General features: G+C 37.5%; 1 long non-coding RNA gene across 1 annotated transcript; it reads right to left on the bottom strand.

Annotated features, from left to right (window-relative positions):
- Window positions 1-28,305: 28,305 nt before the first annotated feature.
- Window positions 28,306-56,645, bottom strand: LOC136290102 (uncharacterized). Its single transcript, XR_010720960.1, has 4 exons — window positions 56,560-56,645; window positions 43,430-43,563; window positions 29,767-29,809; window positions 28,306-28,521 (listed from the first exon to the last, which is right to left on the bottom strand). It is a non-coding gene; the product is annotated as an uncharacterized lncRNA (long non-coding RNA).
- Between the last annotated feature and the right edge of the window lie 15,444 nt (window positions 56,646-72,089).

A 72,089-nucleotide genomic window follows, 5' to 3' on the forward strand; every position in this document is an offset into this window, starting at 1 on the left:
TAAGCAACCCTTTTTCTCAAATTATGTATTATTCAATTCTGCAGATTCAAAATATTATTTTAAAAAACAGGCTCTCCCCAAAGCTGTAAATTCTTACATCATTACATTAAAACTATGACTTAAGCCATTGCTTTTATTTTACTTTTAAGACTTTGGGAATAATTTGAAGCAGATATTTTAAGCAGTTTTCCTGTGTTATATATCTGAATATGGAATTGGATGTTCCTGGTCTTTTGCAGTCAAGGCTGTGAGTAAAACATCATGTATTTCAAGGTTTGCAGTAACTAATGACATAACGCCCCCAGTAATAAGATTACAGCCCTGCTGGCCTTACAGGGTTTGTTTCCCCTACTACTGAATTCCCATGGAGTTTTTTTAGCAGTGGCTTAACTAGGAATAGTTTCTGCTTTTAAATTCCTATTTTTGCTTTCAAATACAAATGCATATTTCATAATGAGGCTTTCTGCTGATAATAAATATTCTCATGCGGGAAGACACAGAGGTGCAGAAATTATATTCAGCCAACTGAAATTCAAGTTGTTTTCTCTGAGAAGAAACTTCAAGTCTGTGCTCAAAAAAAAAAAATAGGAAAAAGAATCATGGAAACAATAAAACCCTGTAAAGCAGGTGATGGTGATTGTAATCTGTATTTTAGAAGTATAGCCCAAGGGATTTAAAACATGACAACACTATGATAACAGAAACGGTGTAAACATTTAAAATAAGAAGGATTGTGTCATCTAGATAATATGGCCTCTGAAGAAAGAGTGAAGGAAACTCCAGTCATTTAAGCTTAACAAAGTAAGGTGAGAGATTGAAATATTTGATCCCAAGTACAGGGAAAATAATTCTGCAAGGAGGATTGGAAAACCACAGCCCGCCATGTTCATGATGGGTACAGCACACAAACAAAAAGTCAGACTTCATCAGAAAAAAAATCTGGTTCATGCAATAGGAGAAATTTCCTGCTGAGGTGACAAAGTATTAGAATAGATGATTTAACATTTTCTGAAAACTTCTTAGAAGAAAACAGGAGTTAAAGTGAAACAGTACTGCTGATCCCATTAAGGGAAAGATGGCTGGATTAACTCAATGTTTTCTGGCCTCCCACAGCCTGTTTTTCTCTGATAAGAAAACATTTTCCTTTTAGAAATATCTAAAGTGCCTTTGTTGAAAGTGAAATGTTTTCCAAGAAAACATTTGGGCACGATTTGGGCATCTCTGTACTTTGGGCAGAGATCTGTTGGGATTTTGACTTACATGATTTTGATCTGGCTTTTTCAGCTGGTATTCTGAAATGATAACTTCAATATGTAAAATGAATATTTAGAACAGAAGGAAATGGTTTGAAATTATTTCTGGGTTTTTGGGGGGGGGGTATTTGGTGGACTTTTTGCATGGTGGGTTTTTTTGTTTGGTTTTGTTTGGTTTGCTTTGCTTTGCTTTGGTTTCTTGGGTTTTTTGGTTTTGGTTTTTTGGGTTTTTTTGGGTGGTTGGTTGGTTGTTTTATTTTTTTGGTTTTATTTAAATAAATCTACAGATTACTCACAAACAATGATTAATTCAGTTTTGGAAAGAGGTCAAGTTCCATAACATCATTTGTCCAGTATTTCCCAGACATTTTTATTTTAAATTCTATTACTGTGTCACAAACATACGTGTTTTCAGTACTTCACTTTGCCAAAGGAATAAATTTGGGCCTGTCAATTTTTAATTAAAGCTAGAGTTAAACAATAGGTGGATTTTGTAGCTTTTAGGGAATATTATCTATGTAAAATCAATGAGTTTCCAATGACCTTATGGAAGTGTCTTGTTACGTCAAGGAGCTGTAAAAGTTTCACTCTTTCCTGAAGTAACAGTATATTTAAGTGATATTGCATAATGAAACCTGACTTCATCTTTTTCTGTGAGAGACTGCACTAAAAATATCTGTACTTTGACTGGAAGTGATTTTGGGTTTTTTTGCTGTAGTGCATCACTCGCTGTGCTACATGTTGACCTGTTGAGAAAATAAGTTCTTGGTCGTAGAGGAAAAATTTTGATTTTTGTTTTCTAAGGCTTCTTGTAATATCATTTTTTAAAAAAATTAACATCATCTTTATTTGAACACATAAAGGAAAAAAACTACTTTCAAAAAACAATTTTGCATATCATTAATAAAATGAAGTTATTTTTGTTGTTGATATTGATTTAACTTAATGTCTTGTTTCAGCTTTTGTTCAGAAAAATGCATATAACATGCAGTGCCATAAAACTGCCTTATATGAAATAAAAAAGTCTCTGTGTGTGATTTTTTTCCCCAAGCACACAATGAAGGGAGCGGTTGACTGTGCATTGAATTTGTTATTCCTAGGTGAATTCAGCAACACCTGTAAAAGTTGCCACTGAAATTGAGATTAGAAATTAAAAACAGATATTCAGAGTTGTATTCTTGTGAAGACAATTCAAGATAAAAATTTCAGTAATATATATGTCACCTTTCCAACACAAAGTTTCTTTACTCAGCTTCTCATCCAGAAAAGAAAGGGGGGGGGAAAGGACCTAAAGGGAACAAGAAAGGCTGAGCACAAAGAAGGCAGAGTCTGCACAACACTCTAACATCTCCCTTTCCTCCAAATTATCATTATACTAACATAATTCATAGCAGAAGAAGAGGGTAATGCAGTCAGCCACCTATGTGCAGCAGGTCCCTTCAAATCTGTTAATAACATTGCAAGTGAAAGACAATTTTTGGCAATTCAGGTTTGGTTTCCACAGGTTCCACTGGACCTTTGCCTGTGTTTCCCATCTGTTAGGCCTGTACTTCTTTCGACTGAACGCCATAGCAGAATAAGACTAAGATTTGGTGGAAAAAGATGTTTGGATATTTCTGGTAGGAGGCGGGTGTTTACAACAATTTTCCCTTACTTGCATCTCAATAAGGGACAGGCTCTGTAAAAAAAAACTCTCTAAAGGTTAATAATGCAACAATAATTTTAAAAATTCGAGGAAAACAAATTTTGCAAAATGGTTTTGAATGAGGAGAAAAGGAGAGAACAAAAACTTTAATCAGGTTACTCAGCACCTTGTCAGATATGTCCAGCTGCACTTTAGAAATTGTTCAAAGAGAGACATCCTACAACCTCTCAGGGCTGTATTCCAGCTTGTCCTCCTTGCAGAATCATCTGCCTTCACATGGTGAGAATTTCCATTCTCACAGGTTGTAAATGCCTCCTTTGCTGTTTTCTGTGATGCACATCCATGATTCCATCCCCTTGTATTCTCCATTGATGGCCACTTGAGATAAAGACTCACTCCATACTGTTATTTTTAAAATGTTTTTTCTTGACAATGAGGGTTTTTTAAATTTCAAACTGTAGATGATATATGCGTGTGGAGACAGAGAGAATTCAAATTATTGTGAATTTTCTCACGTGAACTTCTGCATTTTATTCCTGTGAAATAAAGGCCGTCACAATATCTTCTGAAGCAAATCCCAAGGTCTAGCCCCATGTTTCATATTTATCCATCATAATGAGATTGAAGGTAGTTATATAATAACATTGAAGGAAATATTTAAGTGCAAAAGCATAAACTCTAAATGGTAATTTTCAGTTCAGTGATATAAGACTATGTTATATATTACACAGACTTGTATGATTTACTTTAAGGACATGACTCTGCACCAGCCTAAATTCAAGTAAACTAAATCTCAGCTGCCCACCCTCCTTCCTGCGTGGGCCCCTGTAACCAGCTGGTGAGCTAAAGGATCAGACCTAGGAAAAATCATATCCTGTAAAAGATAGTTGTTTCACTGGGAACTGGTGAGGAGAAACTGACAACTGAGGCCATTAATGGCTCTTTTCCTAACTGTGAGCTGAAATTCCAACAACCTATATATTCCTAAATAAGTACCAGTGTTTGGCTCCATCTCACAAGTCATGTTTTACATTACTTTCAGTGTTGTAAAGTAATTTGAGCTGTTGCTAATAATGAAAGGAAACTTTAATGCCCAAAACCCCAAGTTAGTAGAAAAGGATTAAACGCACTATCCAGGGTCATTACATTCATTCACTTTTTTTTTTTCTTATAGGGTGGAAAAAAGATATTAGACCAATCATAATTACTGTACCAAGAAAGATCTTCGTAAAAGAGAAAGAGAAAGGGTTAATGCAGTGCCATTACATGGAGTTTACAGGCTTAGCATGATGAATGTTTCACTCATGTTGAAGGTGTTTTCGTTGTTAGCCGTAGAGTAAGGCTGACTTAATTCTCCAGTGATGAGGCTTTACTTCCATGATTAATGAACAAATTTCTTTTTTCACAGGGGCTCATAAGACAGCCATTTGTTCTTCCCTGATTGTTTAGGAGACCCTTAAGGCTTTCATTGGGGACCTCATTATTTTCTATATGGCTAGACAATGAAATAAAGAGAGCCTTAAAGGACATTTATGTATACATAAAGCAGAGTAACTTATCCATCTAAGGGGAATGAGGATGAAACAGAGATGAAATCAGGAGCCATACAATCACCACCTTTCTTTACTCAAAAATATGAAGGACCTAAATGCCATATTTAAGCTTACACTCTCTATCAGGATTTAAAATTTAATCATTATCAATAAATCAGTCAGGATTAAATCAGAGTAAAGAGCAATTTGTTTTGATATAGGTGGGGGAAAAAGCCTTGCAGTGGACCTGATTTGCAGATTATGAAACTCAACAGAGCTAATTACAGCAATATTGATTTATTCCAGCTGAGCACCTGAACTCCAAAAACTTCATAAAGCCCTTGACTTTGCTCCATCCTGTGCTTAACCAAGTGTATGACAATATTTCATTATTCTTTGCTAATGTGCTGAACTTCACATGCCAATATTCCTTTCCCTGACTACAGGCAGAGAGAATGAATGTACAAATGATGCAAAGATTTAATTGTAGGAGTTTGTGTAGTCAGTTTTCAGCACATGTAAGTCAATGAAGCCACACTGATCCACAATAGACACACAATGACCTGCCCCACAACTTTTCATCTTAGCTTCCAGTGGATAAAGAGACTAATTTGATAAAGCAAAGTAGAAATCTAACTCCATGTACATCTCATATTTTTGTGGGTTCATTGATTTTAATTATATTTCATTAGGTAATATAGGAGTCTAAAAAAGCAATTGGATAACTGAATAAAGAGCTTAGCCATGCCTTCAAGGGGACTGCTCTTCTGAATGGTCAAGAACAACTGGAAGTACTGCAGGGCACTAAATGTTTTACATGATCCAGAGGAAAATTCATGGAAAGCCAGAAAATAGAGATGGTGTTTGGTCTCACTTTTCCATCTCCTGTCCATCAACAGCAAAGATGAGCACATGTGCAGATCACAAAGTGAGAGTATTCCTGTGCCAAGGGGAACCCCATGACGTAGGTGTAAGTAAGAAACTGTTTTATCTAAAGTCATAAATGAAAATCTGGTCATCTCTATGAGAGAGCTTTCAATCTAAATCTTTGTTCACTGTTATTTCCTCTCCAAAATCAGTTCAAATAGACAAACAAACAAACAAAACAAAAACCAACCAAACAAAAAAGCCAAATAATGAGCATTATCGACCTCCTTTGACATGTCTTATCATATAATCACCTGCTTCTGTCTCATTGCTGAAATAAAAGATGATGCAAGATTTTGGATAAATATTGTTACATAGTCAACAGAGCCACCTTTTCTGTTAAAGGAAGAAGCTGTCACCTAAATTTTGTGAATCATGGCAGGTCAAGTGTGCCAGGCACAGTGTTCTCGCATGGTTTCATCAAAATGGTTACAAACACTTTATGTTTGGGGTTGTTTTTTTTTTTTTTTTTCCCAGAAGTAGCCCTGTTAGTCAACTACAATGGTCTTAGAAGGTGATAAGATGTGATTTTAAAAAGAAAACATTCTGGAGGGTTCCAGCATCTCTGAAAGAAATGAAAAGGTATGTCTTACATTCTTTTGCTTGTTTTCCTTGTAAAGGGAGAATGTTTCAACCACCTGCGACCTCATGTGAAAATACAGTTCACTGGAGGTGATATTAACATCAAACCAGATAGGATTGGTGGCATCTGCTCAGCCTGCAAGTATAGAACAATAAAAAGAAATCATAATATAGCTTTGCTAGAATTTATGCTTCCATTTGTTCGGAAGGATTTCATGGAGACTCAATCCCACAGAATTTGTGGCAAAGTTGTATTAAAGTTAGGTATAAGATAGTTTACTTGCACCATGAAAATCTGAAAGTCTACTGTTTTTAGGACCTGCATCGGACTCAGTTAACAATTTAGGATGCCTTTTTAAAATCAAAACACAGAGACAAAGTTCAGTTTGGTGACTGAAGAGATAATAACAGATTTGTGACAATGATAAAAATATCATGTTTGATTTTAGGCAGAATTAGGACTTTATCTCAATTTACCATGACCTAAGCAGACTTCTCAGTAAAACTTTTGGTAATTCTGGAGCTGGGAAGGAAGGCACTCTTTTTATGCTTTTGGGGTTAATTCTTGTCAAACCTGACATGTTTTCTGTAAATATTTTTGTTGTTAATAAATCAGGGAATTCTGACAGAAACACGTGTTGCTGTAACATGAGAAAACCCAGTGGGAGAGAGGAAGGGCTGCAAGGGACACTTAGTGAAGGACAGAGGCTAAAAATTCAACAATTACTTTAAAACAGTGACACTGAAGGATAAATTGAAATTGCATGAAGAATCCTTTACCAAATGTTAGGGCTGTTATAGGAACAACTTGCATTCACTCACCATGAGTACTACATTTGAGCTGGATCACTTTTTTCTAAAAAGCAAGAGAAAAAAAAAATTAAAAATCCTAAAAAGGGCAACATAAAAGAGAAGAAGCATAGGTGGTGGGGAGGAGTGGTTCTTTGAAAGAGAATAAACAGAACACACTTGATTTAGTTGGATAGAAAGGCAACAGGAAAGTCAGTAATATAAATAATATAATAGTGGAGAGATTAACCTGAAGCTTCTCTATGTGTTCTCTTTCTTGCTCCATTCCAGAAATCTGAAATGGCAGGTGGTGTAGGCAGAGAGAGATCAGAGCTGTATTTAGGAATACAAATTTGTACCGTGATATTTTTTGAGACATACACATTTGAATGTTAAAGAAAAATCATGAGGATCTGTAGTCATTCATTTTGACACACGAGCCACATCTTTCTTTAAGAAAATTCATTCAAAGAATTGAAAAAGCTTTCCCTTAATCCATTTTGAAAACTAAGACATGTTCTTAATATACAAAGATGAGCTTTTTTTTTTTTTCTTAAGAAAATTCAGGGGTTTATTATCTCAATAGGTTAATTCAAAATCCTCTCTTGTTTCAGGTGGCATTCCCCAGAGTTTACATGCATTTTTCTGAGACATCTCTGTGACCTCTGTGTGTTACACAGCACTAAAACAGTTTCCTTGAAGAAATCAAGAGCAGTTGGTATCATACACCCCTGAAACTGCTGTAATTGTATATAGCAGGTACCATGGGCAGCTCTAGGGAAAAGCAACAGAGTTGCTGAGGTAGCAGCAAATCTTCCTGAACTCTTCTCTTTCCTTGCAAGAGTGTGAGAAAATCAGGTTAGATGGTGTGACTGATGGTACCAGAGGACATTCAGCAAACACAGGATAATAATTTTTTTTGTGGTGAGTGGGTTGAGCCTCTACCAGGAAATGTTGCTGTTTCCACCCTTCCCATGCTCTGGTGACAGGAGGACCAGAAAAATCTATATCCCGTTTTTTTGTTTCATAGATACTTGCTTTAGTTTCACCACTTTCTTCAGTTCCTCTGCTTGTGTTTTAGCTCTGTCCTGAGCCTTGAGCTGAACCGATTCAGTATTTCCTTCCTGCTGGGAAGTGTCAAACCAGGCTGTCACATGTGTCTTCCACATCTAACTGCTATTGGTACAATGTAAATATCATTTTGTTAGGAGAAAGCTGCTGCAATCCCATCATGTGAGCATTTTTGAAATTCCCCTCTCTTTTACGTCACGGCCAGTTTATTTTTACTTGTGGATTTGTTTTTTTTTTTCCTTTTAATGAGAAATAACTTGAACTTAAATTAGGAGCATTTGTTCTTTGCTAACCTGGTACAACAACCAGTAAAATAAATAGGACTACCATCGATTTCATGAACTTTGGATTGAACCATCTGTATGTAAAAATTCCATCAGACAAATTAATTTGGTCTCAGGAATGTCAAAAAAGTGAGAAGTCAGTTGGTCAGTGGGTGGAGAACTAGTGCTGCATCTCAGTAAGAGAATCTGTTGTGGGTGTAGGATGAGAAAGTGGATTTTAGTGTCAAGAGCAGGACTTTTTTTAGAGCACGTAGATATGCAAACTGTTCAATGGTGACAGCAATCCTTTATTCCTTTTTAACAGCTCATATATTCTCAAGGTTAATGATGAAAGCCCAGAGGTCAGCAACATCAGCTATTTTCCTGCCAGTCATGCTCCCACCTCCAAAAATGAATGTACTGTATGTCAGGTTTTGATGCTATTAGTTTTGAACTCAGATAATTGTACCAGCTTTGGTACACAGCCACCCTGAAAAGAGAAAATGTCAAATGCAGCAATTCCTTGCTGTAAATGGAGTCTGTCTGCCTTCAGAAGGTGATATCACAACAAGCTTCAATTACAAGTTCTCTTTGTAGCTATGACAGTGAAAATGATTTAAAAAAAAAAAAAAAAGAAAAAAAAAAAAAAAAAGAAGAAGAAAGTTTCTGTTCATTTTTTTTTTTTATAAACCTTCATAAGTTATGAGCTGTTTTGGGAGACACAGGTCGCTCCACCTCCACCACAGATGAAATTAAAAGCAACAAAGTTTAAACGGGTGTGTGTACTTACACTGTGCATGATTAACTCTCCAGGAAGGAGCCTGGGGTTGCAGGAAGTGCTTGAGGAGCTGTGCAGCGAGAGCTGAGAAAAGATAGATAAGTACGAACAACAAGAGCAGCTTTGCAGTTTTGTTCTCTTAGTTAGGCAGAGATTACAAAGCTTGGTGGGTTTTTTTTTTTTTGCTTTAAAAGATAAAATGAGCACCATCTTTATTTGAGAACTGGATGGAAGATTGAGAAAAATGGAAAACAACACTGGCAGCTTGTGACCAGCATGGGAGAGAGAACCAGGAGATATCAGGTGTGTTTAGGAACACTGAATCATTATCACTCAGAAATCAGTTTGCAGTGAACTCACTGCTTGCCTGTCCTGAGGAAAAGCGAGTCACAGGTGCCAGCACACAGAATCAGGTATCAGGGAGATGTCTTAGTTTCTCACTCACATGCTGCAGGATAGCCTGTGACATTTCTTGCACCAAGCTTTGGTGAACAGAAAGTAAAACAAAGATGACTTTGATGCACAAAACAAGCTGTGGCAGAAACTGGGAAAATTGTGCTTATGTATGGTGTTTGAGAGGGCAGCACTTAGCCGTGATATGAGTTTGTATTAGGACTAATGTGAAACAAAGGGTTTGTTCCAGATTACAGTCTGTGCTGACTGATTATCTGCTCTGTGAACCTGCAGTCACAGGTAATGTGTCTAACAGCTCAGTGAACTCTGAGTTCTCCGTGAGCTCCTTCTTCCTCTCACTGAACGACTGTTTTCCTCTCAAACAGCTCATCATTTTTTGGCTGCTGAGGTACCTCGGTGCTATCCTATAAAAAGCACAGAAGGTGAAAGATTGAACATGTTCTTTGAATTTTTACTTGTTTTTTGACAGAGGTTGTGCTGAGGGTGGCAAATGTCAGCTACCAGAAATGGCACTAAATGCTGAAGGAAATCCAGTTTTCTTAATTTAAATTTCCTTTCTCAGACATAGATTCTTCAGTCTTGAAAGGATCACAAAAGGTCTTCTAGAAAATTCATTTTCTTGAGATTATACTAACCATATTTATATCATGTTTCACTGCCTTTTCTGGCCTGTTTTTAAAACGTTTTACAGAGGGAGGTGAAGGCTCTGTAAGCAATAGAGAAAACATAATTTGTGCTTCACAAATTATAAAAAAACCTTTTGTTAGCAATAATTTTTTTTTTTATTTTAGTCTTTGTTTTAACAATTAAACATCCATTGCACATGCCCTGACTGCCATGGCCAAGAAAAACACCTTTTTCACTTTAACTTTGTAGCATCTTCCTATCTTTTTACTTTTATCAAGTACCCAGATCCTGCTCAACTCTTACATCCTTTTAAATCAGTCTTTACTGCTTTTCTCTGGGACTTCAGCCTTCTGATCATTCCACAGGTTTTCTTTGAAATTTATCTAATTGAATCCAACGATTTAATGGTTGCTGGAATTTAGAGCATAGCACATGTTAGTTACTCCTATTTGATGATTTTTTTTTTTTAATGTTTTGGGTGGTACTTATTCCTAGATGTTATTTATTAAAAATATATATTATTTTTTTTAAACCTGTCTGATATTTCAGTCCTATCTTACATGTTGAAACAATAACAGCTGAAATAATAGTACTGCATGATTGTGAGTCTTTATTATCATCCGTCAGTAAGGCAGTAAAAGACTTTATTTCTTTTGGAGGTTTGAGGTTTATTCCTTCAGGTCACCCCAGCAGCTACTCATGAACCCTGTCCTCAGTTAGCAATAAGTCATAGTAGCCAGCCAGCTTGCACAGAATGGAAAAATGAGATTTCTCAGGAAGGCTTTTCAGAAATGATGGGCTGTGCCGAAGTGACCCCTCTCAGAGCAGACACCAGATGTAGGAACCAAATAGGAAATGTCCAAATATAAATTAAGATTGAAAAATTAGAAATCTACTTGTGAGAAAAACAGCTGTCTATATAAATCCATATGGTTGCCACTCTAAATTCTAAATTAACAATTTAACAATAAACTCTTTTTTTAGAAAGCTTACTTTTGGCAAAAGGATGCATAAGAATTTCCCAGGCCCATTGATTCTGGTTTAACATCCTTGTCATACACATCTAGTGGCTTTGAAAATAATGCTCTAACTTCTAGAGACAGTGACTAATAACAGAGTCTTAATTATTGCAGCCAGCGTGGAATGAAGCAGAAAATTCCCTGCCATTCATTTTGTTTTTTCTCTTTTAACTAAATAAGTTAACTGTAAAAACCATACGTGCCATCAAGGAAGTGTTATTTAGATTTATGTATCGTATTTCAAATCTGCTGTTTTGCAAGGTATCTCAACCTAACTTGAATGACATAAAATTATATCCCTCGTATGCCTAAGAGGGCATCAGTGCAACTCAGTGCAATCAAAAACTATCAAAACAAGTTGCCCTTTTACCCACTCAAGCACAGATATCTTCCATATGGTTGTCTGTTTTAACATCTTTACAGTTTTCATGAATTTATTGTTACTACCTCTCTGAGGAAAAAAAAAAAAAAAAAAGGATATGTTCTTTTATTCCTGGTTTAGGATGTACCACTAGATATAGACACTCTATGCAACTTGTTTAGGAGAATGGATGAAATTCATGGTAGGACAGGCTATTGATTTTATGTTTAAGGCTGCTGCTGTTGGAACTAGAGTGTAACACTGAAAAATGATCTTAGCTCTTCCTTGAATTCCAGCAGTCTCCACGGCCTCAGCTGTAATCCTGGGCATCTTTTTTCCAAAACCTTGTGTGCAGCCTGAGTAGAGGGCTGACTGTGAATTCCAATGCAATAAATTATATCAGTGTTCTTTTGGGAAGAACTACAGTCCTCTCTGCAAGGAAGAACCCAAGTTATCTTCTCTCTGGCATCAGAGCAAGGAGAGATCTCTAAAGGTCCCAGGCCCATTTGGGCTGAGATGTGGAGAGTTACAGTAGTTAAGTCTTCTTTAGGAAAAGCTGTAGAGGTGTCCCAGAACAGAAAAGTGGCTCTTTTAGTCACGAAGTGACCAGGGGAAAAGGCACATTCTGTACAATAACACAGAGTTCACAAAGATTGTTGATCAGCCTATTCTCTTCCACATCGAAACACATGATATTTGAGGCCAAAGGAATTTTTACTCAGAAGTTAACCGTTCAAGAGAGGCTAAGATTCCCAGAATTTGATTTTGAATGCAGGAAGCAAAATGCTTCCTATACAGTCTAATACATAGAACTGATTGATATATCAGAAATGTCTTCCTAATATTGACTGAGTTATAAACAAGACACTTCTTACATTGCCTGGTCAAACCACAAATCTATATTACCTCCTTCTTATTTCTCTACTCCATGAGTAATACTAGCTCAGTCATCATGTAGTCAAATTATGAAGAATATTTTTATTCTTATTCAGAAGGGGGGAAAAGCATATCCAGCACTAAAGTAAGATGGATGTAGTTGATAAAGTCCTTACTTGGAGGTCACTTCTTTTCTCAAATCAGCATTTGGCTTTATGAGGAAATAAGGGATAATATTAGCCAATATTACTCAAAGTATATTTGATGAAACACTATGTATAGGCATGACTGTATTTGATGTTAATGATTTTGATATAACAATCATTCCATACTCCACTTTTGTGTCTTAATCCTCTGATTAACAGGAACTTGAAGCTTAAACTGTATGTTCTTCAGAATAAAGGATGCCAAAGGCAAGGTTAAAGAAAGGGAATTAAAACATAGGTTCATGCTTAAAAGCTATTAGCTCTGCTAAACTCCAGTTCACCTCTTACAACCTCCCCATATTATTTTCCTCACTTTTCTCCTAGGCAGTTATTGTCTTATTGTTTTGGTGTACTCTTGTTTGCAATGCATCTCACATCAAGAAAATGAGGCACCTTGCCTTTAAATATTGCTTTAAAGAATCTGTGAAGATTCTGCAGCTGCTTTTCCTGGTTGAGCAGTCCTTGATGGGACTGGGAGGGAAGGGAAGCCTCGTTACAGAAGCTGGAAAGCAAATCCCTGGGACTTGGCTTGCCAAGCACAGCCTTTTGCTGGAGCTCACACAGCTGTGGAGTCCCCAGAAGCGGGGAAGTTTGTCTGAGGCAAGACGAAGAAAAGATAATATAAGCCTTGTGAGAGTTATTTGGCACTTCAACATAGAAGTGCTTGTACTTCCATCTGGGTTGTATGCAAAATTAGAGAAGCCAGAGCTACATCCTTCTCCTTGGGCTGTTGACAGGAGTTTGGCTCGCACTTTAATGGAATTTTTATGTTTGCCAGAAGGTTAGAACCACAAAACCTGTGCTGGAAATGGCAACCTGTATTGTACATAGGAGTTCATCCTGGCAGATGGAGGACAGAAAGTCACATCAGTTCTTTCATGTCTCTGAGTCTTGCAGTTATACATCACAATGTTTCTGCTTCTGAGCACCCCCTACCCCTTTCCCAATATTGTTTGCCTTCGCTCTTTCCGCTGTCATAACCATGGGGTTTTTTCAATACAATTCATGCCTGGCCAAAGTGCTGCCCAAGTTTCTTGAGCAACCAGCTGCTTCTTTTATGTCAGCCTTTCATTTGACAGGATTAGAACAAAAAGCACATCCGATCAATCCCCTGTGGTTTCTTCAGGTTTTTTTCAGTATCAATGGGATTTGCTTCTCAAGTTAAAATCACGCTCTATGCTGCTGACAGAATTAATGAGGGTGATATAAGATAACATCATTCCATTCTGATATGTTGAAGAGATCCACAAGTAGTATAAATGGATGAAGGTCCATTGACTTCAGTCTGTGTGTGCGTGCATATGCAGAGACTTGTCTGTGTATATAGAATTATAGAACTCTAGATTGGTTTGGGTGGGAAAGGACCTTAGTTCTGACCCCTGCCATGGGCAGGATCACCTGCTGTTAGACTAGGTTGCTCCAAGCCCTGTCCAACCTGGCCTTGAACACTTCCAGGGATCCAGGGGCAGCCACAGACTTTTTGGGCAGCCTGTGCCAGGGCCTCACCACCCTCACAGTAATGCATTTCTTCCCAAGATCCAACATAAATCTACCCTTCTTCAGCTTAAAACCACTTCCTCTTGTCCTATCACTACATACCCTTGTCAAAAGTCCCTCTCCATCTCTTTTGCGGCCCCTTTAGGTACTGGAAGTCTTCTATAAGGTCTTTCTGGAACCTTCTCTTCTCCGATATGTGTCTTCACTGTCTTTACTGATATGTAAATTTTAACAAGAAAAGGACTACTCAGGAATTTTCAATGGTAGAACTCATTTCACTTCTTCATTTTAATTTTACAAATCATTACCCTTTAAGAGTAACTGTTCTGACTACATCTTTCACAGAGGTTTCCCAAATAACTGGGTAATCGAAGGCATGAGAAGAGAAACTGGGGAAAAGAGGGACTAAGTTTATTGTACCAAACTTGAATATTCTGTCTTCTACTAATGTGGGAATAAAACATCTGATCACTATTTAACTCAGAATAACTTCTACTGTGCTCCTTAATATCACATTAACAGGAAAAAAAAAAAAAAAGGAGAAGGCTGAAGAACAGTAATGCAGTGAACATAAAAAAACTGTAATAAAACCTTGATCTAGACATGAGATTTTAGGATGGATCACTTTGATTGTGTTTTCTCTTCTGCTCAATTCATGCCAAAATTTTTCACCTTATGGTTTCTGTTCTGAGCCACCGTGTATGCTTTCCACTTATTTCTGTAAACTTTACTCTAGAGAGGTCTACAATTGTGGAAGAGCCAGTAATGCTGCACATAAAGCTTCTTGTTGCTCTGAATTAAAGTATTCTCAGTGAAACAATGAGACTTTCAGAGTCTCCAGCTTGCTGACAATCACTCCCAGAAAAACTTCTCATCTATTACCAGATATTAAGTTTTGACTCATTCCCTGCCACTCTCTCAAACTTCAAGAAGGTCAGGGAAAATGGCTTTAAGTTAAATTGAGTTTATTTTTATTGCTATTTTTCACTATCTCTAGAATCAGTTTTAGCCAATATATAATATTCAATATTTTGAAATTTTCTTAGTGTTTGTGTAACCATTTTTATATGTTTATAAGCTCACAAATAATATTATTTGTACTTCAAAAAAAAGTACAAATGCACAAAAAAAAAGTTCACCATTCAAAAATTTATTGTTTACTTTAGAAAACAGACAATTGTTTATCTTAGTTCAAGCTTTGTTTAATGCCTTTCAAAATACAAAGTTAACAAGAAACATATCTCTATGGGTTTTAAAGCTTGGGATGAAAGTGTTTCAAAATGGATTGAAAGCAATAGTTGATTTTCTTTGGAAATTCACATTCTCTGGAAATTTAAACTGGTTGACCTTGATGGAACAAGGTAGTTCAAAACACTCCGAACCATCTCTGTGCATTAGTAAGTGCCTGGTTCTCCCTTGCCTTTCATATCTAATTCTGCTACTCATTATATTTGCAACAGAATTTTATCTGGGGATCCGAAGAATTAAAAACACGAGACGTGAATTTGTAATAATTTGGAGTGATAGGAGACAACTACCTTTTGCAGAGGTAAAAGAAGTAAATAAAAAGCTTGCAAAACTTAGTGTATAGTTCTCTACAGTCATTAGTTTGCATAGTTAAACATGTCTTTGCAAAAGGTGGATGTAAAATGAAATTTTGTGATGAAGTAATAGCATAGTCTAGTGTCAAAGATGAGATGGGTTAGGTAGTAATCCCATCTTCACCTCCACTCTAGATTGTTTGTGCTTCTCCTCTGCCCCACAAAGTGCTGAGACTCTGTTTGACAAATAATGGTTAAAAAAAAAAAAATCTTTAGCAGAGATAAATCCACACAGATCAATTGACTCTAGTTCACACTCCCCTCAATATCTGGCTTAGTGCTAAGACCTGGCATTTAGAACTAAGGACAAAAAGGATTTTTGGAGGAAAAGAGATGTTATGGCTGCCTCTGGGGAGGGAAGGGAGATGGCATTGGGGCTAGAAACTGTCCAAACCAGCCAGCTCCTGAGGCTGCCAGTGTCTTACTCTCTCACTGGAAGCAGACATGAATTTGGGAAAAAGAAGGAGAAAATGCTATGATTATTCTAACAGACCTCTGGACACCACCATGAGCTCTTTACCAGAGAAAGAAAAAGTGATTTAGCAAATTTTTTGCCTCTTTCTTCAGTGTTAGCTCTTCATTTTAATAGCCAGATTCTCAAATAGCCCTTTAAAATGCCAGCAGCACTATCTGTGATGCCACCTGCGTACAAGTGGAATTACCTGACAGATCTCCAACTGCTTCGATGGGAGCAGATTTTAAACAGAACTTTGAACATGTGAACATAAAAGGTTTACTACCAGGAAGCTCCAAGGCAAATAAAACACTTCATAAAGCAGCCTTTCTTGTATTCTGAAAAACTTCATTTTATGGGTGCGGGTGTACCAATCTGCCATGGCAGGATGGTTGGAGCTGGATGATCTTTAAGGTCCCTTACAAGCCAAGCCATTCTGTGATTCTGTTATTCTACTTGTAGGATAATTTCCAAGGGACTGACTACTCTTCCTGCCTAACAGTCAACCTTGTGTGTAACAGCATCACTGTCTCTTTGCTACCTTTATTGTAAGAGTGCTGCTGAGCGGTGTTTGTCATTTTACAAAACATGAACTAAAGACAGAACCTGGGGGACATTTGAACATTTAAGCAATATGGCCTTGTAGCAGATCACGCAGCTTGATCAAAAATGCAGAAGTCTGTTCACATTAAAAGAGTCAACACCAGTCCTGCAAGTTCTAGCTTAGAGACATTTTTTGCTTTCTTCCCACACTGAAGAAATATTAGATGGATTTCCCATTACCATGGAAAGATTCTGTCTCACAGAAGAAGATATCTTCTATCTCTGAAAATAGGTTGATAGGAATAAGCAAAATTGTTAATTTTGTGATTCCATGTAAGACATTTTGACTTTGTCAGAAATTCCATTTCCTTCCATTTCCAGGATTTTTGTCATATTTTGCCATTGATGTTAACTTTACGTAAAGCCCCTGGAGATCAGAATTTGGATAAGCATCTCAGCTAGTGCTCAACACAATAATAAGACCTATATGGATCTCACAATTGCTCTTGTATCCTTTTCCTACTCTTCTTTATAATGTTCATCTCAGGATAATTGGAATATTTTAAGATAATAGTATTTATTTTGGAGCTCCAGGTGGCACAATATTTGAAACTGGAATCAATGGTTAAAAGCTGGCAAACACGTGTTGCAGTGAGGGACAAACCAACCTTCTTGAGCCAAGCCCCTTTAATGATTCATGCTTCATTGGTTCACCCTGGAGAAGGATTAATAACACCCAGCCAGTTTAAGTGAGTTGGACCCATCCATTTCCAGAGCAAATTCAATCAAAACCTCTGATTGAATAGTCATTCACATAATAGTCACGTCTGGCCTTAAAATTCATACCTTTTCCTGACAATCCCAGTCCTTTAGCTTGTAGAGTATTGATTTATATAGGAGCACAGGAGGTTTCCTGTTCCAGCCTTCCAGCCTGATCAGCGTCGCTGCATCCTCGGGTCCGATCACTCGGCACGTTTTATGAGCTTTGGATAATACACAGGTCACTAACTGGAACACTGCACATTCATCTGATTTTCTAGCTGAATGCTAATAGGAGCTTCAATATTTGTTCATTCAGCATTGTATTTCCAGTTACTGCAGTTAATAAAACTTCTTTCTCAGGAATCATGATGGCTAAGGGAATCGGAGCAATGTTTATTCCCATATTTATTCCCAAAGCTTTTTCTTTCAGTCCTGTCCCTCGCTGACTCAGAGGTCTGTTTTGTATGAAGAAGACAAAGAAAAGGTTATATGATTATCTACTGAAAGCCAAGAAAACATACTTGGTGGCATGCCTTTTTCATTGTTACTTGGAAACCATTAAAATATTAAAATGTCTACAAAAGCAATAAAATGATCACAGGAGTATGTGGTGATATTTAATTTTCCCACAAGTTAAATATCACTGATAATTAACTGTTAGAAGTTTATTTTGAAATGACATTTCAGTGGAATATCAGACCTTTACAACATAATTAAAGGTTTTCTCATTGTAATGGTGCCCTATTCCTGGTATGAAAGCTGTTTGAAATTATCTGTCTGCTTCAGAAATGATTTTTTTTAACCTTTTTTTCCCCCCATTTAATATGGCTGTTCCTTGTTTTGTTTCTTTTTTAACTACTGATCCGAGCCATCTCATTAGGTAATTTGGATCTCTAAGACAGGAAAATGGCTCACTTTTTAAAATCTAATTGTTTGATCTGGTACTTTTCTCTGATTACGTGGATTTTTGCTGCCAGTCTGGAAAGAGTTTGCTATTAGTAGAGTCACTCAGGCACATGGTTGTTTGTTTTTTTTCACATTAGGACTAGGGAGATTTAAGGAAATAGGGTCAGATTTTAAAAAGCCCTCAGCTGTTAACTGAAGTGGGCTTTTGTCACTCCTCAGATGTCACCCAAAAGGGTCATCTATCATGTAGAGAAAAGAAAAAACAGTTTCCTGTCTGTTGCTGTTGAAAATAGGTGTGGCATAGCCAAGTGCAAATATAAAGAAATTTTACTCTAACAAGGAAGTGTTTGTGGCACAACTTCCCCGTTGAAGAAGATTCTTCTCTATGACCACTCAGCAAAATTGGCTAATGTCCTACAAAAGAAGGGGGCATTAATCTCTATCAGAACATTTGTTTCTCTTCCATGGTATTCAATTTTGACATGGTCAAGAAGCCTTAGTAGGGCATCCCACAAATCCTAGACTCTAACACTGCTAAATCAGTGTCGTGGATTAGCCATGGCAGGAGCTCAACCCCAAAAAGCTGCTCACTTACACCCACCCAGTTGGGTGGGGGAGAGACTCAGAAGTGTTGGAGTGAGAAAACCTGTGGGTTTAGAGAAAAAGTTTAATAAGAAAAGCAAAAGCTGCACACATAAACAAAACAAGGAATTAATTCACTGTTTGCCATTGGCAAGCAGGAAAGCCAGGAAAGCAGGGTTCATCATGGATGACAGTGACCTGGGGACAAACACCTTCACCCTGAATGTCCCTCAGTTCCTTCTTCTTCCCCTAGCTGTTATTGCTGAGCGTGGTGCCCCAAGTAATGGAACATCCCTGAGGGCATTTGGGGTCAGCTGCCCTGGCTGTGTCCTCTCCCAGCTTCTTGCGCAGCCCCACACTCCTCACTGGTGGGGTGGGGTGAGGAGCAGAAACAGCCTGGACTGTGTATAAACACTGCCCAGCAATAAGAAAAACATCCCTGTGTTATCAATGCAGTTTTCAGCACAGATTCAAAACACAGCCCCCAAACCAGCTGCTGTGAAGAAAACGAAAACTACCCCAACCAAAATCAACACAGTAATTTTCTCCCCTAGCCCTCCTTTTAAGTTTTAGTTCAAAATTAAGGCCAACATTTTCAACAGCAGCTCCTAAAATTTCATGTGTTGCACAAACAGGATGGTGTAAGTATTATAATCATTTTATGGCCCATCTTGAGACACCTTTGTGCATTATCCAGTGATGTTCTCAGAAAAGGATTTCACTTGCAGTGCCACAAGGACAGGCTGGCTCCATCAATACTGCTAAATTAGATTATACCAGAAAAGGTACCTCAATCTACTAGACTGTTAAAGCAATCCCTGGCAACGTTTCCATGAGAGGAAACAAATATCCTCCAAGAATTTCCCAAACACAGCCTGAGGTCTAGCACAGACCAGGGACTATTTCCAATAGACAACCGTGGAAAACAACTGTGCCGCCTTTGAAAGAAAAGGGTTTAGGAGTGTGAATGTGAGTCCTAGCATAGAGGGTGGTCTTGGTGCCAGAAAACATTAAAAATTAATAGAATAAATAAAACACCTATGTGTCCAATGTTTTGACATCCCAAGAGCAAACAGGCAGTAAGGAAGAGCAAGGCAAGTTTACTTCTGGTTTCTCATCACTCTGCTGTGGTATGGCAGGAAAGAAACTTGCAATGGAGCTGTAAAAGAGTTCATCATGCACATATTGTCTCTGAGGCATCAGAGGTGATCTAAAACACTGCCAATATGGCTTTATATAAAGGAGAGGGCAGTCAGCACAGTAATTGCTGGTGGGTGCTAAATTCATTTCATACAGGTCACAAAACAACCTTCAAAGGATGATTCCAACCAGCAACTATTTCAATAGCAGGCACTGGAATAGGCAGAGGCTACCTTGTGCTTTTGTGGTGAGGATGCACCTCTGAAACATCTTCATTTTGCAGATATTACTCACTGGAGTCTCCTAAGCTCCATGACTCCCAGATATATTTCTTATCTTTTGTGTTTTATTGGTGAAAAACTGAAATATAGAAAATATAAAAGAAGAACAGATTATCTCAAGAGGCTTTCCATAATTATTTTCATCATTACTTTTGTTTCTTGTTGGTCTCCTTTTAGGAGAACTTGGCTCAGTGTTTAAGCTCTGACAAGCTGAAAAGTAATGTAAAGGGCATTAACATCCTATAAATCTGTCCTGTGTCAGGTAATGGATGTCAGACACCTCTTCCCAGACCTAACTGGAAGGAAAAAGAGAAAAAGAACTTTGGTGCAGGAAATTCATGGTATTATCAAGAGGATCAACCTTTTTATTTCAATATCAATCAAAATCCATGGGTCAAAAGCAAGGAGTTGACTTCCAAGAATCTGGAAAGATTGGTGCTGGAGGAAGTGTGTTAACTCTGCTGTATTCATATTATATTCTAAACAAGGACCAGCTGGAAACACCCCATAATACAATCACAGGATGCACAAAAACATAAGAATCATCTACTGGAGCAGACACAGATGTTTTTGGAGAATTTGATGAGATTTATGCTATCAAATGTGAGAACAGCAGTGCTTTATTTCTTAGATGCATTAATAAAGTTGCTTCATGGGAGATTTCTCATGTCGACAGAAGTAGCACAGAACTGTCCAAAACACAGAAATATTCATCCAAGTAGAGAATGAACTCAGATTTGTTAAGTATGATTAATTTTGAAGGGTTTTATTTCAACAAACTAGAGTCTTTGAAAACCTAGATGCTCAAAAGTATCAGGATGCCAGGAATGAAGGCCTCTTACAAAGCACACAAAACCTTTTTCTCCATTTTACAGAAAGACAATTAAAAAAAAAAGAAACAACAAACAAAACCTCAGAAGCAGAAATAGAGATAATTTCCAATTAGCAAGTGACAGAAATAAACCCTCCATTTCCTGGATCCCAATGGACCTACAGTCCAATAAACCACTGAACCCCCACAGTGCTATTGAAAAGATATTGGTGGATAAATTGTGTCATAACTCACTCTCTGTCTATGAAAAAGCTAATAAGGAAAATTTAATTCTAGAGGGAAAAAACCAAACCCCAAAACTTAACCCCAGTCTAGCTAATCACAAGTAGCTCTCAGATCTTAATACCTTTAAATAAATGTTAAGACATTTAAATTATCTGTTATGACTCCTATATCCTTCATCCCCACCTGCCCTTTCCTGAGGAAGTCAACCAACAGTGTGTGGGACATCCAGATGAGGACAATCAATCAGCAGAAAAAGATTAGATGTTTTAATCTTGATTAAATATGCTGAGACATTTCATTAAACAGCTGCACACCACACTCACCATTAAAACAGATTTGACAAAATGGTGGCTTAATGGTATTGGCCAAAAAGTTTTCTGTTTCTTCTCTTTTCTTTCTGTTTGTTCTTTTTCTCTATAAATATCATATATCCCATCCCTGGAAGTGTTCAAGGCCAGGTTGGATTTGGTTTGGAGCAACCTGGGATAGTGGAAGGAGTCCCTGCCCATGGCAGGGGGATTGGAATTGAATGATAACTAAGTTCTCTTCCAACCCCAAACCATTCTGTGATTCTGTGATTCCAAGATTTTGTGACAAAGATTGCAAGAAACTGCGAATTGACAACGATACAAATTCACACTTAGGAAAGTCCTAGATACATAAAAGAAGGTGACAGGGGGGCATAAGACTCCCAAGGAAATTTTTAAAGTGTTGCTTCATTTTTCTCATCTTTCCAGGACTTCACACAGGCATTATTTAGCAGACATTAAAAAATAAACAGAGCTGCAAATCTTGGAAGTTCCTCCTAGGCTACCTAAAAATAAAAATGGAATTGTCTTTAAAATGCTTAAGAGTAGAGAGAAGGATGGACTCAGTAGCTGTGCACTTGGGCAAATTTATGTGCACAGATATCCTATTCCTACTGATAAAGAAGCATTCATAACTCAGTGCCAGGTATCAACTGGAATTGTCCCTTTGTAAAAGAAAACCAAAATTATCATGTAGCTATGACAAAAATAGTTGAAATCTTTTTTACATAAGGATTGTCACAATAATTTCAGAAATTTATAATGAAAAGGATTCTTTGTCTTTCTCTTTCTTTTCCTTTTTTCTTTTTAATGTTAAACGCTGAATTCAAACTCTATTTGATTCCAACCTACCACAAGTTCATAAACACACACCTCACTAAGAGGATATGAGTAAAGACCAGCAAGTAATTAAATATCTTTGCTGAACTGGTTCCTAGGAACTGAGGGATTCATTATTTTTGTTTAATGAATTTTCCTAACCTTTGGTTCTGTAGCTGTGCTCCCTCTTTATTCCCCAGAGATGCTGGAAAACAGATAGAATCGACAGCAGACGTTTGTTCTTTGACCCAGGGGTATGGCCAGAAACAAGGGCTACCAAAAGGGGTCGATAGACACGCAGGTGCCAGGCTGTGAAGGTTTGTGTGTGAATAACTGTTGCTGAAAATCAATCTGTGAGTTGCCTGGTGTCAAAAGCAGCCAGGCCCATTTGCAGGTAATGTGGTGATTTTGTTTCTGGCGGGTCAGACACCACACGGAAGAATTTATGATGAAAAAGGAGAGAAAAAAAAAAAGAAATAAACCTATGATTATGCAAACCAGGAGGGGAATTTTGTAACGACTGAGACACAATCAGGTGTAGGCAGAGACCAGCACAAACTCTTTAAAGAAGTAAAAGAGATTTTTAACTCAGTGAGGAGAGAAGCAAAATAATAAAATAAAATGTTAGGAATAACTACAGGGTGCAGAGAACCCATTTGGATTTTAAATTGTAATGATAACCATGCAATGGCATTACAGGGAACTTGAAAAGTCTAATTACCATGACGTCAGTCACCTAAGTGCAGAGTTACAAGCTGCAAACCTGCTTCTAATCCTTCTTTTCAGTGCTTTAACCCCCCCACCCACACAAACAGAAAGGGACTAAAAGACACAGCCAGTCAATCAGTGGTGTTAACACCCCCATACAATCAAGCAGCAGAGTCCAGGGGAGGATTAAGCATGGGGGAATAACAGGGTTATCAACTAGAGAAATGGCAAAACAGCCAAAGAAATTGTAAGGGCATAATAATAGCAAATAGCCTGGGAACAATTCTAAGCAATGAATTCCAGCAAACAAAACCTCACACTGTATTCAATCAGTGTGTTTTAAGAAAATACAATGTGTCCAGTAGGTAGACCCCTGGTGTCAGAGTGATATGAATTGGTGGCATAATGAGTGTTGTTGCTTCTCTTTTCTGTAAATGTGATGCAATCTGCTCCTGTTTATCTTCCTAAACATACTCAGAAGTTGGATTTCAGCAGAGATCAATAATTCTTAACTATGCTTTTGTACATCCGGTTAATGTATTTCTCCAAGACAGAGCTAAGAAGAAAGCTGAAATTAAAGACAGGTTTCGCCATCTACTTTGGTAAGTGCCTATCTTGCTAGATCTGGTGGTAGCCTTGAGAAAGTTTGTTCTGGTTTTCAGGATAAAAGAAATCCTAGAAAATACTCTCTTCCTGTGAAAAATAAGTATTTCTCAAAAAGGAAATATCTTTATGAATGCAAAAATCTACAGACAGTCTCCAATTCCTAGAGCTCGTTGGTAAGATATTCAGTTAAGTGACTGTTCATTAAAGATCTGCTGTGTATAACCCAACTTTGTCCAGAGGTGCTCAAAGAAATGCTTTAGATAGAAAATGTATCACAGGCCTATGGTAAACTGGAAAGAGACTACTTCTGGAGTAGCCAACCAAGCACAACCAAGGCACTCATTGATATGAATAAAGTGCAAGCTCTGTCTCAAATTATGGCCCAAAATTATGGAGGGAAGAGTAGAGCTAAAGCCTGGTGAGTGACCTGATGTGACCAGTGCGGGACAGATCTCTCTCATGTTTTCATTTCACCACAGAACAGATACACTATTGTATTCTACAGAATTTTAACAGGACAGAAAAAAATTACTTTCCACGCTGCTGTATTTTTCACCTCAGACTTTGAGCAGTTCTCACTCTTTAATGTAACTATCTTTATAATTTTCTGCAGGACTGGGAAATGCTAATTATCACTGCTTTATAGATCACAACACCTGACAAATGAAGGGGCAGGTCCAACAAAGCACACAATCTTTATTGACTAACATTAAGGGATATAGATTGAAAAACAGAATCCAAGATCAAAATTACACACCTGAGCGCCTTGTTTAGTATTGGGTAAGAGCCACATGCCTTAGACAGAATATATCAAAAAAGGAGCTATGTAGAACAAGTTAATATCACATCTGCATGTTGTATCTGAACTTCAGCTCTGTGTGAAGCAGAGCACCACAATCAGATCACCAGAGGAGACTCTCCATGAACCTGGAATTCAATCTGGAATAGGTGCTTCTTATAAATCGTGTTATAAGAAGCACACAACCGGAGAAGAAAGACAGGGTTCTCTCTATCTTTTATGTATTAATGTATGTCCTACGTAATTCACTGTGTCCAGAAGGTGCAGGAGCTAGTAATCCCCAACCACTCCTGCATTTGATGGAACTCAAAAAGAATGAATGAGCGGAGAAGAGACTTCTTACTCCTCCTAAGTTTACAGTCATCAAAGAAAGCGAACCAAGACATGGCAGAGAATGGAGGAGAAGCAAAACTTTGAGCTGTGGTCATGTAGAAGTGAGGAGTCCTGGTTTGAGCTGCCTGCTTCTGTGCTCTTTCCATTTTTATCCAAGGAATTGGATTGCAGATTGATTATCAAAGACATGACAAAATTTCAGGACTTTCCTTCCATGTAATTATCTTAAACTGATGGGTTTTGTGTCTTCTTTGCCTCTTCATTTTTTGCATTATTTTCTAAGCAGAGGTACTCAGTGCTTTCACACTCAGAGCACACACACACACACACACACTAATGAATGGAAGGCAGATCTCTGTTTTTTTCTGTCTGCATTTAAAAATGAAGCAATTACAATTACTAATGGTTCTTACAATCACTAATAGCCAGTCCCCCAGCCCTATTAGCCTATATTTGCTACTTTCCTGTCTGTTGTAATGCTGTTGAGGAGCTGATGAATTGCATGGCTCAGTGTCCAAGTGCAAATTCAGATACAGTGACAACAGCTTTATACCCCAGAAACCTTGAAAATAACTAGGTCTAAGGTGTCTGGTTAGTTTTGAACTCTACAAAGTTTGGGTAAATGCATCCACCTAAATCATATTGTACATGACAACATCATTGTTTTTAAACATTTATAAATGTTACTGTGAGAAATCTTGAGAGAAAGAGGAAATCAAACCACATCTTTCAGCTTCCTTGGCACAAAAAGGAGCTCCAGGTCTCTCTTGCCTTTCAGATGCATACTAATACAATAGTCTAAAAGAAACCTCTCCTTAAGAGGGCTTGACAGGAACCACTGGAAATTCAGAGAGTGAGACATTGCTAGAGTTGTATAATGGTGTAAAGGCAATGGGCATTTAAAATAATTTGCTAAAAATTATTTGTGCAAAGTGAGAAAACTCTGCTGAGAAGCACATAAAGAGCCATACTTAAATGGCTTCTAGAAAATTTCTCATAACTCAAATTTGAACTAAATGTTTTCAGCCCATTAAAAGCACCTTCTGTCTGCCTCTTGATTTAAAAACAAATCCATAATTTTTTGATTACACTAATTGCAATGCAGTTGAATTCCTCCCTTATTCCTCAGCCACTGGAGACCACAAACACATTCTGCCTGAACAACATGCTTGACTTCAAATTATGGTCATAGAGGGATTGCATTCTAAGTCATTTCGTACTCTTCAGAAGCAGAATAATGAGTTTTCATTGTAAGGGATCTACAGCATGCGATCTCCCATTTGAAACAAAGCCATGTATGATGGTGTACTGTTGACACCAGGAAGAAAAATAAAACTGGATGGCTAAAAGCTAAAGATTTATCTTATTTCCCTAGATCCATTTGATGTATCTTATGGCCACTGTAAAATGTAACTGTCGCATTCAGAGGTTTAGGAAGAACCCTATGTGAAACACAGGACTATTCTTGTGAAAACTAGCTTCTTATTACCATTAGAATGTGAGCAGTCTGATTGAGAATCTTTTAACTCTCCCTCCCCAAAAGCTCTTTTTCTGTTAATTAATCTATCTGCTTTCTCATCATAGCTGGAAGCTTTGATTCACAGTTCTTATTAATTGTCATATTGCACTACAACCACAATATAGGATAGAACAGAACTGTGAAAGCAGAAAGTGCCTAGCAGAGAACTGAACTTAAGGAGGAGCAATGGGCACTCATGGTAGGAAGAAAAGTACTCCTTCCTTGGAAAAAAACCCACATTCCATAAGCATCATGTTGTTCAAATACTGACTGGTCTGAATATTTCTTGCTGTAGTCAGTTTTCCCTGCAATACGCAACTCTTTCTCTTCATACTAATTTCTGTTCGTATTTGAGGTTTTTTTCTGGGTGTAAATCATAGACAGTTGCCCAGGGGCACAAACCATGATTACACCTAGGTTGAGCTTTAATTATTGTTTATTTAATTATGATAATTTAATTATGATATTATACTTCTTGCACAGATGTTTGGGTCGGGTTCCATGGGTTAACCATGCACATCCAGAGTGAAGCTGTATTTGTCAGAGTGAGTGTAAAACCACAAGAGGAAGTCCTTAGCTCCATTCTCTGTCCTGAGATTCCTTCCTCAGCCACCACCAAAAGTCAGAAAGAACTCGGTTTTCTGTGTCCTCCATGGCAGTTCTTTATAGAGTAGAACAACAGTACAAAAGGAGACTTTCATTCTCCCAACAAAACCATCTCACCTTTTTCGCTAAGTCCTTCTCTCAAATCTCCCAACACAGATCTCAAAGAAAATTTTATTTACTTACTCCTTGATGTTGGCAGTCCTCATCCAAGCTCCACTCTCCCAGTCAGTAATGAGAGAATTAGCTATATAAATGTAGAGAACTGGAGTTAGACATCCAACCCTGAGTGCCGCACTCTGGGGTCCCTCCAGGATCAGATGAGATCAAGACCTATCTTTAGAACATGGTCCATTTGGTCCCTTTGGTCTACTCTGAGAAGCAAATAATCACATCCTGGAAATCAGAGTCTCTACCCAGAAACAGACTTCGAAAATCAAGATTGTTTTTCCTGGAGAAGAGAAGGCTCTGGGGTAACCTTATTGAAGTCTTTCAGTACTTGAAGGGAGCTCACAAGAAATCTGGAGAGGGATTTTTTGCAAGGGTAGAATGGCTTTAAACTGAGTGAGAGTTGGTTTAGATTGGATATTAGGAAGAAATTCTTTACTGTGAGGGTGGTGAGGACCTGGAACAGGTTGCCCAAGAGAAGCTGCGGCTGCTCCATCACTGGAACTGCTCAAGGCCAGGTTGGACAAGTCTCTCAACAGCCTGGCGTAGTGTAAGGTTCCCTTCTGGTGAAAAACATCCTGTGACATTTTCTTTATTACACTGAGAATTGTATTAAAACTGAGAGCTCCCAGTTTACAGCAGGCAACTTTTGATACACCCATCAACCATCCTAACAAAGAATATGATTATTCTTTTATCCGCCCTGTGTTCAAACAGTCGGGCATTGACTCAGAAAGAAATTTTAATTTCCTTGATTGAGAAGTAAATTTTAAATCCCAAGAGATAATAAATTATTCCACTAAGGAAAAATAATAGCTCTCCCAATTGATAAATACATCCATTAAGCAGATTCATCAGTGTAAAATGTGCTGGTGGTCTTGGCTCAAGAAGAGGCGGCCTTGCCTGTTAGGTTATTTTCTCTGGGTTTCCAGAGTGGCCATGATAATCTTGTTGCTTTCTTCAAAGTTTTTGTCTTCAGGTACTCATTCTATGTTGATCTGGAGTTGTTAATTGGAACTATGAAGTTAACGACTTGGCAATCTTCTGCAAAGACTTTGCAAGGGTTATGAAGTGACTCAGAAGCAAAGCAGGGACAACCACTCAGTCAGCTCTAGATCATGATATTTCTTGGAGGCTCCTTACCTGGCTTTAAGGACTTACTTGACCATCATCACTCAATCTTTCTTAACAAGAGCATTTTTCATTACTATTATTTTAGAAGTGTTTTGTAATAACTCAGAAGTACTGGGAAAAAAAAAATCTGAAATGCCTCTTTTTATTTTTTTCCCCCTTCACCCAAAATACATGTTTCCTTCCCCTGTGTACAATCTGTTTCTGTGGCAGTGGCTTGAGTTTCCTTGGAAACGGCTGCAGGTCAGACCATGATTGGTTGTGTTGTCAGCTTGATTGCAGTGTTTCAGGCAGTGGGACCTCTAAGTGCAGCTCCAAAGCAAGTAAATAGGGGGCTATCCAAGGGCTTTGCATTAGTGGTCTGAAAGAAACCACACAGATGGCATTTGGGGGAGTGTGTGACACAAGGGCACTGGTTTGAAGAGAACAGGAGACAGCAAGGGATGGAAAAAAAAAGAGCCAAATGAGAGGTGGATGGCAGGATGGCTGGGATGGAGAAGTTTGGCAGCAGTGAAAACTGCCATAGTCTTGTCTCTCACAGAGGGGGCAGCTGACAGCAGGGTGCTGTGGTGGTCTGGACCATGAGTCCCTCAGTTACTGGGACTGGAATGTTTTGTTTCCTGTTTGATTCTAGCAGTTTACTGAAAATATTCTAAGGCACACAGATATCTTAATACAGTACTAGGAGGGAAAAAGAAAGAAAGATATTTTCCACAGTAGTGTCTAGGAGTCAGTAAATAAAAAGACATAATTACAGATGAGAGTAGCAGGTTTGTGTCCTGCAAACTTTGGGGAGGAGAAGAGCGAATTGCCCAAAGGGACATCCCTGGAGCTGCTTAGTTTATGAATCCAAGTACAGTAAAACCACACAGGAAGAACTTACACACTGAGAAGAAAAGGGGAAAGGTGGGAAAAGCACTTCAGAAGGGATCCCTGAGCTCATTCCCTTTTCCACCTATGCAAGTACATGTGTACTGAAAATCTTCCTGGGCTCATAGGTGAACACAGTCACATACAGTTTGCTGGTTGAATCCCATGTGAAATTTCTAAAACATCATTTCAGAACTACAGAGTATCCAAAGTGAACCTAGTCTTTCAAGGCTTTGCCTTGCCTTGCCTTTCTTTCCCTTCTCTTCCCTCAATTCCACATAAAATAAGGTTTAATTTTAAACTTCAACAGCACAAGAGTACTGTGCACTCCTGAACCACCCTGCCAGATAAACTTCCACATAGTGATTATGTTCTATTCTGACTCCTTAATGTATTTGATAAATTCTTTGGCAAGCAGACAAGACCAGTGCCCAATTACTTACTGTGCACCTACAGATTTAAAAAGAAAAAGAGAGAGAGAGGAAAAAAAGGTGTTGCTTGTTTTCCACATGTGCAGTTTCATTTATTTTTCTCCCTGATTCGCAAGCAGATCACTTTCCGATAATTAAGTAAAAAGTACTTAGTGGAATCGATCTGAATTCAGGTCTAAGAGCACTTGTTAATTCTGCTGTTAGTTTTAGGAAGCTGGTGGCAAAAAGCATCTATCAAGACAAATTTGTGCAGGCACCACCCATGGCTAGAGTCACAGTCAAATCTCTGCAGTTTAACAACTTGCCTGTGCATCATCTGAGCACCAGGGACTGTGAGCATCCTTCAGCCTGTGGAAAAATGCAAGTTAATGTCACCTGATATAACCTGCTATGAAATAGATGAAAAAAATTTCCCATTTTTCATTGTTTTTATGGGCCTGTGTACAGATTATCTCAGTTGACCTGACACACAGTAATCAGTTAAATTATATTTAAAAAGAACAGTCCATAGTGACAGACACATTTTAGCTTGTGATGAAAGATCAGCCCCATTCTGACATCTCAGGAGTTAAACAGGAAAAGCAGGAAGGGGAGGCAAGACAGGGAGAGGAAGACCACCTGTCTGCTGTCACACAGAAAAGCAGCAACAAGTTAAGGGAGGATAAAACCCTCTTGATTTCTTCTCTAGTGCTGTCCCCTGTTAACAGTGGTGTTCTTCTTTTAATAGTGTATCACTCTTTTTCAAGCAGATGTACAGCTCTCATTAGAGATAATCCTCCATGCTCCCTCATCTTCCCTTTCCCAGCTTTAGACAGATAACATTGGTTACTGTCCTTTCATTGCATTGTTCCATTTTGTGTACTCAAAGAACTAGCTGTATTACAATAATCTATGTATGTCAAATGGGATTAGGAAAGAAATGGAATGAATTAGCCAGAGTTACACAGTAAATAATCAAGGAAAATTTTAACAGGAAAATGCGTCACTATAGTTATGCAGGTAGCATCAATTCTTTTTTTTTTTTAATTGATAATTTTTTAATCTTCATTGTAGACAAAATTTAATGACACAGGAATTATTCTTTTTCCTTAATAATATTTTTCTCTGGAAGGGAAATACATATTCCATGTAATGCAATTGCTAGCATTCTTTATATGGTACATAGAGGGAGCTGTTGGCATAGGTTTATTAGACCAACCACTGTGAAAATTTTCCATTATTACCAAACCATTATTACTTTAACTGAAAAAATCATACTGTCATCATCAATATGTGAACAAAAAGAATCTCACGAGTTTTAGGCACATAAAGAAGATATGAACTATAGTACAATATTCTGCTTTTTGCTGGACCTTGCAGTCATTAGTATATGGACTCCAATAAGCAAAAAGTTTTTTGCTATCTATAAATAGAAAACTAGGGAATATTAGCTTTACAATTTTTAAAGTATATGAAAACATATAAGTGAGACAACTGTACATACTCCAGTGCATATGTATGAGACTCTCTTCTATTATTTCTAATACTGCAGAACAGTCTGAAAGCTGGAATCTTTGTCCTCAATGGAGTGCAGGGAGACTGCTATCCCTGCCTCTTACTCTCCTAACCTTCAGGGATATTTTTCAGACTGTTGCTAAAACAAGGGACAGGAAAATATTTAAAGCGGAAGCTCTTACTCTATGAACAGTTTTAGATGCTGTTAATTACCCGTGTAAATGCAGCAGGACTCTTTTATTCTACAGTTGTTTTTTTTTTTTTCTTCACACATGAGCATCTAAAATTGTCACTAGTTTGCCCTCAGGATAAGTATTAACATTTAAAAACTGCAAAAATAGATTAACAATTGTACATTATATGAATGGGACAGTGACAAGAGCTGTCTTTAAACTGGTTCATGAAAGATTGGTTAGGAAAAGAGTATCTTTAAAAAATGAAATATAAAAAGTAATACACTCTTCTTTTATTCAAAACTTACAAAATGCTTTTTAAACATTTTTGTCCAGCCCCTTTCATTGCTGAAATTCTACAGGTTTCCAAATCCCTTGTGGTACTTGCAGTGCTGAAATCCTGAAATCATAACTATTCCCTCTGCAGTCCTAGTTCAGAAAACCCCAAACAGGAAGTTGTTGATATGATAGAAGAGATGTTACTTTCCCACGAGATGTTTGGCAAAACTGCTGAGACTCACAGCTTCAAAACGCAAGGCAACCTTGGCCTTTTCACCCAGATCAGGGCTGCGTGTTTTAAGGTTTATATCAGAGCTGGACATCTCAAAGAAATAACATTTCTAGGTTTTGCTAGAAAATCTTAGAGTTTAGAAACATCTTAAACCCTTGATGTGATTGACATGTCATACACTGAAAAGGCTGAACAATAACAACAGGGTCACCTAATTTCCCAGTGAGCATACAGATGTTAACACTGGACGTACATGGTCACTTACCCATTTTTCGTTTGACTTGTAAATGGATTCCATTTAGCACTGAACACAAAGGAAGTTATTTACAATGCCTATTCTGTGCCCAATCTCCTCTTCATTTCAATCAGTGAGAGGTTTGACTGCCTTTGATATAAGCAAGAAGGAGCCTTTCATTTCAGCTCACATGTAAATGCAATTTTGTTTGCTGTTCTACCATAATGGCTGGAATAACAAGGACTACTGAATGATTTGTGTCTACCTCAAATTTTAGGTCTATCTGATAGTTTAAATTAAAAATTGCACTTCTTACTTGTGGCCTCAATTCAGCATGATACTTAAGCAGAATTTAACTTCAATGCATGCACATTCTCGGGGATTTAAATAAAGCTATCTGTAAATTTAAAGATAGCTTCACACTTTTTGAACTGCAATCTAGGCTGCTGCCAAGATTTCTGCTTTAACAAGCGCACAGCATCTGAAGAACCCATTTATTTATTCAGCAACTTGTTTTTAAGACCAAGTGCTTTTAAATCATCCAACTGAGTGTTGCATTTGTTTTGTATTTTCATTGCTAATACAATATTTGAAACCATGGTTCCTCTGGAGCAATTTATGAAGGAGGCGAAGGGGCTATTTGGTTTAGTATAGAAGTATCAAAAAATAAAAAATGGAAATTTTTATAATTGAGCCATTTCATGTTTGGAAGAAAACTAAAAGCTAATCTTAACTAAAGTGCTTTCGTTTCAGTTCATGACACTAACAGCTGCTGTAATTGTAGTGTTGAGGCAAAGAAGTTCTGTATTGTGAAAAATATACACTAAATTGTTCCTAAGTATCTCAGAAGATCTTACCTTCTGCCAGAAGATTTATATAGTCACAGTGCATTTATTTTTCACTGAACTGTCTTCGCCATAGCAACGAATCACAAAAATGTACATGTACTTATTGTGGAAAAAGTAAAGACACACAGGCAGCCCATACAATTCCTTAGTTGTCCATAAAGTGAATAAAAGAATCAAAAAATGGTTTGGGTTTGAAGGAACCTTAAAGATCACCCAGTTCTGACACATCTGTCATGGGCAGAGATGCCTTCCACTGCATCAGGTTGCTCCAAACCCCATCCAATTTGATGTTGGACACACCCAGGGATGGGGCAACCACAACTTCACTGACAAAGAGATAAACCTGAGACTGAGGATCTGAAGTGTTTCAAAACCTTTATGATCAATCTGCTCCCTCCTGGGCTGGGACATGTGCAGGTAATGATTGATGACAGACATCAGAGGAGAATGAGGCTGGATAGAATTGTGTTACCTGAGGCTGGGAGATACACCACAGTAACTGGAACACCAATGGATAAGGATTCAAGATTCTGGTAGCTGGTAGGGGGAATTGGAGACTGCTTTTTTGGCATCTTTTCCATAGTCTTTGCTAAATAAAGGGAAATAAGATACTGATGGTGCTTCATTTAATCTTTGGACACAAGTAGGAAACTTGCAAGATATGGCTACCCCTCATCCTGACCATTTTCCCTCCAGTTTATTCAGAGTACTTTGTTTCCTCTTCATTTCACAGAACTCCACCTTTTCATCATTACTGTTTTATTTAACCATAAATATAGACTGAAAAACATTTAGCTCTAGGGATTACCTAGATTATCTAATATTATCCAAAATTCTGGACACTGGTTGAAGGTTCTGACTTTATGTTCTTTAATTTCTATTGAAAAAAAACTTCGATAGGGGTGAGTTAAGTTTCTCAGTTCTGTTTCATGTACTTAGTGAACAGGAAAATACTGGTATTAAATATGTATTTCAGAAAAAAAAATAAAAAATCCAAACTAATTTAGGAATTTTTAGATGACTTCTAAAGTAACCTTGATAATACATACATTTGCTGAACAGAAATATTACACAGGAAATAATTTACTACTCATGGAGCCTTTTTTTCCCTGGTTTTTTCCAACCCAGGACTGCCTCAATAATGTCTCCACTTGATGTAGACCAGGAACTTGAACTTAAAACACCTCCAACACCAATGAAATCACCAGACTATTGATGCAGTTTGGGTAATTCTTACTAATTTTGTCCTGTTGGAACTCTTCCACTTCAAATGAATGGTACAGTCACCTTTCTTGTAATTAGCTAAAGCAGATATCCCAAAAGAAAGATCAGAAAATTCATGGTTCAGATGAGGGGTTTTTTTCCCCTTTTTCCTAAAGCCTCTCTCAAAGATCCATGATTGGTAAGCAAATAAGAGTGGAAATGCAAATTGCTATCGAAAAAATTAATTCTTTTCACATGCTATTTAAAGAGGAAGTTCAAGGAGACTGCTTTGCAGAGGGGAAAGCAAAATTAGGACTTTCTTAAGGCACACTGGAAATTCTTAGAATTTATTGACTTGGATGCTTTAGTGTGGAGTCTATAAATATATGTCCCACTCTGCACAATTAACAGCACCAGCTCTTCAAGAAAAAGAAATCACTGTGTTTGTGGTTCCAATGTTGGTGAAGTCTCCTTTCTTTAATTTCCCATTTATAATCAGGTATGACTTAATAGAAAACCATTCATTTTTGGATCATCTTTTGAGTCATATGCTTCGGAGAGAGAGCACAGATGGACCATTAAAAGGTACTTTTGTACTACTCTACAGTGTAAAAACTCAATTGCTTAGATAGAATTTAGTGAAGACTCTCAATAGTCTGATACTACCCCAAAACCAGGAGAAATAAATGAGAGTAAAACAAAACAGTCATCTGCAATAAGTTTTGCCCCAGAAATTTTGCATTTCAATAAAGTTTGAATCATGACTTCAAATGCATAGAAGACCATTCAAATGGAATTCAGCCCACTGAAAAGGAGTCTGCAGGAGGATCCCTGCATTGAGTCCAATACTTACGCTCTTGTAGTACTTCTTGTTGGTAATGATAATAGCTATAACACACCTATCATTCAATTTTTGTCACTCTTCCCCTATACCACACTAAAAGTAACCTTAAAAATTCAAATAATTTCCAGTCAGTTTTGGGTTTTTTGTTTGTTTGTTTGTTTGTTTGTTTGTTTTTTGTTGTTTGTTGGGGTTTTTTTTAACTTATAGCACCTTGTCTGAGGGCTGTGTAAACTTTGACCATGATGTCACATCTTCTGTTCTAGAGGAGTTAGGATTTTGTCATTTTACACCTAGAGGAGTAAGAAGGAGATGACATGTGCAGCACTCAAATCTCACCAGCATCAATGGTAAGAATAAGTCTAAGCACATGTAAATATTAGGATTTGGATACTGCTTTTTCAGTGTATTATTCAAACCACTAATAAGGAACTTAATGTGGTCACCAGGGATTCAAATTTTAAACAATCAGGAGATTTGTAGGAAACTGTAAGTTAGAAAATTTTGTTGGCTTTGCAGTTGTAAAGAGCAAAAAGAATTTATTTTAGGCAAAATAGAGGCAAGTAAAACACAGACATATTCTCTACAATGGTCATGTAGATTTCCTCAGAAGGTTGTATTGGGAGATTGTTCTTCTGCATGTCTTGAACATTATTGTAGGATGATTAGAATCACCAAAGTCCATTGGCCAGCACAGGACTGAATCCTGAAGTAAACACTGACTATCGCACAAGTAAATTTGGTGAGCTGAAAGCAGCCCCTAACAGCAACAGGGCCTTCCAAATGAAGCTTCACCAGGTGTCTTCACTTGGTGCCAGATTCACAAGACACTTCAAGATACAGAAGAACCACAAACTGATAGAATGGGTTTGGTTGGAAGGGATCTTATAGCCTATCCAGTTTGGACCCTCCTGTTCTGGGCATGGACATCTTACACTATCCCAGGTTGCTCAGAGCCACACCCAAACTGGCCTTGAACACTTCCAGGGATTGGACATCCAGAGCTCTGGTCAGCCTGTTCCAGGACCTCAGCACCCTCACAGTCAGGAATTTCTTCCCAACATCTGATCTAAACCTACTCTTCCATTCTTTTAAAACCATTCTCCGTTGTTCTGTCACTAATGACCTTGTCAAAAGTCCCTCTGTAACTCTCTTTTTGTACCAAAGGCTGCTCCACCTCTGAGCCTTCTCTTCTCTATGCTGAATAATCCCAACCTTCCTTCACTGAGCTTATAGATCTGAAATCTTTAAAAACCACAACATTTTGGCTGCTCCTTGTACAAACCCTCATCTTTTAGATGACGTCAGCATCAGAGGGAGGTTATAATAAATCTCAAAATAAAGTCCAAGACTCAGAGAACCTCTTAGGTGGGCCCCAACAACATTTATGTTAGAGCTTGGAGACTTGAGCTTGGATGTTTGTTGACCTTGAATAAAGGATTATTTAACATGACTTGTTCAATTTTGTCCCTCTCAACAATACTGTGATAATTTGTTCAGAAGTGCAACTCCCAAGGTACAGTAATACTGCAAGATATAATCCTACAATCACCTTCTGAAACCTGATCCTGTTTTCTTCCTCTCCCTCTATAACCCCAGAAGTTGAGATTTTCCAGGAAGGAGATCCAAGTGGTACTTGAACCAGTTCCTGGAAACACACTTCACACCCAGTGCAATATGGTTCTTATAAAGATCTTACTAACTTCTCATAGCTTTCGTATTAGCACAATATTCTCAAGATGTATCTTATATAGCAATATGTCCCTGAACATCATCCTCAGTGTGTCACAAAATCCTCATCACTCTTGTTTTGTAATTTCTGAGTTAAATTGTACTGTAGAGTAAACTTTTCTGTTGTCACAGTGACTTCTGTATCTGTGAAGGTATAACAGCTCTTCAAAAGTTAGAAATTTCTAAATGTTAGCTCATATAGAAATTTATTTCTGGGAAAATACATGAATATATCTATTAATTATTTTTTTTCTTTGAATGCTCTTAAATGTTGATTGGGTAGGTTAAGATTCCAGTCTTTGACTTGTGTTAATTTCCCATCATGGGAAGATAGCAGAACTTACAATTCTACTCTTGGTTTTTTGTTTTGTTTTGTGGGTTTTTTGGGGTTTTTGTTTTGTTTTGTTTTTGTTTTTGTTTTAAGCAGAAGTCCCAGGTGTTTCATTTTTAAAAGATGTTACAGCAATAAAAATGTTTTTAAAGTGTCTTTGTTCATGCTGTTATAGTTGAGGTTGTGTCAGCATTTCCATTACAAGCTTATCTTTTTCAGAGAAAATGCTCTGGTCCATTGGGTAAATAACACATGTTTTTCTATGACACACACAGAGAAGCTAGAAATATTAAAGGATAAAATTGTTTAGGATCCTATCTTAATTTCATACAGTGTATGTTGTGTTGTAATTTTTCCCCATGAATGAATAAATCAAGTATTACCTGCCAGAGATCACAAATTTCCATGTACCACAAACTATGTCATCATCATTTTTTATGTAGACTTTTTTTTTTTAATTGAAATCTGGACAAGATATGTTTCTCATTACCATCACACATACTTATAATTAGGATAATCCATTGAAAGTTCAGCTAACCCTTAGAAATGTCGTGGGAATGAAGATGTGGTGGGCCTCTAAAAGACAGGTCAAAGCCAGAGTTTTGGGAGGTCTTGTTATGGTTTTGAGTTCTCAGCATAACTGAAAGAAGTGCTTAGGTATCTCAGACTTTATGTAGCATCATGTAACTACTCTAAATCATAGGCAGCTTTTGATACTCCTGTCTGAAGGGACATGACAGTGCTGTGAAAAAGAATCAGAAACCAGGATAGCCTTCTTCACAGGAAACTGCTGAATAGGACACACCTCCGTCTATTAATTTATTAGCTAAATCTGCTTTCTCAAGAGGCAGCTCTCACACCTTTTACATTCAGTTTATATGTTTTCAGTGATTCATTACAATGTCTAGACACCATCCCCACTGTTAATAATAACACATCTGTTAAACTGAATCCTGATCTTTCCCTGCTCTGGGGCTGTGATCCTGTACTTTGATGAGTGTTTTGGTTATTGCCATGATCCTCTTATACTCTTACACTCCTTCTGCCTCATCTGACCCTGTAGAAGGTCACGTTCCATAAGAGCAGCTTGGAAAATAAGTGGTTTGAATTTCACGCCCGAACTCTTCACTCAGTATTTGTTTCAAAAACAAACATTGTCTTTAATACAAAGGATGGATGATCTCTGAGCTTGATCTCACTTAGTAGAGGAGGCCAAAAGCTTCACAGCCTCAGGCTTATTTTTGTTGTTGTTCTTGTTTATTAATCTCTGAATCCTTTAAGACCAAGTATCTTGTTGCATCCAGGTTTGTTGTAGAAATACTGACAAGTTACTTCTGGAAATTGGCATTCAGGTGTGTCAGGAGCTGTACAAACATACAGTAGGAGAATTTTCTTATCTACCTTGGATAAGATAAGAGTTAAGAAAGATTTTCAATAGAGAAATAAATATAGAAGACAAGTGTAGAGGAATATTTCCACCATCTTTTGCACACAGGAAGAGTCATATTAGATAATGCACCTTAAGTCAAATTGCAAGTGATAGGGTCATAAAAATTTCCATGTTGTTCCCTTGGACAAATCTCACCTTAACACAAAATTTCTTATATTTAAAGATTAGGAATTCTCAAAGATGAGATTCATTTGGCTCATTTAAACTTTTATGTCTATCATCAGATTGTGATTTCCTAATTTTAACATTACTTGCCCTTGTCCAAGACATGTTTTCCGGGGTCATCATTCATCTGGTGTACTGATTAAAAAGCTTTTCCTTTGTCTGTTCATTTCTGTATTTAATACCAAGTTGTCTGATTAGGTGCAGCTATTTTTTCTTATCTCCTCATAACTTTTGTGAGTGGATAACCTCATCCTCGGTTTGAGGCTATAGATTTCTGTTTTCTTGCTCCAAATTAAGTCATGTCCTAAGCATAAGGTCCCATAATGGGCAATATGGGTCAATCTTTTTCCAGAGATTCACAGATATTGTGAGCAAGGTCCTTCTATCTCTGGATAGCTTAATTTGCGGTACTTAAAAACAGCAAAACCAAAGCTAATTATTTATGACTTGAATATAAGTTGTTCTGAATATTTTTCTTTAAATCCAGTTTTCTGGAAGGAAGGATTTTTGGCATTCATGGTTCTCATAAAGAAAAGGCCAATGATTTTCTTCTGAGAATAATATGTGGATAATTAAGATAATGTTTTTTAGCAATCTGAAGTGTGTAACTGCCTTCATTCAACTAAATCAGTTTTAGTTTGTTGGTTTTTTTGCACCCTTCATATATTTAATTTAACTGCACCACAAAAGAGTAGAAAGAAATATGATGGTTTGCATAATTATACAGCTACTTCAACATTATATTCTTGAGTCTTTTTTAATCTTTCCCTTGGAAATTTTCTCCATAACTGAGCCTTTTAGGATCTTTTCTTTTCTTCCCCCCTAGCTGCACTAAGTGTCTGTGTCCAAGAAGGAAGCATTTGCTTTGGGTTTATATAGGTGTATGGAAACAGTGAGGCACAGAAAAACATGCATAGCAGTGTATGTTCTCTGCATAACATGTATGTGGATTTATATGTGTGAATACATAAGCACATTTGCACATACAAGTAGTATTTAATCAACTGTTAAGCCTTGAAAGCACAATCATATTAAAAAGTCACTTATTTTGAAGTTACACCAGAGAGTGGTTATTAATAACTTTGCTAAATTGAGGAAAGCTTTGATAGCATAAAGGAAGTAGAGGGACTTTTTTTTTTTTTTTTTTCTGATGAGTTTCTGAATACTGGTGGAGAATAAACCATTTGTGGGGGGGAGGGAGGAGATATTACTTAGCAAGAATTGCAAGCACCAATGCTTAGTTTAAGACATATTTTATTGGTTAAAGAGTGGAAAAATTACAGAAACAACTCCAATTGAAAATGATGCTTCAGACTCTCAAACATTTTCCTCTAGATCCCAGTGCCCCTCTGTACCTTAATCCACTGCAGCTGTTCACTGCTGCTTGTGAGAAGCTGATACAGGACAAATCTGACTTGGCAGCTGTGCAAGGGCCAACCTGCATCACTCAGCTGCCAGCATTCAGCTTCAGAGAGGAAGGATGTTTCAGCTCTCAGGTTATACTCATTGCTTTAGGGAAGGAAGTTTCTAGTCTCAGCCTTTGTGTACTTGCTCAGAGATGGGAAATGGAGAGAGGAAACCTTGAGAAACTGCTACACAAAGCCGTAGTTGTCCCTGTATTGGACAAAATGTTTGAGCACCAACCATTCTCCTTCTGTATCAGACAACCTGATGTGGTGTATAAAAATCAGGGGTAATATTTCCACCCAATTTTTCTAAAAGAACAATATTTTGGAGGTTTTATTTTGTGTAAAGTGTCTGCATATTTTTTTCCTTGCAAACTGTCTAAAACCCAACTATCTTTAAGGTTTTACAGTCTTCAGTTGCTTTCTGATTCTTTTTCCAGAACTAACAAACACTTGCTATTGAGAAGTTGAAGAGAAATTGTTTCTCACTTGTAAATTCTCTTTAGAGAACAGTTCTGACAGTGACAAAACTCCTGCTGTGAAGTGCTTCTCAGAACAATCAGATTTATACCCTCAAATAATAATCTGGTGAGATCCCTCCCCCAGGGGTCCTGGGGATCCCCAGCACAGGAAGGACAGAGACCTGTTACAGCAAATCCAGAAACCACAAAGATGATCAGAGGAATCATTCCTGTGAGGAAAGGCTGAGAGAATTGGAATTGTTCAGCCTGGAAAAGAGAAGGTTTGGGGTGGCCTAATTGTGCCCTTCAAGGGACTGAAGGGAGCTGACAGGAAAGGTGGAGAGAGACATTTTGCAAGAGTATGTGATGACGAGACAAGGGGAAAAGACTTCAAACTAAAGAGAGTAGGTTTAGATGGGATATCAGGAAGAAAGTCTTCCCTGTGAGGGAGGTGAGACCCTGATACAGGTTTTCCAGAGAAGCTGCCCCATCTCTGGAGGTGTCCAAGGCCAGGCTGGACAGGGCTTAGAGCGCCCTGGGATAGTGGAAGGTGTCCCTGCCCATGGCAGGTTCTGGAACTGAATGAGCTTTAAGGTCTCTTCCGACCCAAAACACTCTGATTCTAAGATCCTTAGTGCAAACATGGCAGCATTCCCATGGATTTCATGGTATACTGGTGCATATGAAAGGAATTGCAAACACTCAAGGAATCTTTTGCCTTTAAAGTGAGTAGCTTAAAATTGAATATTTTTGAATAAAACTTCTGCATTTCTGAGCAAAGAGAAGATTGGTAATCCATGCTGGTAGCTATCAACATGCAGCCTTGTCTCTGAAGGGAGCATGTTTTGTATCTCTCAGATGTTGGCTTACATAAAACTTGCTGCAAATCCAGAGAATTTTAGATCTTGTAGATAAACTGGATTTAGAAACAGCTGAGACACAGAGGGATAATTTTAGTGTAATTTTGCCGATTTTTGTAACATTCTGTTGCAAAGAATGACAAAGCTGAACTCAGAGTGATTTATTGAGAATTTAGATCATGTTCAGTATTTCCACTTACAAAAGTCAATTTACCCATAGGTCTCTTTGGGAACCTTTCAGAGAAGAAAAGGAGTTGTTTTCTGCATTTCATAAGCAGGTGATGTTTGAAAGCATGCAAATAGGTGATTTCTCCCACATTTACACAGAATGTCATCAACTTTGTTCCTGCCCATGGCACAGAGGTTGCAAAGAGATGATCTTTTAGGTCCTTTCCAACCCAAACCTTTATATGATTTAATGAACCAGGGTTGAGGATAGAAACTTTGGCCTCTTTATCTGTACAGGTTCCAGACAGACAATTGTATTTACTGTATAAGCAGCCAAGACTACTTAGATTTAAAATTATTAACCCTCCTGCTTGCAATTCCTCTACTAACAAAGCATATACAGAGTGTTCAACTGGAAAACTGCAGAGCATGACAGTCAATGTGTTGCTATAATACTTGTTGTTATGAATTAATTAGCTGATTTACATTTATATAGCACACTTCATGCAGAATCAACACATGGCATTATACACTTAAACTACATTACAATTAAACAGAAATTCTGCTAGAGAAGTCAAGACAAGGCATGCAAAATAAACCACCCAAAAAGCTCAAAAAAAGTAAGTTTCTCATAGCACTAATCGTAAACAGCTTATTTCAATACAAAAAAAACCCCAAACCTTTAAGAAAGGGCAAGTACAAGTCTCGGTTACATGGACAGTGACTGATCAGCTGTTCAGGGAGGTAAATGGAGATGAAAAAAAGATGTGAAGAGTATAGAAATATTGTAAAAGTAATTATGCATTTGACAGGAAGCCTGTGCAGCACCCTCCACCCCCGTGTGATAAGCCAATGTATGCAAGTGGCTGTTCTAGGTGCCGAATTTTGTGCAAACCAGGGATTTACAGAATGTGTGGTCAAGGAAGGCTGCAAACATAAAATGGCAGTAATCCAACTGTGGTGCTACAAAATGTGAGTCAGGAGCTGTGCATCCCACTGAGACACAAATGTTCTTAACCCACTAAATTCCTGAGATGACTAAAATGAAGTCTGAACATCACAGCTCACTTCAGCTGATTAGGAAATTACGATTCCACTCCCAGCCAAACACTGAGTGAAGACTCACTGTTGAAAGAGGTATTGGATGTAAGCTAAAGAAGAAAAAAAAACCCATTTAATTTCTCTGACTTACAGAGTTAGGAAAGAAAAAATTAAGAGGTTCAAAGTTTGACTTTTGACAAAAGGCATTAAAAAACAAAAGGCACATCATTAGAAGATAAAATTATTTTTAGTGACTTCACCGTGAAAATATTAGAATTCTGTGTCTTCTTTAACTCTCTTAGAGTGAAATCTGTGAGACAGATGTTTCTGTTCTCTGGAGCTGAAGGACTGTTTCAGTCAGGAGTTCTCAGATGTCAGCACTGACTGAGCCCTTTCTCCATAAATGTGCTTCTCTGGGTTTTTCCAATGTCTTATATAGTCTTAAGAATAATTTTGACTGATTGAATTTTCCCTTTTCAAGCAAACTCAGTTCCTTCATTTACCATTTACTCTTACTGTTTCATTAAATTCACGTTCCAGTGAGTGCTAATTTTATACACTAGAAATAAAAGGTATTAAAGGATATGATCCTAAAAAATACTAATTTTTCAAAGTACAAAATAAACTTCTAATTAATCATATTTGAAGTAAAAACTGAGAACATGTTTTCCAGAAGTGTTCCTCAAGAGTTGTTTTTCTTTTCAGCCAAGCACATCTAGATTTACAAAAGATTGTGAAAATGTACAGAAAAAAAAATAATAAAAGCAAATAAAACCAAGCAGAGTTCTGAAAAAATTAAGCAGCCAGCTTGTTTAGAGACATGGCAGGTTTTTGATAGCCTGGTATTGGAAACTTCATCACACAACAGTTCTTATTTTCTGATTTGTTTGTTTATTTTTTCTTTTATATTTTCATAATAAAACCTCTGTGATCAGTGGGCAAGCCAAAGCTTGGGCCCAGAATCTGAAGATAATTCATGGTGCTGCAGTTTGAATATTAAATGAAGCTTTCCACTTGGCTCACATGCATTCCATTCATCCCACCACATACCTCATGTCCTTCAGATTGCACAAGTTGCCTCTGGGGTTTTGGAAATGTGGCTTTCATGCTCTGGCATTATAAATTTTGGGGTTGTCATTACCTGAGACACCTTCTCTTTCCTCAGTTCATACTCAGGTGTGATCCTGCGAGAGAGGAAAGGATAATCGGTCATTCCCAGTGTGTCCAAACACATCCCTACATCTCTGTGCCACAATCCAGGAAAGCTGCACAAATGCTGCAGTGGGGATTTCTTTCCTGGAGCACTGGCATAAGAAATAGACTGGGGGAATGTGGGAAAGCTTAAGGTATTTGACCAAAATGAAATTATAGCCGTATCAGTGGTCAGCAATAAATTTGAGCAGCCTAGTGTAAATGTTGACAGCTATAAATTACACATGAATGGATAAGTCATACCAGGGGATTGGATGAAACAAAAATTGAAATAAATAAATATATCAGAGAGAAGTAAAGAAAAAAAAAAAGGTGGGGTGGGGAAAGGAGAAAGTAGCCATCTACACACCCAAGAAAAACATGTCAGTGTCCCTCCAGCTACATTGGCAGTTTAGGCATGGAAAAATTACTGAAGGCAGATCATCATTATCAGAGCAAGAAAAAGATGTCTCTAATAACTGTGTTATCTGCCATCAAATCTCCAGAGACAAAAATAGACTCATTTGCTCCAAGGTTTCAAGGGTTACAGAGTGAGGCAGGAACCACAAAAAAAGAGATTGATACCAGGGATTAAAGATCACAGCTGTACAGAGAGGAGGTGGAAACAAATTGGCAGTGTTTCTAAAGCCCTGATGAAAGAAAATGGTGCCTTTCTAGGGAAGGTGACAACTAAAGATAAAAGTAGGAAGGAAATGTTTTAATACTAGAGCTGAGCAAAATGTTGGTAATGAAACAGAGGTGCAGTTTTGCTTAGTTTTGCACTCCCTCACAAAGTGAGAGCTTGGTTCGCTTTCTCAAGGTGAGCAATCCCAAGCCAATTTATTATATCTTCTGGTGGAAAGGATACAGAGGAAATTGTGATTGCCCTCGCTGAGATACAAACCCAGCCATATGGTTATCCAGCCTGGTGCACCAGAGTGTTTCACTCCTTTATTGAGTTACCTCAGGCCTGACCAGGCAGAGCTTGGCTCTATCCCGGGCAGGGATGGAGCTGCCAAGCTGTGCAAAGCTCGGGCTGAGCCACGAGGTAACCAAGCAAAGAGCTGCTGTAATGGCCATCAAATCCCCCAGCAGAGCAGGTATTAAATTACAAACCATTAAGGATTAGCCCAGGAACTGCTGCAGGAAGTGCTAAAGACAGAGATTTCTGCAGGCTCTTTTCTCTCCTGGGCAGGACATGATGGATGGACCCAAAGCACATGATTACGTGTATTAAGCTTGATCACAAAATGGAAACCTTCTTGTCTTAGCACTTGACCCTGAGAATTGCTTAGCAGGCAACTCCCCCTCAGACTGGTGGGAGCTGAGAACAGGGGAGAAAAAGAAAAAAATTAGGGATCTTCCTTAAATCTGCCTGCTTAGTTTAGATTTTTATTATAGAAACCTAATTTTAGCTTCTCAAGTTCCAAATTACAAATAGGGGTGGACAAAACCTGAAAGAAACATTTTGGAAGCTTTCTCCTATTTGTTTCCTTAAATTTTATTTCCAAAATGTCAAAATTTCCTGGAGTATTAGCCACTGCTGACTTTGACTGATTGCTGATAATGATGCAGTGATGCTGATTTGTTAAAACAATGAGAATTATTTTTTTAAATATATATAAAATCGAGTTTGCATTAGATGAGCACAGTCTAGACATCTTGATACCAAATCTTTTTTCTTGCAAAACTGCTTTTTGTTCTTGGACCCCCACCATGGCTGACCATGTGGCAGGGATACATTGCTGTGCTGGAGGGGAATTTGGAAGAATTTAACATATTTCTGAGTACAACACCCTGGAAAGACATTCTTCTGTAAGTTCCCAAGCACCTTCAGTGAACTCATTTTTTTATACGTATGGATAAAGACTTTATGTGTATGGATATATAGCCTGTAGTAAAGAAGAAGTGTCCATAGAGTAATTTTGAATTAAAATCATGGCCTTACAGTACATTAGCTGTGACATTTTCTTCAGTGAATAATAATGACAGGATCGGTAGTGGATTAGGCCAAAGAAACAAAGGAAATGTCCCCAGGTTGTAAGGAGCAATTTATCCCTATATTGGGCTGGGCAATCCCAGAGCAGAAGAGGATAATTTGTTATTTTAAGTGAGGTGCTGAAGAGCTTTTGAGCAGAGAAGTGTGTTCTGTCTGCTGCCAATAAAGGTTAAAATGGTTAAAAATTCTCATGAATTCCTATGAAAGTCCTTATGAACTTTAGTTCTTTTCAAGGTTCTGAAAAACACTCAGAACAAATCCCTTATGGTGATTAATTAGCATCCATTGGACTCCACAGTAATTGCTTATAAAACAGTTTGTCATTCCTTGCAACCAGACACTATTGGCCCAAAGAGGTTAACTGAGGACAAAAATATTGCTGCTCACTACTTCTCTAGATCAATGCAAAATTAAAAAAATAAAAAAAATTATAAACTTTTAAAATCTATAAGCTCTTTTGACTGGCCTTCTGCTGTCACTTTCTTGTCCTACTGCCTGCAAATCCAGAAGATGCAAATATTGCCCTCCCAACCATAAGAAATGCAAAACAATTAGAAGGGAATTTGAAACTCTTGTTTTATCATTTATTTCTAGCTGATGGATTCAAAGAAGTGTAGTTGAGCTAAGTGATGTTTCAGCCACTTTTGCTGTAAAGACGAGGATGGGCAACTCTCATTTCCAGTGTTGTTTTATCTGCTTTCTCTGCCTGCAGAAACACAAACTCTGATTAAAACACTTTAGGCGCCTTTCCCTTAAAGCTTTCTCCTGCATAAATGAGCTGGTGATGGATTTCTGCTGAACAGTTTTGAAGCATCTCTGCACCTGACTTCCCAGCATCCAGGATCATCCAGACTCACAACTTCAGCCTAAGATGTTCCATGAATAATTTTAAATGACGAGTGCCACTCATTGATCATTAGTTCACCAGAAGTTGGATCTAGGGTGAATATTTTCAGGAGTTATTTCTCACTGTTAAAAGAAGAGTTCTGAATAATTATCCACGTTATATATCTTCCTAGAGATTACTCACCATTAAGCAGATTTAGGTCTTGTTAACCATGGGGAAGGAATTGCTGAAATTCTTTACGTGTACATAGGGACACACTTGGTCCTTGTAAAGTGCCTCGTTTGTTTGTTAGTACTACTTCCAGCATACAGTAATTAAGATTTATACTGCTTGAGAATATTTGATGTTAACGCTGGAAATTATGTTTTTCTGTAATCAGAATGTAAATGGAGTGGGGGGGGGGGGGAGAGGAAGGTACACTTGAGACTCCTTGTGTTCATGAGTGTGGAACTGTCATTTATATTTGGTTTCACACAGCAGTTCAAAAGTCCAAGAGCAGCCAGGGCCATATCCAAATGCTGTATCCACAAAGAATTAGAGAGTTCTGTGTTTTCAAATAAGATTTAATAACAACAGAAACATCTCTGTTATACAGAGTGGATATAATCCTTGTTTCTACATCCTAGAACTTAATGTGTAATAACAAGGTCTCTATGGGGGGAATACACAGGCTGCTAAAAAATTTCAAAATATTTTAGGAAAATTCTTCTTTGTCAATTTTTTTTTTGTGACATTATCGTTTTGGAGTAACAGACTCTGCCATGAAAAATTTGCAATAATCATAGGGAAAAAAAATTAGAAAAAACAATAAAATCAGCTCCTAATTTTTCTGAGGCGCTGCAGTTGTGAGCCCCATAGAAAGACAGACAGACAGAAGGGAGATCAAAATATATTTTGATTGACATGGTCAGGATGCATCCTGCATCACCCTTTTTCTTACCAGACATTCTAGTCAGAGGAGCAAGAGTTTATGCATTACTAATGATTGCAACACAGCAATAACAGACTTTTTTCCTGGGAAATAAATATCTCTTTCCTTAGCAAAGTAAGAAAACATTTTACTATTAAATTGCAGAATAATATGGAAGTGAAAAATAGAGAACAGAAATCAGATGTGACCTGAGAGGTTTATGACTGAGGGAACAGCCTGGAGTGACACAGCTCTGCTAAATTCACACTGGAAAGGGGAAAATGGAATTCTTGCAGAAGAAAAGTATATTTACAATGGTAGGCTTGCTTCCCAAATCAAGACAAATGCTGTATTCATCTAGTTGCCAGAATTTGAGTTGTGTTTAATTTAAAATAAAGTTATGGATAGATGATATAGCTTCTGCCTTTTTTTCCCCCCTCTCTTTTTACTTTTTCACTCTTTTGTAAGTTTTTAACAGAAGAATTCAAAACTGAACATCAATACAAGGAAGCACATTGTGGTGGTGTTTGTTTTTTGTTCACTGTGTCAAAACAGTGTCCTTTCATACCTGTTATTCCAAACTAGCTAAAAAGTAGAGTTTAATAAAGCTTTTTTGAGTGTTCAAGTGACATTAATGTTTCAAAAATTATAACCTCCAGGGCCACAGATATGCACCTGACATCCTGGCATTTATTTTTTAAACATAGATTAGTTTGGAAGTGATTTAGTGGAAATAATTTCCCTTTATTGACTACTTTCCAATGCAAGAATAAACAATTCAATTGAATTTATCCAGCTGTTAGGTTGCCTCACCCCAACAAGCTTTAAGCACACTGGTTGCTTTCAAACAAAATTTAACAGGGACACTGTTATTTAAAAGAGAATTACATTTATGTGAATCTCAACAATCAAGTAGGTTCAAATTAGTAAGGAAAAAGCAGAAAGGGCTCAGCTGGTAAATATTCTGTTTGGCCACAGGAACGAGCACATGAAGAGCTCCCAACCAGCTTCAGCATTCTTCTCATTTTGACTTTGGCCTGCTGCTCATGGAAATATCCAAGGGATACAGGGTAGAGCTGGATATGCTGGTGTTGGAGTCAAAGAAAGAATAAAGAAAAAGGTACAGGGCAGTCCATGAGAGAAAATGTTCCATTAGCTCCACTGCCCAGAGAGCTCATTGGTTTTGATAGCAAGAAGCAATTTCCTGCACTTCAGAGTGTCACTTGGCTGGAGCTGTAAATCAGTGCAGCTTATGGGAATACCAAGGTGTGCTAATTATATCGTCCCTGATCCTCTCTGGCATTAAAATCCCTCCTAGGAAGAATTCACCCTGTGAGGAGATTCCTTGATTTAGAGCCTGGGAAATAATAATAACCGTAATGTAACAATACAACTTGAAAAATAGTATAAGGTACCATTTTACTAGTGAGCAAATGCTTAAAAAAACCTACAATAACGGAAAAATTCATGAAGAATAAGCCAAAAGGTAGGAGATAAACAGGATTTTTCTAAAACCATAATAATTCCTACTAAATATGAATTCTGGAACAACATAAAATATGCACAGAATAACTGATTATTGTCATCTTGAAATTTTTAATGCATTACTCAGTATCTCAGATGGAAAGCAAGAGACATTCCTTGTAAAATCACAAGAAAAGGGATAAGAAAATGCCATAAACTCCAGGGAGAAGGCCTTTCACTTCCTTCTGTTATGATTGCTAAACAGTGAATTAGTGAATGAGAATCATCTGGAACCCAGATGTGCAGTGACTTGAGTATGTCATGTTCTGGGCTATTCTAATCATTAAGTTGCTTAACACAAACAGGTTTTTGCTTTGACAGCATCTTCTCCACAAAGTTTAATGAACCTAACTTTTCATTTCCCATTTCTTTTGTGTGTTCTTCAAAACCCAAACGTTTCACCTGAAGCTGAATAAAAAGCTTCATATGCCACTGACTTTCCTTTCGACAATACACTTAGGAAAAACAACAAAAAACATTTCAGTCTCTATTGAACCCTTTTTTTTTCCCCTCCCCTGGTTTGACTAAGTGAGGAATAATCTATTATTTATATTCCTATCCACTACACACAGAGCTCTCTCTGGGGAGAAGACAAGATAAAGAGCAAACCACCTGCGACAGATGTTGCTCATATTCTCTCATGCACTATGGGAAGGTGCTCAGATTCTGCTGTGGTGAAAGTGGCATGTGGGAAATAGAGAGAAGGGAAACTGTAATGGTGTTCTGAGGAGGGAAAATAGTTTATGTAAAACATTCTGCCTCTAACAAATCGTCCTATAAGCTGTTGCATCAAGGTAGGCAAACCACTGGGACACAGCTTTTCATTTTACACCTTCATTCTTGACTGTGTCTCCTGCACAAACCAGCTACAGGACCCTGCTGTTCCCAGCACTGTGCCTGAATTCAAATCACAGGGAGCAGAAGCAACGAGAGCCTTAAATCAAGGAATTATTGGAAAAGAGTAAGGAAAAATGTATTTTACTTAATTAAGAACACAATGCAATTGATTAAAGGGAAGGAAATGCAATAAGGTATATTACTATGACAGTACCTGGTACATACATGCATATCCGAAATGCTTTAGAAGGGCTGTGATTTTCTAGTTGGGAAGTGTACAGGTAACCAAGATGATTCTGTTCTCTTTTCTAAATTGAATGTCTGCTCTTCCTTCAGCACACACTTTCTGTATATTTTCCTTTAGAAGCAATTTTGAGCAAGACCCTTCAAAGTATTTAGAAATCTACTAGACAACTGGAACACTGATGTCTGATGGAGCCAGGCTCTGAAATATGGAGGATTTGAATATTAGAACCCTTTTGATCAACTGAATTCTTGATGGTATTGTCATAAATAATGTTCAGTAAACCAGGATTCCGTGTTATGGTGGTCTGAATAGGAAAGTTGGCTGTGGTCCTGGCTTGACTGGAGCAGCTCAACAGATGCACATCGAATGTTTCAGAAGTGTGGGAGAAGATAAAGCTCTAGGAATGGTTTGCAGGCAGGAAATGAAAACCCCTTCTGAGTGTGATTTTTTTTTTCTTGTCAGCTCTAGGATGAAAATACATATTACAGGAATTTGGGATTCAAACATATCTCACAAACCGTGTCAGCATCTGAAGCTGCTTCCTACCTAATTCCTCCCCCAGACAGAGATTTGATTACCCATCTGTACTCATTTGTCCTCTCAAAAATGTTCTGGAGAAATGGAAACAAAGTTCTTGGAATCCCTGGGAAAGTCCTTGCTGATAAAACTTGAGTTACTTATCCTTTTACATGGAATACAAAAGATATTTAAGTTTTTATGTTTTATGTTTATGTGAACACCTGTATCTCAGCAGCTGTACTGCCATTCTCCTCCCTTCCTCTAGCTTCTGAAAGATAAGCAGATAAAAATGTTTCCAAGTTATGCAATGCAGTTTTTTTTTCTCTAGAAGCACTTCTTTCCTCGGTGTGTGCCCAGTCTTTAATGGAGCTAATATCAAGTAGAGATTATGTGTGCTATTGTGAAACAAATAATATATTCATAAAAATTGTTTACTAGTCAAAATTTGAGAAAATGTCATTATGCATCTTGCAGTGCTTCAGTCTGGATAATTTTTTAAATCTTGAAGAAAAATACAACTGAATGCAAGGGAATTTTTCTCTGCTGGAAAATCAAGGTTTTCCTACTTATTAAAAAGAAAAGAAAAAAAAAAAAAAAAAAAAAAAGGAAAAGAAAATTTTGGATTCGTGAAGACCATCCTACTTTTCCATAATTGCCTGCCTCTTATTTTTATGAACTACAAAGTGAGAGGAACAGTAAGTAGTACAAATAATTCAGCTGGTCAGAATTTTTATTTTTATGCTAAAATCCATTTTTTCCTGGGCAAAATGTAAGGAAAAAGAAAGTGTGTATGTAGAACCCTAGTAATTTAGTTTTCAGCAGGTCATGTGGCTGCACAGGCTTAAGAGCTAGTTCACACTGTTATTGAATAAAAGCAAAAAGTATAGTTACCATAGCAATGGCCACAACATGTGATGCTGATTTTTTCCCTCTGAGATTTAAAAGTCTGTCACATTTTTAAGGAAATATGCATCAAGATATCTCATCTGAACTTGAAGGCCTTGGTGGTTTTTACTGAAATGCACCAGATTTGATGTGTTCAGCAGCAGCTTTTACTGGAGCAATTTTGAAGGCCAAGTTTCAAGAGCATTAATAGTTTGAACACGCTTTATACAGGCTTTTTGTCACTCACTGCTGGAAAGACATATTTCCATGTCTTCCTAGGTTTGAAAACAGAAGGGCGATGAGAATCTGTATAAAGGAGGCTATATTTGCAAAATCAAGTAAACATTGTGTTGTGTTCCTTCCCTCTGGAATGGCTAGTGTAAAACAATATCACAAGCTCTGTGTCCTGAACTGTCTTGGATGAAAAAATCTTTGTGTCTATCCTATCATTTCCCTACTTTCCCATTAACCATAAATGGAAGAGTGGAGAATACATGACTAGGGTTAACATCTTAGTTTAGGAGGTAAGTGTTTGCAGTATTAAACTTGCAGCAGTTAATGATTTACACGTTTCAAGGGTTTACGTGGCACAAACTTTAATTGTAAACCAGCAATTGCAAAGGACAAGAGTCCAAAAACTTCTGTCTGCTGTCTTTTAAAAAACTTTCCAGCTAATCCTGACTTTTGGAAGAAACTTTAGGAAGATAATACAAAATGACTTTGTCTTGGCACACAGGAATTCCTGCTGGCAAGGAAGGGTATTATGAAGCATATTTCTACTGGTGGCGCAGGCTTCTGGAAGAAATTTAAATAGAATTTTTAGAACAATTCAGTCTTCAGAGATCCTTTATTGCTTCCTCACAGAGTAGGTTTAGTATTCACCGAAATTTTATTTAATTTCCATTGGCTGTGTAAGCACTTTCCTTCAGTTACTACTTGATGAGTCTTTTCCTTTTTACTTTTCATGTTAAACCAGTGGTGCCGGATCGTTTTATGGACCTCTCAGAAAACATCACTGTTGATATAGAAATATCTGTGTAGGGAATATGAGCCTAGAAAATGTGCTAGTTTTTCTCAGTTAACTTTTCAGAGGGTCTCAAAAGCATCACACAGTCTGCTGGTTGAAAACAGATGCCCTGAACTATTAAAAAGCATTGTTATAGTCTGTGAAATAATTATTACATTTTACCTCTGCAGCTGATCCAGATGAAGTCCTGTGTAGGCATCCTATAGTTGATATATCAATGGAAAATACTATTATTTAATTTTAATAATAATCCAGTGTAGAAGACAGTCATATAGAGACAGGGCAGTAAATGAGTCAGGTAGAGATCATTGACAGTGAGTAATGGCTTCATATAACACAAAATGTCAAAAGAATAATTTACAGATAATATCAGGAAGGGTAAATGAGGAGACAATGGTTCAAAGTGAAAATGAGCTCAGGGTGCAGGGATCCAAAAATTGTGTTTGGAGGCGATGTAAGGCAAATACAAAGCTGGCACTGCTGCATCTCTTTGAAAGAGAGGGAAGTCTGCAGTCTAATTGTAAATTATGGGTCCATTTACTGAACAAAGAATGTTATCAGCAGGACAAGAGGAAAGCTGAGAAGAAAGCATTGGTTTATACTGTAGGTAGTCACCTGTCTACAAATGGGCAGAACAAAGGGTATGGATTTGTACAGTCCCATTCAAGTACTTCAGGATTATTTTGTACAAGGCCCATATCATTTTTCATATCTGTACATACAATGTTGAAAATAATGATTTGGTTGTTCAGCCTATAATGCCAACACATAAATTTCCTTCTGAATGGAGGTTCCTTCTTAATTACATTCAACTGTACATTGTTGGTCTCTGTAACAGGTTTATTTTTGAGTCACTCATTTAACAGGTGCTTGAAAGCAATACAAAGATACTGTGAACATGGTGATGGGATTTACACCAAAAAAATTCATCCAACGCAATTGGGGTACAACAGGCAGAGGAAGATAAATTTTGGATCAAAAGACTGTTGGTGAAAAAGAGAAGCATTTTTTTATTTCTCATTGGTAAATAGGACTACATTACTGGGCTCAGTTACCTGCCAGTTCTGGCAAGTATGTAATCTCATCTGTAAATCAAATAACCTCAGATTTGAAAGTAATTAAAGTGCTGTTCTCCCCTTTTCATATAGGACAAAGGCCCCAGAACTTAATGACTCTGATGTTCAGAATTTTACTTTCAATTTCCAGTCTCTATTCCTGGCCAACACTGGAAAGTGCCACTATTATTCTGTACCCTTTCTCCTCTGTAGTGTTTTGGGGAGTGACATTTGTTTCAGTCTTTAATTTTCCTCATTATGCTTAAGATTTTTAGTTTGTGTTAAGAGTACAGATATCTTTCTTCAGCAACCTACTTTCCTTGTCTTGTGAACATTAAGGCCTGGTTTCAACATTATAGCACATATTTATTTTTCTAATTAAAAAAAAACAGCAACACAAAAACCAAACCCTTCAGGAAGTGATTAACATTAATCTTCTCTAGCATGAGTACAGTCTGTTATGATCAGCTCAGTAGTTGCAGTTGTTTACAAGGTGAGATCAACACAAAGCCTTACATTTTGGAGTAGACTAAGAGCACCTTCTTTTAAACATCCCTACAGAGCACACCTGTCGACCAAAATCTCATCATTTACTGTTCTTTCATGGCCCATTTACAATAAAATGTTACGTCCTTCTTGTTCTGGTTTCCTTGATTTTGCAGCCACTAACCCAGCCAGCACAGTTGCTATCCCTTTAACACACTGCTTCTGTCCCGGTATACATACTATGTTTTTATTAAATCCATAATTCATATTTCCAAGTTCCTTTTCTCACATCAGGAGTTGTAAGCAAGAATAGTAATGACACACATCAGGAGTTATAAACAAGGATGGTAATGATATAAGGATGTTGCAACAAACAAAATGTTGTGCAGGCGCACTGCTGCTCCCCATGAGCCTCCATATAACTCCCCTGCCTGTGTGCTGAAGAATCACAGACTGAAAATGCTTCCAGCTAGACAAATGTTTTGGGGATTTGGATCCTTAAATGAAAGGATCAGTCTCTGTGTTTGCAAGTTCTCACTGGCCATTGTACACTACACAAAGACCCTGTTAGGTAGGAAAAGATTTGTTGCAGCCTATTTTCTTCAGCTGATGTTGTAGCAGGTTAAAAAGATAAAATGCATTTAATTTTATAGAAATGGTGCAAAAAATGTTTGAATGTTTAACCTCAAAATTTTTGTTGTAGAAGTGGATGATCACACATACTTATTTACTCTTTTTCTGCTACTGAAAAATGACTTCCACAAAATAAAAGAGAGAAAACATGGAGATATGTGCATTACTATGTAGGTCAACTATTAATTGGTTTCAAAGGGCTTTATTCTTTAAAAGAAATGATCCTTTTATACTTACAGGAGACATTTGTTCCATTTGCAGTATAAATTGGGACACATGCAGTTTCCTTTGTTGTTCTCCAAACCAAGATGATTAAGCAAGCTCATTAACTCAATGAGCAATACAGTAAGACCTTTTGCAAACTACTTCAGAAGAAAAGCAGAAAAATCTCTATAAACACAGGTGAGCAATAAAATACCAGTAAGGCAAAAGTATTGTTTGCAGTATACCCTTAATCAGTGGCTATTCTTTTTACGTCTCAGCATGAAATCTCCACTGAAGAAATCTCTCTGAAGTTAGTTTCATAAGAAATAATCAGGAGAACTGTATAAAAACTAACGGCCACTAAGAATTAGATTTTGCCTATACAAAATATCTACTAGATGTTCACAAATCGACCACTTGCATTTTAAAATATTTTGGCTTTCTGTCAAAACTCAAAATTCTCCAGGCAGTGAGGGATCAAATTAGGAATGCTAATGCCTGTATAAAATTAAATCTGACCAGGATGTCAAGGAAAAAAAAAGAAAAGCTTCTTTAGGTATGGTTGTGATAAAAGGAAGACTAGAGAAAATGTGGATCCTCTTCAGAAGGAAATAGGAGATCTGCTTCCCTGGGCCATGGAGAAAGTTAAGGTACTCACTATCTGCTGGCCTTATTTTCTGGTGGCTACCTGACTGCTAGCAAAGTCTCTTAAACATGAAGGAAATTAATCAAGAGGCAGGAAGATATTGGGCTGCACAAGCCTTTTCTATCTAATCTAAAAGACAGGTCACAAATTCCATTATTTTACTGATCTCACCACCTGTTTTGCTCCACCACTGTCCAATATTGCCTGCTAGTTCCTTCAGGAGTAATCTGGAAATGGTTGAGAACTGACCCCGGAGTTAATTTATTAACATCTGCAGTCCTGCAACTGGAAAAGAAAACCAGACAGGCTCTGCTCAGGTTGGTTTTTTGCTACTTTAACACAACAGGCACCAATGTTGCAGTATTAGAACAGCACGATAGTTGAGATTAAGAATCTGGTTATATTTATTCTCTCTTCAAGTTGAAAAAATACTTGCTCATGTTGTAGAAGCCATCATATATGTCAAAGCCACTTGGCTTTGGATAGTTATGAAGAAAAGATAAACAAATCAAGTGTTGGCCAGTGCAACATATCAGAGAGTAAAATGTAATTTGCTCTTGTGGAACATCATAGAAATTCAGCCTTGTCGAAAAATACTTTCCAGATTGAACTTATCAAAGACTTTGAAAACAGAATGATCTGGCCACAAAATATTTATAAAGTGGGGAAATAACTCAGACATTTATGAACTTCTTTTGTCAAGCTTCGCTTAACCTAGACAGGCAGTCCATATGAGATAACTGAGCTAAATTCAATAGTGACCAAGCTGACTCAGAAATAAACAAACTTCCTCACTTACCATTCAAATGTTACTCTGTTTCTATAGAGTAGAAATTTATAGATTATAAATGGTTTTGGGGAAAAAAAATTAACGCCACTGTGTTTTACACAATTAAATCACAAATATGGTCAAAGATACCTAACTTAGGTAATGATTTAGGTATCAATATTTTACCTAATAATAATTTAGATATATAACTATAATTTCTAGTTATTGTTTCTACTAGAATATTTTCTACTCTCTCTGTAACTTTGTACTTACCTCTTGATAACTTGGTTCTGATGATGTATTTTTAAAGTAAACACTTATTTTCAACATGAAGAATTTTTACCAGACAGATTCAAAACATTTTAGTTGTCTCATTTTCCAGCATCACTCAAAAAACTTACCTTCATTTGCAAACATTACTGTGTGAAATATTGCTACAGTGAAGTCAGCAAAATGACTCTGGACTGCAGGGTGCTGAAATTCCCACATCCTCTTCCCCGACTGCTACAGAGCCAGGATTTCTCCCCTGTTGTGTTTATGCTGAATTGAATGGCGTTAGAGCCTATAAATGATTTGCCACTGTGTAAATGTTTCAGTAACGAAACTCAAAGAATTTCCCACAACAGAGGGAGTAACTAAGGTTTAAGAGAGGAGTGGTAAGTTATTTGTAAATACAATAGGTGAATCTTATTCTAATGTAGGCACACTATTTCCTTTTTTGTTGTTGTCATTGTTTAATTTAAGATGGATTATTATTATGTTGTACCAATTTATCCAATTTACACTTTTCTAAGTGTGCCTTTGTAGTGACACACAGTTCTGTACAGGCTAGACAGCTGCTCAGAGAAAACTACACTAACAAACCTAAATGAAATAGTTAAGAATATGAATTGGTGATACTGGCACAGTTTCCTTGAAAAGGACTTTGGTCCATTCATGACCAGAACACTGACAATTTTTCTTCAAGTTAAACATTTCTCCAAATTTAAGTAATAGGAAGGACAAATTCTATCTCTCATTATGGTATCACCCAAAATTAGGACCAAAAAGAATTGAAAAGTATAATCCTTCACCTAATTGTCATCATTTTAATAATTGTCTGCAATTAAGAACATAAAATTCAAGAAAAAATATAATTCAGGTAGTACACTCATGGTAGGTAGCTTGCAGGATTCACTGTCACAGCATCACAGAATGAATTAAGGAGAAAGGAACCACAGTGGGTCATCTTGCCCAACGTCCTTGCTCATGTAGGGTTCTCCTCAAGTACATGACCCAGGATTTTGTCCATACAGTTCTGGAATATCTCCAGAGAGGGAGACCCCCACATCCTCTCTGGACAATCTCTTCTAGTATTCAGTCACACACAGAATAAAATTTTTCCTTGTATTCAGTGGAGCTTCCTGGGCATCAGTTTCTGCTCGTTGCTTCCTGTCCTAATCCTTGGCACCACTGAGAAGAGCCTGGTCCATTCTCTGACACCTCCTTGCAGACACTGTCAGACACTGATGAGGATCCCTCTCAGTCCTCTCCTGCTGAGCAGGCTCAGCTCCCTCAGGCTTGCCTCCCTTCATCATCTTTGCTGCCTTACACTGAACCCCCTCCAGGAGCTCCATGTCTCTCCTGAGGTGCCCAGGACTGCACACAGCACTCCAGGTGTGGAGGGGCAGGATCACCTCCCTGGACCTGATGGCAATGGTTTTTCCAATGCACCCCAGAATTCCATTGGCCTTCTTGGCCACAAGGACACACTTGTCACTGGCCACGTGTGTTTAAACTGAGATTTCTGCAGGAAAGGCAGGTCAGGGACTGTCTCATATCACGTATGTTCAAGTTTGAACGTCCACAAGCTGAACCACAAAAAACTACAATTACGCAGTCAGCAAAAAAAATGCCTTTCTAGGAAATGCTTAGCCATGGATTTTAATACATTTTTAGCAGCAATCTCTCCTTGGAGAAAGGTCTCACTTTAGTACCCAGCGCTAAATATAGGGAATACTAGTCGTAAAGTGAAGGTACTCCCTAAGTAACATGCTACTGCAAACCTTTGTAATTTTGTGGCTTTTATACCCAGAAGGCAGCACTGCTACAAATGACAAGTCAGAGAAGCTCAAATGGCTCTTTCACTATGTGCATAGAGTACATACATATGCAAGAATGAGCCACCATCCAAAAGCCTTTTGGCTCCCAGACATAAAAATCTGTGGTGTGGTTTCTAGAATACAACTGCAGGCAGTATGGAAATTGTACCATGAGAATATTGAGGGGAGTATATGTAAAATAATGAGTGATTGCTGTGTTGGAAGCCCTCAGGTTGGAATTCAGCACAAGAGCTTTATAGGTTTCAGAAAGAAAATACCTTAAATGGTGCTAAAAGATGTTAACTAAATGTTGCCTTTGCATAGGAAAGAGACATTATTTGTCAAATATAATGTTTTAATTAAAGTGATGATCAAAGGTCTGTTATTGCTTTATGCCCCAAACAAGTTTGTTTTTCTCAATCCAGTCTGGTTTTATGAAGAAAACAGAAAAAGTGTTTAAATCAAGTAAGTTTGCTTTCAGAGAAAACACCTCTGCAGTGAAAGATTGTTGCTTCTTTTCACTTTTTACAGTGAGAATTTTGTCCTATGTTTTGATTCAAAGTGAAGATAGTTCCAGAGGAGTAATTCTGATTGAGGACTTGGACAGGGTCTGAAGAGGGTTTGCTTCTGCCAGGTACTTCTTTTGTAACCATCTTCCTGTGCCCCTCTCCTTTCCACTTTGCCTACATGGTCTGCTTGAAAAGGAAGCTTTGAGAACATGGTGTCTTTCCTACTATAGCTAGAATTTATCTAATGTAATTGGAACCTTTAAAGACTTTCACTGATTTTGTAGCACTGATTAAAAAGATATTTTTACTTACCTATACTCTGATTCATCTATGGTGATTTTTATGACACTCCACACAAATGACAATGCTAGCATCCTTGCAGCATTGATAAAGCCCAAAAGCTAATGCTCTTTAAGCATCCCAACACCTTCAGAACACTACCAAAAGAATATCCCTTGTAGCAAGCAAGGTGTCAGAAAAAGACTGGGAAAATGCTCATTTATGTGGCATTTTAAAGTAATATTTTTTAAAGCTAAGCTATAGGACAGCAACACCTTGAAATAATCTATTTCTGTAAACTCTTTTCTCTTTTGTCCTGACCATGTGAGTTTTAACTCTATACATTATTTGTTAGACTCACAGAATCACTAGGTTGGAAGAGACCTTCAAGATCATCAGGTCCAACCCAGCCCTTACACCTCAACTAGACCACGGCACTGAGTACCACATCCAGCTTTTTTTTGAACACATCCAGGGATGGTGACCCCACCATCTCCCCGGGGAGACCATTCCAAAACTTTATCACTCTTTCTGTAAAAAAAAAAAAATTCCTAATATCCAACTTATATTTTCCTTGGTGCAGCTTAGGACTGTGTCCTCTCATTCTGTCAGTTACTGCCTGGAGAAAGAGACCAACCCTCACTCTTGTAGGCCCTAAGAGAGATGCCCATCATCAGCTACCTGTGGTGTTTCTGGCTTTAGGAAGAGGAGTAATGTGTTTTTAAGGGGGGCAATATCTTGTCCTGGGTTGCAGTGTAGGATATGCCCAAAGTATGTATTCTATCACCATCTTCATGAGCTGTTAAAACCAGGTGGGACAGTGTTTCCCTTGCCCCCTCTCTCTGGACTATCTCCTGTTAGTGGCCCCATCAATGCCTTGCTGAATGATTCACAGGTAACTCCCTCTGGGAGCTATCTCTCTTTAATGGGCAATCAAGTGTTAGCATTGAAACACATAATCACAGAACGATTATATGCAGGTGCTTTTATTGAAGAGCTCTGGGAATCAGGGGTACAGGATACAAACCCAAATCTGACTCTGATGTGGATTTGAAATGGACATTTTTATACCCTTTCATTATATAACTACATATTAATTATTAAACCCATTTTGTTCTATTGTATGAATTCTTGAAGTTTTCATCAGGCCCCCCAAACATCATTTCTCATGATTCTTATACAATAATCATATTCAAGTACCAAACAATCATTATATTTAACAATCATATCCCATGATGGTTATGCGGGTGTAGTTTCTTCTGTACACAATCTAGTAAAAAGAAAGCCTAACCCTTGTTTCCAGGGCCAACATTGTTTTGGTTCCCATCCCAGGCCTATCCAGGCCCAACCTTTTTACCGCCTCCCCTGAATCTATTGTATATGGTTCCCATGATTTTAGAAACATTTTAACCCTATGCTATCACAAGGAGCCACTGCATGACTCCTAGAAAGATATCATCGCATTGTGAGATGCTCCGCCCAGGGGGAGGAGCCCAGCATTCCCACCTGGATATAATCTGGGCTTTGGGACAGTACAGGGAGTCCTTACCCACTGGATTCCCAGAGGACAAGAGCTTCCAGACCTTTCTATGGGATCACTGCTTCAAGGAAACTACCTCATCTGGTCTGCTTCCACCACCCTGCTCAGGTTGCATTCTGTCAGTGGTCTTTTGTATTATTTCATTTATTTTATTTTACTTTTTTTTCTTTCTTACTACATTGTATTTCTGACTTGGAGTCTCTCACTGGTTTTGCTTTCAGACCGCTACAGTAGATCATTACTTATTAGTACCTAAATTGCATCTAAGTACAATCATTTAGCTTTACCAGAAAAACTTAAATGCAATGTATAATTTGTGTGTTTTAAACCTTATGCTGGAAGGGAGGTGAATCCCTTAGATGTCTACCTCAGGGTCAGTTCAGAGTCTCTCTTGCTTTGTAGTTCTCAATGATCTGCTCAGTGAGACGATGTTATGCAGCCCAGAGTTGTATCTGAATCTGTTTATACGTGTCCTACAGCTCCTACAGGGAAAACTCCCAGAACATGATCAATATATTCAGGGATTTTAAGTGTGATTTATATAATTTACAAGCTGTGTTTAATAAAAACTATCATGGCACTTATCCTTAATAAAAAAAAAAAAAAAAAAAAAAAAAAAAAAACATCTTGAAGGTTCAAAGAGTTTTACAAGCACTGATAATTAACTCTGGAATTTTCAAAAGGGTTTGAAAGTGAGCCCCTTATCCACAGCTGAATTGGCTGGGTAACTCCTGAAGACTGCTTTAAAAGATCCTAACCTTGACTATTTTAAGCACAGCTCTGTTCCTCAGAAAATACTTCCTTACCCCATCCAACTTTCTTTGTAAGCCTTACTATGAAAGATCCCAGCTGATCACTCTCTCTCTGTTATAAATAAGATTTTGAAAAGGTGAATTTGACCCCAGTCTTTAAGGACAAGTAAGCACAAGTAATGCTTTGTTTAGAGATTCTTCTTAAAATCAGATACTCCAGGGTCCACTGATACATATTCAAGTGTTAATAAGAAAATAAGATTGTTTTTATAGTGAAGATGATTAACACAATAATTTAATGTCAGTTGCTAGAGATTCTCCATGGTTAGCAAAAATAGACATATTCTTCCACAAGTTATGCTACATTTCAATAAAGAACAGATTTTTAAAACTGCATGTATCTGTGCTATAAGCAGTCAGAATTGAACACATCAGTCCTTTTTAATTATTTTACTGCTGAATTTCTTTGTGTTGGATATAATTTCTTTATATTTTTACTGCCTCTATATCTTTAATTTTGTCTGGGTTTTTTTTTGTTTGTTTGTTTGCTTTTTGGGGTTTGGTTTTTTTTTTTCTCCTCTGGAAATAGACAGTCAGCTATATCTTTGAGGAAGTTTTAGGTGATGTATCCTATTTTTGTAACTGACTGATTTTGAGCCCAGAGGAAAGAAATAAATCAAAATTGTATTTGGGTGCTATGAAAGAATGGAAAAATTGTTGGGGAAAAAAAACAAAGAAACATTGTGCCAGTATTCAATTTTTGTCTTCTTGGTTGTCACAAGAACTATGAAGTTGTTGTAGGTTTTAGGAGCAGAAGTAACCAATTTTAACTTATCCTTAATTGAAAAATATCACTAATAATCTTGAGAACTGCAAAGTGATATTTTAAGCAAAAACTTTAAGCAAGAAGTGTGAGTACAAGGGAATGCTGTAAGCCTAAAGAATAATTCTTTTTGGGGGGAAGTTTCTACATCCCATATTCTGCTACAAATTACACCCATGACTGAGCATTTCATAGTGAGCCACAGAAACAAACAATTGCGTGTAGACAGTAAGTAAAAACACTGTCCTGCTCATAATGGTCTCTGTTGGAACAGTACAAGGCTACTTTTAATCTGTTAAAAATCTCTTTCTTCTTCACAGTGTTAGTCCTTTCAGACATAGACAAAAATAATGCAGAATTTGCTTTTATATGGGTAGTTATTTTATGGACATTATGGCACAGAAAGCTTTTCACATCATGTGAGGAAATATAATTTAGCCTTGGAGTTCCATAGGCACACTGACTGCCCTACTCACAGGATTGGCCACACCACACATTCAGCATCTAATGGGATGCATTAGATGCAGCTCTGAGCATTTGGGGAGAATTAAGCAGCCATGTGGGTGCTGTTCTCTTTGCAACAAAACTCTTTAGGAGACAGGAAGGATTTTGCAGAATTTCCCAATGTTTTCTCAAACTTTAGGTGAGCTAATCTGAAAGTGAGCTCCACAGCAAGTGTCTTACACTTCATTTCCTCATTTTTCACCTTTACTGATCCAGAGGTCTAAGACAAATGCTTTGGTTTGCCTCTATCCTCTGTCCAAACCTCCAGGAGTTGTTCACCTGTGACTGAAGGGGGCAGAAATTCCTGTGGATGAAATGATCATTACCCAGTTTCTGAACCACTTGTTACCCAGACTCACACATACACATCAGTGTCAATGGCTTGACTGCTGTATCATTTCTTTCTGCATAACAAAAAACATCACCCATTTTATTCCACTGCTCCTCTCTTTGGTTATTTCTTTCATTGCTTCTCTCTGGTTATTTATCAGCAGTTTTCCTTTGTTGACTGTTCCAAACATGGCACCATCAAACCTTTATACCTTGAGCCCGTCTTAATTTGTGGTTATGGTGTATAGTAACTAACTAAATAAAAGCAAAGATAACAGACTAACATAACATGGTAATAGTAACCTGCTCTGCTTATTTTTTTCAGACGATTTTCCCTGAGAGGTTCTGGGTAGCATAATCCCTACACAGTCCTGTATTTAACTGTCTTGATAGATTTTACAGCAGAAATTATACAAAATGTGGTAGGTCCAAGTCTGCTCTCATGAGCCATCTATGTTCCAAAAATCAAAAACTAGTTCACACAGAATATATGGCTTCTACTGGAAAATAATAAACCCTCCTTACATTACTGACCTATTATACACACATTTTACAATCTGAAGGAGCAATCTGTGCTAAAGAGAAACATAAATAAGTTCTTATTTTGGCACTTTTATTACAAACTGTGTTGCACAATAGCAGATGAGCAATTTTATTCATTGACAAATGGCTTAGATCGGACTGGTGCAATGGTTCATTAACCTTATGATAAGTTTGGGCTATCTCAGAAGTGTTCTTGCTGTGAATTTAGATTTGATGACGGCTCACACATCAAGGAAACAAATTGCCTTGTCTTTTATAGGAAAGAAGGGGGGAGTAAAGAAGTTAATTGATGTCTTTTAAATCCTATAACTAATAAAGCATGTTTTTTTTCTAGATACTGGTTTCTAATTCTTATGAGATGCATTAGATAGACAGAATGCCAAAGGCACAGATTATTTTAATTCTGTTGTTACCAATTAGAGGGAGTCAAAGAACCCTGATCACAATTATCAGATTTTAATGAGTAATTGTCTGTCAAGATTTTTTCACAACTCTGAGGGCTCATACACTTTTTGTATGCAAGGTACAGTTACCCTTGTATAGTGAGTTTTTCTTTAGATAATCAGTACCAGATTTTTAACTATCAGTTTTCACTGGGCATTTTTGAATAATTTGCTTTTTTGATCTCTTGGAAGAGCTATTACTTACCTTCTTTAATCTAATAAATTATGGACTAAGAAAACACTAAAATCACAAGTCAGGAAAAGCAAAAATTATTTTAAAAAAAATCTCCTGATAAAAGTCTATTTTGATTCAATGTGTCAAATCACATTGACCTGATCTACATCAACGACATTCTCATTCCTGACTGATACCTTTTAATTAGTCTTCTTTCTTTTAAAGGCAAATTTGCAGAGGTGCTGAGTTTAAAGCCTTACAGTTCATGTAACCAGAGATATCTTGGCTGTTCTATTTAGTTTTACTTATGGTAAAAATATAGTGGGAAATGAGGCAATGCTAGCTTCAGTGTTTCTAGATTAACCTATAAATTAATGCACACTTCAACGTCCAGGCAATTAAAGATCGATCCCCTCCAGAATGTTGACTTTGGGCTACCTAATTCATCAGATACTGGGATTTTTTTTGAAGTAACTCTCCTTGAAATTCTATAAATGTTGGATGTTAATCAAGAAATTAATTATGACTGTGCACTAAACATGCTCTAGTTTTAGACTCATGCTTTATTTGATGAAAAAGCTGCAAGATATGCAGAGGATGAGATTTGAAGCCTTTGTGACAGTGAGTGCCATATATGAGGAACATATAGAACATGAAGGATGAGTACAGATGGGATAGTATTTTTCCAGCTTATTTTGGATCATTGATGTAAATACCCTGAATTTCTGTTTAGTGCCATCCTTCTGTCTGTTATCTCTGTAAGATATTCAGGCTTCTAGGATCACCAAGTAAATAAGGGAGCTGATCACTGTTCAGCATCAGTGATTTAAATCTTTCTGTCAAGCACATAACTTAGACTTTGAGGAGAAAGAGAACTGTTCTCATTATTTAAGTAAAATTCTGTATTTTTCTATCTGTCTCTCCCCCCCCCCCCCCCCCCCCACTCCACCCCAGCTATTTTTTAATATTTTGGCTCATTTCAGCTAAATTTAAAGATGGGGCAGTGATCACCAGGTAATGAATGTCGGGCATAGGGAAATCAGTGACAAAGGAGCACCAACTGGTGAGAAGAAGACAGCAATATAGCTTCTAATTAGACACTGGAGAATTCAATTAGGAAAGTGTAAAACAAATCATGGAAGCTCCAACTGCACAACCAACTTTAAACAAAGTTTATGAGACAGTAGAATATTCACCTACAAACTGTAGTTGTAATGCAGATTTTAGAAATCCAGCCAAAAGTTTCGTGTGTCCTACTGGTTTGGGCTTTTGTTTCCTGTCACTGAGGCATGATTTCTTTTATTCCCTAAAAAATGAAACATTATAATTCAGTCAATTAAGGGCTCAGCAAATGCTGTAATTTTTTGCTTGTATGATAAAGAATAAGGTTTGGTTAAAAAAAAGTTCCCTTTTATTTTCTTACTCTGAAGGAATTTTCATCACCTTCATAGATGTTTTGTTACGTATTAATATTTATGGCTTAATGTTTAGAAAGGTTGAAAGGCTCTTTTTTACCAGTAACTATTTTATTTCTGTTTAAAAATATTCTTTAGAAACCTATGATAGCTCACTCCTGCCACCATCTTTGGTGATAAACTAGATAAAGCTTCCCATGAATCCTGCTTTTATGGCTGATTCTTGTCTTCTTTTTCTAAGTTATATAGTGCAGAAAGAAGATTTTACTCTGTCACTGTCATTTTTACTGAGGAGGGTGCTGTGCCATCAAATATCTCTATTAAAATAGATATGGCTACTTCAGAAATAAGGTGCTGCTTGATTTAATGGAAACACTCGTTCCAAAATGTCACCTTGCTACAAGGACTGAAATTAAACACAAAGAAACTGCAGATAATAAATAGGCACAGATGTCAAATTCTGTCACCACTCAGTTAGAAATGTTCCAGAACACAGCAGGGAGCTTCATGGCAAATGCCAACAGTGCTGGTAGGCCTTGGAAGACTGATTCTGCTGAATGCTTACACATGGCACATTCCTTTTTTCCCCCCTTTCTCTTTGCTTTCTATTGACAAATCTGGTTTGGACAGTTCGTAACCTGCCCATGTTTGGATACACCAGTCCCGAGAGAATTAATTTGGGTTGTGCTTAAATCTTACTTACAGGATTGAAATTGAAAGTTGAAAGTAACCCAGGCTGGGCAAGGAGTAGTTTCAACCTACCTGTAATTGACTGCATATACATATTCACATAAGTTTTAAAGCAATAATGTGAAAAAAAAAAATCTCTTGTAGCTTTCTCAATCCTTTTCAACTAAAGACCGCTTCTTGCTCCCAGTTTTGAGCCAGAACTGAGACACAACTATTTGGTTCTGCAGCTGAATGTGGGTTCCTTAGGCTCAGAGTGTGAACACTTAGGATTTGAATTGAGCACTTATTCGTGGTGCGGTTTTGGTCCTGCCATCCTCGATTAACAAAGCTAAGGTAAAAAAAAAAGGGGGGGGGCTTTTACTTCAGTCTTTGGACAGCATTTATCATCACTCCTTTGAGAGAGGAAACAATGTCTTTAATAGTAGAAATTTCTGGCTGATGAAAACTTTAGAGACTCACAAATATGAATTTGAATTCATATTTGTAGACACATTTGTACCTGTGTAACCTCCTCAGATGGGACTCATCTGCATTATTAGAGCTGGGTAAGGATGATGCAACTGTCCCAACTATATTGAATATATATTTAAGGACAAGATGGACTATTCTCAAAAATTCACCACCTATTCAAGCACATACATGAAACACAAAATATGTGTCTATATACAGGATGGTGAAAATAGGGTAATTAGCCCTCACAGGAAAGGCAAAGAAATCTTTAATTAGAGAACAAAGTCTAAAAAACACTCTGGAAAGTAGATATAATAATATGAAGTGTAATAAAAGAAAAAAAAAAAGCTAAATTTTGAAAGAAAGACACAGTGACAAAATGAGTAGAGATAAACTGAGGGGAAGAGAAAAAAAAATAACCTGCCAAAATCAATCCAATTAAAATCCAGAAATGAGGAAGAAAAGAAAACAAAGAGAGAAGAGAAAAAAATGAAGCAATGAAATGTTAAAAAGAAGAGAAGAAAAATATAAAGGGAACGGAAATTTGAAATCAGAGAAGCAAATCTAACAAAGGCCCTGGAAAGAACATATGATCAAATCAAAACTGACTGAAAAAAACTAGAAAACCTAGAAATGGAATGACAGTAATCTAAGAGACTGCAATTAAATGACAGGCAAGGAAAAATTAAGAGTCTTGCCCCAAATTTTCCACATTAAATTCAAAAATCAGGAAAGAAAGATAAATCAAATGGGAGGAGAAAAAAATGAAAAAAGGAAAGGGCAAATGGGGGGGGGGGGGAACCAAAACAAACAAAAAACAGAAAGCAAGTGAAAACAATCACAGCAAATAAGATGATAAAAAGTGCAGGGAACTGGCCAGAATTTTGGCAAAAGAATGCTCATTGAAATCACAAGATTTCCTTCCCTTTCCTGAAAGGAAAATCTTCCTTTCAGGAAAGGGAAGGAAATCTTGAATTCAGAGAACTGAGTAGAACAAACACTCTGGAAATTTTGAATAATCAACAAAGTCAAAATTTCAAGAAATCATAATATTTGGTACTGCTGTGACAGGAACCTGATAGACTGCAATGAATTGTGGAGGGGGGAAAAAAAAAGGGATCCTTGCAAATCCTGCAATCTGGGAATAGTGGTAAATGAAGTTAGAGTTTAAAAACTGATGAAATGAAAAGTTAAAACTTGTAGTAGAGATGGCCATGCACTCAGAGTGCTCCAATAAAACTTCAGAAAGCTTCAAGTATCACCACCATGTTATCTAGAATTTTTCATGCCTTTTCTACATATCAATCTTATGGGCAGCTCCCCGCAGCTCTGGCTATTTCTCTCCTCTCTTCCTTCTGCATTTCCAGCTCGCTGCTTCCTGTCTCTATCACAGCCACCTAACCCCATCTGTCCCTTGTACAGTGGTTACCATCTCTGTCCCTCACAAGACCGCCTATCCCTTCCTCCTTGCAGTACAGCCAGCAGACTCCAACTGACTCTCTCCCCACTAACTCACTCTTTTATCACCCCCAGGTGTGAGGGCAGGGCTGTTCTGTTTGGTAATTAACACAGCTGCAACATATCAGAGGCAGGATTGCCTTTAGCATTAACTCTGTCTTTTCACAAAACTAAAAAATGAAAAATCAGAAACCATGTGAAAACGATAAAAGTGAATGGGATGACAAGAAGTGCAGGGAAATGGACTGAAGCTTACCCAGTTAATCGTTATTGAAATTGCTAGATTACATTCCCCTTCCCAAGCGGAATTTTAGCATATCCTTTTCCTGTATTTATCTGGTTATGCATTAGCAGTTATGAATTCATAAATCTTTATTTTCTTTGCATGATTTTGCCTCTTTGCAGGTTTTAGCATTTGGAAGTTTTAAAATTACAAAAAATATTAGTTTCTTGCTCACTACTGCACCAAGTACTGACTGGCATGTTAATCCTGGATATTCCTAAAATCATGTTCTTCCAAGCCAAAGGTTTATATTGATTTTTTATAGTGGGAAAATTCCATTTCTGAATTTCCTAAATCTTTCTGAATCCTATAATAGAAGAAAAATCCCATGTTTTCTTATAACTATCTAACGTTAATAATTGCCACATCTCCCCCACAAATGATGGACTGCACACATTCTAACTCTCCAAACTCTGACAATGCAGTTTCATGGCAGGGCAGGGTTTCTCAATCACTTTGCATCAGATTAATCCAAAATGTGCTCCTGCTTTTATCATTATTATTTTGGAAGTCAATGAAGCTGCATATCTGGCTTAGGTCCCAAATTCTTCCATGGTGGCACAGGTCTCGCAGTCTGGCAATGTGTATCATGTGCCATTTTGAAGGAGGGCAATACTGTATTATCCACACTTTACAGATGTAAATTGGGGACTCTGAGTGTTTATCCAAAACAACTGCCTCAGCAACACTACCTGACTTCATAGTTCCTGAAAGAACATAGTCCCAAAAGGTCCAAAAGGTTTGGAACATAGCCCCAAAAGTTGTCTAGATTATGTCCTTCCTTAGATAAAGGAAATTATTATGAATTTCCCCATCTGAGAGAATGCTTGCCTGTTTCCCAAACAATTTAGTTGTCTCAACGTCTCTAACCCAGGGTGCACTTTGATAAACTGGACCTAAATAATTTGATCGTTCCAACAAGCTGTGCTTGAAAATATGTTTTCATATTAGTGTCACTTTCCATATAGTTGTCTGTATTTCCATTCAAACTGAGAATTAGAAGAATTATTTTCTTCCTGTTACTTAAAAGAGTTCTATTCAGGGGGTTTTGTCATGCTAATGAAACAGATTTTTTAGGAATGAAAGGTCAACTGTTTGAATTGTCAATCAACTGAATTTGTCACTCTTTAAATCTGTCAAAAGCCAGTGTTCTACTTTGAAAAAAATATCATAAAAGTCCAAGGTAATAATATTATAAAAAATTAAATTCCTTGTGTTCTAAAGAGGGAATTGAAACTTTGATAAGTTCTTTGGTTTTTCAAAGCCTCAGTTTGATTAGGATAATGAGGAAGCATTCATGAATGGTGTTATGTCCAATGTCTTTCTCCAAAGGTTCATGTGAGACTGACAGTATTTTTTTTTTTTTGCTGACACAAGGGTCATTATATTATTAAATTTTAAAAATCACATTATGCCAAATAAACTGTGTGATGCAGCTAAATGGTTGCAACAGAACAGGACATATTCTAATAGAGACAAAAGGAAAATACTTGACATGTGAAATAGGCATGAGGGTCATACCTGAAGAAGCAAATTATACAACCAAACTCTGGTGGAATGGATTTGTTCACTTTGGTACTGCCAGCTCAGCTTTGATTACAGAAATAACAACTTTTTGCTGACTGAAGCCACAGGCAGCAGGCCCTGGCCCTGCCTCTGCAGGCACGCCTGACCTTCCTTGGTGTTCCAACAACAACCCACATCCCCATGCCATGCTAAGAAGCAGAATTGAACGAGTCAAGCACATCCTTTCAGAGGCATAGAAAGGGCAAAGCCCTAGTCATCAACTCCAGCAATGTGTCCTTGAGGACATGAGAGCAGAAACAGATATTCAGCATTGATAAAACTTCAGACTTTGGTGCCTTCTTTATTGGTAAGAGACACAGAAGAAAATAATTTATTTTATGTTCTTCTTTGATGAGCATATTAATAACTTCCAGATTATCCACAGTGGGGTGGGTGTCACACAACCAATAGGTAGAGATTACACCAGGTTTTTGAGTCAGATACATGTAGGCCTTCACATACACCTCTGACACATTACAACTTAAGCCTTTCCAGCAAGCTTACTTTGCTAATATTTAAGACAGGTACATGATAAATAGGTTCAGGAATACAGAGGGATCTGTGGAAGCTCTGAAGCTGCTGTCAGTAGAGCTAGACTGAGTAATAACTCTTTTCTGGGAAATGCAAGGAGGAAACTGAATGGTGATTTATTAACTCAAATGAACATATACTGTTTAACAAGTATAGCAAGTGGAAGTGAATTATACATGAAAACTGCTGGGTCTTAAATTTAGTGCATAGAAAACTGCAGATTAAATCCATACTCGTGGAATAGTAAGTGGAGAAGCTGAAGAGTGACAGCTTGTAATGGTTGGTAAGGGTAGAAATGAACCTGATTACAGATGTCAAGATGTCACAGAGCCTTAGGCACAGGGAAAACTAGATTGACACTTGAAAACTGGGTAAAACTTTTCTGTGTAGTTCAGGGGCCTGTTATGTGTTACACTCATAGCATGTGGTGCTTAACTTATGGCTTTGTTCCACACTGAAAATGAGTCATAAGTGCTGCTTCAAGCTGTTTTGATACTGATGACAACTCCGAAAATATAAAGCAACCAGGAGCTACTTACTGCAAGATGTTTCCTGTCCAAATAACATGTCAACCTATCTAACCTCCAGGTTTTCTGGCCTGACAGACTTTTGTGGATTTTCTCTGGCCCCAACACCAAAGTCTCACTTTTGAGGCCAGCTTCAAAAATCTCAGCACTTCCAGAACTCAAGCTTTGCGGGTGATGTTGAGAGCAGTAAAAAAAAAAAAAAAAAAAAAAAAAAAAAAAAAAAAAAAAAAAAAAAAAAGACAGCTGATCTTAGAAACTCTTTGGATGCCTTTGAACTTTTGAGATCCAACATCACGGGTGAGTTAAATTTGCAGGTTTTAGGGGTTTTTTGTTGTTTTTTTCTTTTTCTTTTATTTTCTCTACTGCATCCATCCTCACAAACTCCTCCACAAACAAGAAGCAGCCTGGGTTGAAATGTTTGACTCTTCAAGTCTCAGAGAAGCATGTGTATCACACTGAGAATCTCTGCAGGGCTTCCTTTGCTATTCAAGACTGGATTCCCCGTTGAATATGGCTTTGATCAGCCATTAGACACAATCCATTGACAGATTCATCATGTCCTGAATGAGTGGGAACAGGTTCCTCAGGGAAGTGGTCACAACAGCAAGCCTGACAGAGTTTAAGAACCTTTTGGGCAATTCTCTTAGGTACATGGAGTGATTCTTGGGGTGTCCAGGAGTTGGACTCGGTGATGCTGATGGTTCCCTTCCAACTCAGCAAATTCTGTGATTTTATGATTCCACTGGATCATTTGGTCTGATATCTTTATCCCACATATCATCACATTTCATCGGTTTTTACTTCCATACTGAGGATAGTAAGTTGAATTGGTGTAAATTATGGCATCTGCAGAGAAAGTTGCCATATCTGAACGAAGTGCTCTAAGATAAAATAGCATTTTTGAATGGTTGATTGTTGGTGCTGTGTTTTGAGTTTCTTATTCTAACATTACTCAGCCTTTTCTTTCCTGATCGCACAGAAATACTGTTGTGAAATCACTTGCCATTCCTGTAGCTCATGAGATAAAAAGAG

Source organism: Chamaea fasciata, unplaced genomic scaffold (assembly GCF_029207755.1).
Source record: "Chamaea fasciata isolate MVZ Bird 193981 ecotype frontalis unplaced genomic scaffold, bChaFas1.0.hap1 SCAF_5, whole genome shotgun sequence".
Classification (NCBI taxonomy): domain Eukaryota; kingdom Metazoa; phylum Chordata; class Aves; order Passeriformes; family Sylviidae; genus Chamaea; species Chamaea fasciata.